General features: G+C 43.2%; 1 protein-coding gene across 1 annotated transcript; it reads right to left on the bottom strand.

Moving 5' to 3' along the window:
- Positions 1-825: 825 nt before the first annotated feature.
- On the bottom strand, positions 826-36,034 carry RAP1B (RAP1B, member of RAS oncogene family). Its single transcript, XM_054399573.1, has 8 exons — positions 35,999-36,034; positions 14,894-14,978; positions 12,952-13,020; positions 10,174-10,230; positions 8,305-8,445; positions 5,359-5,502; positions 2,924-3,039; positions 826-2,080 (listed from the first exon to the last, which is right to left on the bottom strand). Exons 2-7 carry the CDS (start codon positions 14,948-14,950, stop codon positions 2,953-2,955), a joined length of 555 nt encoding a protein of 184 aa, XP_054255548.1. The 5' UTR covers positions 14,951-14,978; positions 35,999-36,034; the 3' UTR covers positions 826-2,080; positions 2,924-2,952.
- Between the last annotated feature and the right edge of the window lie 24,914 nt (positions 36,035-60,948).

Below are 60,948 nucleotides of genomic sequence, written 5' to 3'. Positions count from 1 at the left end.
CAATGGTGATGACTGATGAAACTGCGAGCAGGAAAGATCAGCTGGGCTCCTCAATTCACTTTGGGCAACATAAACTAATCTCAAATCTTACTGGTATTAGCTAACCTAATCTGATTGAATTTGCAGGATTAGAAGCAGCTCTGATAATTTTGTGCCAGAGAAACAGGAGGGACCAAGAATTTGGGTGTGACATCAATTTTCAGCAGCACAGCCAAGATCAGGAAATCATCTACAGTCCACACATTCCACTTTGCAGTCCAACACTGCTAGCAGATATTTCAAGTCTGCAAAACTCTACACTCAATACTGCAAGAATGCTCTTCTGCACATTTCCTTGAAATATGGTTTGATCATGCAGAAAAATCTTATTTTCTCCCAAGAGGAATTTTTTTTTTTAACCTACACTAAGTCAATTTTAGCAATGGATTCTTCCTGAAAAGAAGGAAATTAGCAGGCAACATATTTTCAAATCCCCAAACAGCCACTGATAGCCTAACCTTTGAGGACAGATCTTTTTTTCCTGTTAGTCTCTCCCTTAAGGTACAACTTGGAATATTCCAACTCCAAAACTCTCAAGTGGAAATTCAATCAGAAATTCATCCACCCCAGCACATGGGATATCAGTAGAAGAAGTATCTATGGCATGTATTTGTCAGAAGACAAAGTCATGATGGGTCCTTTTCATCCTAAAAATGTATGAATCTGCACTGTGCAAGATTTAAAAATCAGTATTTACTAGCACTACCAAAACACAAGACATTCAAGTAGTATATAACTGTAATGCAAGCCCTTGCATGGCAATCCAAATTTATTGAACTACTGATGCTAAGTCATACAAAATTGCACCACTTTAATTAAGGCTTTTAGTTTACATTTGGCCACCTCAAAAGCAGTTGTAACATTAGGTTGGTCAATTTAAATACTGTGGCTCCCTGTTGGATATACACACAATCTTTACACCCAAACGTTAATGCATACAAAGCAACAAGGCATTGTTAAATAAATCAGCAAAAAGTTAATTACTGCAACTTAGGCCCTGTGACCAATTACACATGATTAAAATTACTTCCCACATTCACATCCACAGTACTCTTCCACCATTTAACATCTCAACCAAAACGTTACACATGTAAAACAATCACTAACAGGCAAAAAGTACTAAACCTGTATATTTGGTATTGCAAATACACTTATGCATGAGCAAGCAAGGGAATTTAATTCACAGTGAGAATCTACAGCTGCAGAAGCCCGAAAAATGATTTACAAAAAATTGTCAAATCATTAAAAAATCGTTTTTAAAATATACACTTCTTGTTGTAGACCCCCACTGTACACACAACTATAAACATTGTTCCCTATGTAAACAAGGAAAAGGAAACATACAATAAAAGGTTTGAAAAGTCTGGACATTTCCTTCCCAACAGATATTAAAGGCCATGTCTTTAGTCAGACGTTATACTGAAAGGACTCTTAAAGACTAGATCACTGTCTCCACAGGTTTCTCCTAAAATTAAAAAACTATATAGCTGTTGTGTTAATCAAAGCGCTTTTGTACAATACCATGATGATGAGGAGGAGGAGGATGAGGAGGATGATGATCCTGTATTCCTTTAAAAAAGTTACAATAAGCTACAAATACCGATGAAGCAAAGTTATCTGGAGTAGTCTATATAGGAGCTCTTTGGACTTTCTTTTTATTATGCTAAAATAGTGGTGCTTTTTTTTTTTCTTTTTTTTTTTGTTAGGATTTTTACATTATTGTACTCTCCAATAGAAAGTGGGGATTGTTGAAGTATACAGTACACAGTTTTCATACATGTACAACATTGGTGGATGAACAATGTCTCTTATCAGTAATACTGGATGTAGGCTCTGGTTTTACCAGTTGCATACACTTAGAATATTTATAAGTAAAAATCTCTCATGACACTGGAAAGTGATTAGAATATGTGCAAACTGATGTAGTAGCTTTCATCCATTTCTTAAAGGGTACCACCACAGGAAAGTCCATTTAAGATGTTGGTAGGTTTAATAAAGTTGGAATGCTGGCACTGTTGAATTGGGCAACAGTTCTTCAGACCTGCAACAACAGAACAAGGTTAGTATTAACAACAAGTGTTTGCCATTGCTCTTTAGATAAAACAGCTAAACCAGAAACTACCAAAGTTCACAGGATCCCATGATCTTAAGGGCTGGAAGGGACCTCTGGAGATCTTTGAGTCCTACCCCACTGCCAGAGCAGGACCAGAGAATCCAGCACAGGGCACACAGGAACACATCCAGACAGGGCTGGAAAGGCTCCACAGAAGGAGACTCCACAACCTCTCTGGGCAGCCTGTTCCAGTGCTCTGGGACCCTTACAGTGAAGAAGTTCTTCCTCATGTTGAGCTGAAACTTCCTGTGCTGCAGTTTCCATCCATTGCCCCTTGTCCTCTTATCCTAGGGCACAAGTAAGCAGAGACTGTCCCTTCCTTCCTGACCCCCAGTCCTCAGCTATTGATAGACATTGATCAGATCCCTTCTCAGTCTTCTCCTCTCCAGACTAAACAGCCCCAGGGCTCTCAGCCTTTCTTCACAAGGCTCATAAGGCAGACAACAGAGCTCTTGCAAGTATATTCCTCCAGCCTTTTAAAAAGGAAACTGTTTCCAGAAGCTTGAAGTTTGAAGTATCAGAAAGGCCATTTTTAGTTTGAGCTCTACCAACACCTTAAAGCCTGAAAAATTATCTGATAGCAGCATGAGCAGTGAATCTTACACAGATTTGTTGTTCTGACTGGGATGGCAGAAGAGACCATGAACGTTTCTATGATAACCTCAAAGATTTTTCAGTGCTGTTCTGCATCACAGTGGTTCAGGGCTTTTTGTCATCGTTGGTTTGTTTGGTTTTTAACAGCTACAACACAGAGAACGTTAAAAGCATTACCTGGCTCAGAGCTACAGTACAGCTATGTATTAAAGTAGCTGACATGATGACTTTTTGCGTGCTTTTCCAGGCACTGGAGTTTTTCTGTTAATTTGTCGCACAAGGTCATAAAAGATCTGAGAAGAGAAAAATGCATTGGTTACTGGAAACACGAAGTTATTTCATAACCTCAAGCCTTCCATCTTCCCACATAATGTACTCACATGCTCAAGACCTCCTGTAAACGCTTAGTCATCACAAAGCCACAAAGTTAAATTGCATGCTTAATACCTGGGGTTTCCCTGGTTCACATAATTGTCTGCCAAGGGTTTTCCACCTCGAATGAAGCAAACTGGAAAGACATCCATACATCTGCAGCTATTTACTGAATCACAGAATCAACCAGGTTGGAAAAGACCTCAGAGATCAGCAAGTCCAACCTATTACCTAATACCTAACACCTCCTGACAACTAAACCATGGCTCCAAGTGCCACATCCAAGCTTTTTCTGAACACCTCCTGGGATGGTGACTCCACCACCTCCCTGGGCAGCACATTCCCATGGCCAATTACTCCTTCTCTGAAGAACTTTCTCCTCACCTCGAACCTAAACTTCCCCTGGTACAGCTTGAGACTGTGTCCTCTCCTTCTTATCACTGGTTGCCTGGGAGAAGAGACCAACCCCCACCTGCCTACAACCTCCATTCAGGTAGTTGTAGAGAGCAGTAAGGTCTCCCCTGAGCCTCCTCTTCTCCAGGCTGAACACCCCCAGCTCCCTCAGCCTCTCCCAATAGGGCTTGTGCTCAATTTAGTCTCTGGGTCACAGAATCACAGAACAGAAGTTGAAAGAGACCTCCAGAGATCATCAGGTCCAACCCCCCTGCCAGTGCAGCATCACCCAGGGGAGTCCACACAGGAATGCATCCAGGTAGGGTTAGAAAGTCTCCAGAGAAGGAGACTCCACAACCTCTCTGGGCAGCCTGTCCCAGGGCTCTGTCACCCTCACAGTAGAGAAGTTCCTCCTCATGTTGAGGTGAAACCTTTTCTGTTCTAATTTGTCTCCACTGTTCCTTATTACTGTGCACCACCAAAAAGAGCTTGGCTCCCTCCACTTGACACCCACCCCTCAGATATTTATAAACATCAAAGGTCAGATTTATCTGAAGATTGCTATGCCACAGTGATCAACTGTTATATGCTGTTACTTTGCAATTTAGCACTGAGGTCAAGAAACAGGCCACAGCTTTCTTCTAAACTGTAATCACTAAGGTTATTATTTTCAAGAAAGTTCTAGTAAGTTTTAAGTACACATGTGCATGCTAACTGAAGCACACTGCACAGTCACCAGAGGTCTCTTGTACTTGAAGGAGATCATGCTTTTTCAGATACATTAAAAACATTAAAGTCTAGAGAATTAAGTCAGAAACCTCTCTAGGACTACAGCATAAGGTAAGTGTAACTTTTCCTAGAAAAGTAACTCATGTCTGAGACTGCCTCTCACTTTGAGCCTCCCAGAATCCCAATTAGAACATGAATCTGTTGAGAGGCTAATTTAAGACAAGTCTACATACAATTAAACAGCATCTGTTTAGTTCCAAACTGACATTGTTCCAATTATCTCTGTCTCCTAAGCATTGTCTGCAAAGCACCAAACACTCCAACAAGGACTTTTAGCATTGGATAGAAGCAAGTTATAGTTTCTTAAACATATGCCTTCCAGATAGTTAAGCTGATTCATTTGTATCTAAGAAACACTGATTAGTTTCCAGAAATTCCCAACTAACTAAACACATATTCCTTATTTTTAATGCCAGCTGTGTTTAAAACCACCACACTTTTGGTTACATGCAAGTCTTGCACAGAGGCCCTTCCAGCTTGACTGGATGCTGTCAACAGTGTTTTCCAGAAGACACAATGAACAGTAGAGTTCATCACAAAATTCAAGCTGTTCCAGATATGTCAATACCAACACAGCTGCTTTTAAGCTTTTGCACCCCCTCACTTTTTTTTCTTCTTTTTTTAAAGCTGCTCATTCTGACAAACCCCTTCCACATTTTTGTTCTATCTCAAATAATTTAATTCCAAACAATCCGGATCAAAAAATTTTAAAGACTTAACTCTCAATTTTTTTTTAAAGCAGTCTAGCAATACATTCTCAAGTTGGCAGAGATCACTATCCACTAGGAAATGTAACATATTTATCCCAAATTCATGTAACTTGAGAACTAATTATACTCAAATAAATATAGTGTGAGGAAAGTCCCAAGCTAAATGCATCCCTTAATATAAACATCTCAAGTTTTCTCAATGCAGGGTATAGTTTAGTCCATTAGAGTGAATTTTATTTGTAACTGTAAGTTCCTCCTTGACAAACTGTAAATGTTTGGGTATCAGAACAGTGTCCCATCCTTCTCTTCTCCCTGCCACCCCTCCTCCCATAGGAGACTGTGCCTTACCTCATTAACATTTATCTTTGATTTTGCAGAAGACTCTAAGAATGCACAGTTATTCCATTGCCTTGCTAGGTTCTGACCTTGTTCCTTTCCCACAACTCTTTCATCTTCCAAGTCACACTTATTGCCAACCAGAATCATAGGCACCTAAAAAACAAATACCAGCAAAGACATCATTAACATTTTGGGAAGGCATAATGTAATGCACACCTAAAGCCCTATCTGAATCCTTACAGGGTCCTCACTTCTAGAAGAATCAAGTTCTGATACAACTGAAACTTGACAGTTGTGTGATACTTTCACCTTCAAATCTAAGCGACTGCATTTTTAGCCTGGTGTTTGGCAGGGCAGTGTGGGGAATGGTTGAGGATTCAGTATGCTGCCAATTGAGCACAATTCACATCTACATGACCCAAGGAGATTTCATTTTTAGATATTTAAGGCATTCAGAAGTCTTCTGAAGAACACACTACAAGATTCTTACATGTTCAGAAATCCTGTAAAAAGCGGCCTGTACTGGGTAGCACATCTTGATTTCAGTAAAGCATCTGACACTGTCTCCCACAGCATCCTTGCAGCTAAACTGAGGCAGTGTGGTCTGGATGATCCTGTAGTAAGGTGGACTGAACTGGTTGAAGAAGTCAGAGAGTTGTGGCTAATGGGACAGAGTTTAGTTGGAGCCCCTCAGGGGTCAATACTGGGACCAGTGCTGTTCAATATATTCCTCAATGACCTGGATATGACCACACCAAACTGGGTGCAGTGGCTGACACAGGAGGGTTGTGCTGCCATTCAGCCAGACCTGGGCAGGCTGAGAGCTGGGCAGGGAGGAACTGAATGAAATTCAACAAGGGCAAGGGGAGAGTCTTGCACCTGGGAAAGAACAACCCCATGGAGCAGGAGAGGTTGGGGATTGACCTGTTGGAGAGCAGTGAAGGGGAAAAGGACCTGGGGGTCCTGGTGGATGGGAGGTTGACCATGAGCCAGCAATGAGCTCTTGTGGCCAAGAAGGCCAAAGCCATCCTGGGGTGGATTAGAAGGGCTGTGGTTAGGAGGTCCAGAGAGGTTCTCCTCCCCCTCTACTCTGCCCTACTGAGGCTGCATCTGAAATATTGTGTCCAGTTCTGGGCCCCTCAGTTCAAGAAGGACCACAGGGAAGTGCTTGAGAGACTCCAGCACAGAGCCACACAGATGCTGAAGGGAGTGGAACATCTTCCTTAGGAGGAGAGTCTGAGGGAGCTGAGGGCTCTGTAGCTTGGAGAAGAGTGTTGAAAGTGTTGAAAAAGGTGTTACAATATTTTGACCATTTCATTTCACCCCAGTGAGAAAGCAAGTCAGACCTAAGCTATGGCATAGGAAAACTTTATTTAATTTTTGGTGAGAACGGAAGTTGCAACTTGAAGCTCATCTTTCTCCTGATACTACAAAATGGCTTTCAAGACTGAGGGGAGAGTTGGATGTTAGGAACAGGTTCTTTACCATGAGAGTGGTGGAACACTGGAATAAGTTGCCCTATTGAGGTGTGGTTGAGTCCCCATCCTTGGAGATATTCAAAGTGAGGCTCAACAGGGCTCTGGGGCAACCTGATCTAGTGGAGGACGTTCCTGCTGACTGCAGAGTGGGTTGGACTGGATAACCTTCGGAGTTTCCTTCCAACCCAAACCATTCTATGATTCCAAACCCACAAAAATACAATCCCAAGGAAACGCTAGTCAGCATAAGTATACTATGTAAACTCATGTTTTAAATATCACATGCTTGGATTTTTGTGTACAAAATTAATTTGATCCCAGAATGGCAGGGCTTTGAAGAGGGGACCTCTGAAGATCATCTAGTCCAACCCTCCCCCACTACAGCAAGATCACCTAGGCTAAATCACCCAGCAACACATCCAGGAGGGTTTTGAATGTCTCCAAAGGCAGCCTGCACAGTCTCCCTGGGCAGCCTGTTGCAATGCTCTGCCAACCTCAAAGTGAAGAATTTTGATGCTAAACAAGGCTCTAACTTGGTAGGTTCTGGAGGGGACTTAACTATTACTCTTCTGAGATATTTTTGTGATGATGGGCAAGAGATCACTTCTAGAAGAAATCTGCTGAACTCACAAAAGATGGCAGTTAAAAAAAGTGCAAGGTGGTTTGTATTATGAAAGTCACAATGAACTTCCCCCAAAGTGAAATATTTAACATATTCTGTGTCTGCTGATGGCAGAAGCTTGTGTGGATACATGCAGTAAGGAAGGCTTCAAAGCTCTTTGGAGGAAGAAAGTTCTTCCTACCTGGTGCCTACAACCTAGAATGTGTTTCTGTTAAAAACATGCTGCTGCTGTTTCACATTTGAAATACCTTTCTTGCTTTTATTGGTGACTGAGCATTCACTTCTTACAAATGTACTAAGTTTTTTTTTTTTAATCAATTATAAACTGGGATGTTTTAGCATTACGAAAGCTATAAAGCACGGCTAAGAGGCACACATGGAAATTGTGTGGGAACCGAATGACCAAGCTCACTTGCAGGAATACACACAAAATATAAAAGCTACAAACAACATGCAAGTTTAAAGCTTACAGTACTGTCTTCCATCAGAACTTGGAATTCAGTGCTTTTAAAAGTACTATAAACAGAGGCATGTTGAAGAGAAAAAATTAAACCACAAGGGTTTTGAAACTGTCGCTGGTAGTAATTGAGGTCAGAATAGAGTTACTTTGGAGATGTTTTCTGCAGCACTACTGAATCAGTTTTGAATAGAGTGTATTAAAAGAAGAGATTAAAGAGACAATTATCTACATACTACATAACAAGTTACCATTTCTCTAGCTTGCCTTAGGAGTTACATTTCTGCACTATGCATCTACTGGTTAATTTGTCACTTAAAAGTCTGGAAGCTACCTGATCACAGTGTACACAGGACAATACCTGTAAGGAAAACTAAAATATTTATAGAGATTCTTACATCATCAGTGTCTTTGACTCGAAGAATCTGTTCTCTTAGATCCTGTAAATCATTAAATGTGGACTGTGCTGTGATGGAGTATACTAATGCAAAACCTTGTCCATTTTTCATGTATAGGTCTCTCATTGCTGTAAACTGTTCCTGTAAATAGAAAACCAAACAGATAGAGATGTCACAATCTGCTTTCCTTGCACAAACAACCTTATTCCAGGTCACAAAGACTTATTTGTGCCTCCTCCAGTTATTTTGCTGTTTCACTACATGCATTATAGTCAACTGAAATGCTTTTGAAGAAATCTGAAGTTTGGAACATTATCTGGTCTTGTTAAGCAACACCTAGGTATTGCCAAGGGCTCCACCCTGTGAAAAAGGCCACAGAAACTAGTGTGAAGAATCACAGCATTAACCAGGTTGGAAAGTACCTTGGAGATCACCAAGTCCAACCTATCACCCAACACCATCCAATCAGCTAAACCATGGCACTAAGTGCCTCATCCAGTCTATTTCTAAACACTTCCAGGGCTGGTGACTCCACCACCTCCCTGGGCAGCACATTCCCATGGCCAATCTCTCTTTCTGGGAAGAATTTCTTTCTCACATCCAGCCCAAACATTCCCTGGTGCAGCTTGAGACTGTGTCCTCTCCTCCTTGTCACTGGTTGCCTGGGAAAAGAGACCAAACCCCACCTGGCTACAGCCCCCTTCAGGTAGTTGTAGACAGCAATGAGGTCTCCCCTGAGCCTCCTCTTCTCCAGGCTAAACACCCCCAGCTCCCTCAGCCTCTCCTCACAGGGCTTGTAAAGAGTTACAGTACAAGGTAATCTGCAGATTACAGAACTCACATTCCTCCCAAATCTCTCCTTACCAACTTTTTTCCATCTCCTGGTTGTTCTTTAAAACTGTGAAGTAAATGCATCCCTTTCCAGCCTCTATTTTGTAGCCTGGGCACCTTCCTATGTTAAGTTCTACTTTAATTTTCAAGGAGATTGACTAGAGAATGGAGATGCTCAGTAGACTTGTCACATCTCCTAGACTTAGGTGACAACTATGATGTATATGAAGACTTGCTGGTGTACTGCATTATGCTCTCTGTTTGAAAACTCAACAGTATGACTGTAGAACAACATCTGCCTTTCTCACATTGGTGACTTGCCTGTCTGGTGCCTGATCAATCACTCACCAAGTCTCTTGCTGCATGTCAGATGAGAAAAATGCAATTTATTTTGAGAGAATGGCCACTCCATTTTTCCTAGAGTTTTACACTGCTTTAATATGAAGTTTAAATAAGTTATTATTGGACCAGATTACTGTTACAGTTCAGGGAACACGTTACAGTCAAAGGGTCTGGAGCTTACATTCATTGAAATCATTGAAGGAAATGACTGATTTCAGTCAGAGGAAAAACGTGATCAGTACGAAAAGGGTCAGCATAAGCCTGGGCTTCAAGTTCCCATAAGCTGACTAAAGCGATGCTATTTTTATCCCAATGTCAGAGTACATCTCACACAAAAGAAAAGCAGAGGAGAAGAAAGCACATATTCTCTACAGTAACAGAAATCAAACCTGAGTAACTATTAGGCTTCAGTTTTCCTTGGGGCAATATAAACCAGTGGCACAGTCTTAACAGTGTGCTCCATTTGTGTTTCCCCCGTTACAGAACAAGAGCTCACAGGGAACTTGCGATTCATTTTCTGCTGCAACACTCCAGGTTTTGTTTAAATACTAGCAGGTTAAAGAACATCTTATAAATCCAAGGAACTGACCACAATCATGCTTCAGAGGATGAGGAAGGAAACATGACAAGTGTTCTGCCTCCCTACAGCTTTTGATGGTTTTAACAAGGTACAGCAGTCTGTAGGGGTTTACATACCGTTCCTGCAGTATCTAAGATTTCAAGCATACACTGTTGTGCATCTACTTCAACTTGCTGTCAAGAAAAAAAAGATGTGGTTAGAATTCTTCCTCTCTTGCAACGCCAAGACACCAGGAATTATGTGATTTTAATAAGCGAATTCATAATGCATAAAGCAACATAATGGCTTAAGAAGTTTATGTGGATATACACTTTGAAAACAGCAGGAAGAAGCCTTTCAGAGGGCCCTAGTGCCATTTTCAAATGCAGCAGCAGCAGCCAAGTACCACTTTGCAAAGTGATTATTAAAAAAAAAAAACAAAGAGGCTGCTAAATTTGTAATAATGGTTATCAGCAACTAACACAACTAATTCCTTCTTGTTTCAGGGATCAGGCATAGAGTGGGAGTACAGGTGAAAGCTAGAAAGCTGGGTTGGTATACTAATGCTCATTTAAGAGTAAACAAGGGAATAAATAGTACACAGCAAACAATAAACCAAGCAACCCCCTATGAGTGATGTCTCCAAAGCAAGCCTTTAGTGACACCAATTAGGAAACTGACCTTAGAAAAATATGCAGAAGAAAAGTAGGTTTAGATGCAGAAACTAATCAGGCTTCCTATTTCAGAGCTCTTCTGTTGTGGGGGAATTTTTATTTGTTTTGGTTTTTTTGGGTGTTGCTGTTATTATTATTATTGATTTGGTGGTGGTTTTTTTTTTTTTAAGTTTTTGCTACACTTCCCTTGATTCCATCTGCATCTAAAATTCCTAGTTGGCAGATGGGCACTCAGAACTATTCCTGATATCCACACTACCACTAATTTAATTTTTGAGCTTTTCATTTGTAACTAGATTTGAGCTTGCAGGGTGGGGAGGAGGAGTATTTCCACTCCTCTCGTAACTACCCCATGTCCCCTGGGGATGGAGATTCCTTCAATAACCACTATTTTAATATGTACTGCTGACAAAAGTTTTTCATCTAATTAAGCAACTTCTATTCTCTTTGTGAAAAAATATTTGGGGAGGAAACTAAGGCATCAAGTTTCAAGACTTCATGCTCTATTACTTAGTTCCACACAAAATACTTCAAGCCACATCCTCTCAACTTCAATTATTATAAAACTAGATTTAACAGTAATAGTATAAAATTGCAACTGCCAAACCAATACATTTTCAAGTCACACAAACCAAGAGACAAGTTAGAATTGCAATTAACAGCGAGTGGAAGAAAACAACTGCATAAAGTGTTGTCCAGACTTCAGCAAGACTTCAACAAGCTGCCTAATTTGAAAAAAAAATAATACAGAGACATATTCATATAAATATAATACAGAGATATATTCATATATAGTCATTTCAGGACCAAACCCAAAAGGAACACTGTAAGACCTATGCTAGATGAAAATAAAAAGCAAATTAGCATAGGGCAGAATTTCTTAAGATGGCTTTACTTTTTCAGACTCCATGGAAACAGTTCTTGGAAAAACTCACCCAGCAAACATCCTGAATCTAGTATGACCTGAAGAATGTAAATATGTAACAAAGGAAACATTTCATTTTAATACAGCTTGTGAATATTATTTTCATCATTCATTGAGCCTGACCCAGCAAAGGCCTGCACCAAATATTGGGATAGGGTCCAAAATTCCTGCTTCTCTAACACAGAAGAGAGTAAGCAGCCATATAGAATTTGTTGTTGTTGTTGTCTGTTTAATAAGAGTTCTAGCTTTGGCTGGAAGCCCATGTTTAAAACAGACTGGGCTTTTTCCAGCATACAGATTTCCATGAGGTCGAAGAAAACAAGTATGAAATTATCATTTTGCTCTCACTAATTCTTCCTCTGAAATTCTGGTGGCTGGAAGCTGCACCAGCTGTTAATACAGCCTCTTTATTCCATTGTAAATGTAGTCCAGTGCTGAGAGAGGAGGCCCTGCAGTTTTTGCCCATTCACAGCTAGAGTTTTTGCATCTTGCCTCCCCTGTACAGACACTGGCACTTGTGGCTGTAAGGTGAGGCACATAGAGGATCAACGCATCTGAAAAGTAATACAGATAAGAAACAGACACAGCTGAAAACTAATCTGCTTCACCAAATGGTTAACTCTTTTCATAGCAGTCCAGATGTACATGATCTTAGCCTGGAATATTAATCAGCCTCAGCTGAAACTGAAGAGTGAGCAATATGGAGATTCAAGATGATACAGAGTCAGACCTTTCAGCTTGTCATGCTGATGATGGGAAGAGAGAACCTAGCAGGCCACTGTGTTTGTTCATTGATGATGGGTTTGTGTTAACTTATTAATGAGACAATAACCCATCTAATGGAAGTGTATCAAGCTATCAGTTAAACTGCTAGGAATACAGTATGATGTCTCCAGTGTTCTAAAGTTGAGCAGGAAGTTGTTCTTAGCAGATTTTCCTAGTAGCAAAGCTTAGAACCTCCAACATACATGTCCAAAGCTACCTGCTGATGCAACCACACACAAACCAGTAATATTATTAGAAAGTGGTAGTGCATGTAACTTTTTAATTAAAAATAAAAATTCCCAATTCTGACAATGAAATTCCCATTTTTTACTATCTTACTAGCTAGTAAGGTATTATGCTTAAACATTAAAAAGCTAGGCTTGAATTATTTTTAGATTGAAATTTAATGATGCTCTTACAGACTAAACTTAAGTTACTGGCATTGTGTAGCACTACCAGGCATCCCCTTTTTCAAGCAAGGACTCAAACTACTGACAATCTGTACTGCGGTTGTAAGTCTCGGTGACGCTAGAGAGGTCTTTTGCATTTACCTTTCTGTAGGAGTCTTCTATCGTAGGGTCGTATTTTTCAACAAATATTCCTTGAACAAATTGTACAGTCTGCAACACAAAAAACTTCTTGTAAGATTCTTCTTGCATAACAACACCTGGTAACCACTGTAAGAAATGACTGTTCTAGGGTGTAGACTCAATGATCCATTACATTTTTGAAGGCAAACTAAGAGACTGACATAATAAATTAGGAGAAATCACAAGAAGTTAGGTGTATATGACTAAGTGCTGTTAGATGAAGCAATGCTACATATCTTCCTTTACCCACTCTTGCTCAGACCACAAGAATTAAAACATGCATTGACTTAAGGTTTGTCTAACTCTTGGAAGCATCATTAGCTTTTTAGCTGAAGAGGGCACTGTACAGCAGTGTGGCTTTTATGCTTGTATTTAGAACTCTTGTGTCTCCTGCTACTTAGGACAAGGGGCAATGGATATAAACTCCAGCACAGGAGGTTCCACCTCAAGATGAGGAAGAACTTCTTGACTGTAAGAGTCACAGCACACTGGAACAGGCTGCCCAGAGAGGTTGTGGAGTCTCCTTCTCTGGAGCCTTTCCAGCCCCGTCTGGATGTGTTCCTGTGTGCCCTGTGCTGGATTCTGTGATCCTGCTCTGGGAGGGGCGTTGGACTGCAACTGCAAGATCTCCAGAGGGCCCTTCCACCCCTAACATCCAGTGATCTGCCAGCACAGGAATTAAAGTAAAAAGACCCCTAACCAACAGCATTTACTAGTTTTAACTAAACTCAGTAAGGTATTCCTGTCTACCTAGCAGGTAGGGGATGTTTTTAGCACAAGTCAGATGGAACTTTAAAACTTAAATGGCCAAGTCAGAGCAGACAGATTCAAATCCAGAAATGCTGCAGTAAGATAAAGAATTCAGTAGTGAAGGGAAAAAGTTCTTTCACAATCTAACACTGTCTGTTATTTAACTTTAGGAACCACTTTGTAGGAGAATAGTTCTTAGCTAACAGAGCGGCCCTCTAAGCCCTACTTTATTATAAACTGTACAATATAAACCAAAAGATGTAAAGTTCTTAAGTGAGCTGAGAACATCATATTCTGTGAACTTTTCCAGTGCTAGTCTATGTCAGGCTAAACTTTTCTGTAACCATTTAACAGACATACAAGAACATTTGCAAACAATGGTTGATAATCCACTAACTGCACAGCTGTACACCTGCTTGGAAAAGAGATGGAGAAAACATGCTGTATTTTCTAGAAAACATGCAAATATGTATTTGCATTAAAAGAAGTAGTGCTTTAGAGACTGCTATCAAACATTTAGCAAACTGCACTTTGAAGACATTTCTAGAGACAGAAGTTACCAAGGCCAGACACAGGCAGACCAGGTCGTTGTATGTTTTGTGAAGCAGCCTTCAGTACTCACAGACCTATAGGTGAAGGAAGTTCCATGTAAACATCAGGAAAAAAAATTTCACTGAGAAGGTGAAAACACTGGAACTGGCTGCCCAGGGGGGTTGTGGAGGCTCCTTCTCTGGAGATATCCAAGACCCACCTGGATGTGTTCCTGTGTGATCTGCTCTAGGTGATCCTGCTCTGGCAGGGGACTAAATGACTTTTCAAGGTTCTTTCTGGCCCCTAACATTCTGTGATTCTGTGAAGACAGAAACCTTGCACAATGCTGTGGCTATACACTTCACTCTGTAAGACAGGCAAAGACCTGGCCAACCACCATCAGCCAATCCTCTACAAAGATAGCAGCAAGTCAGAGTGCACCGATGAATGAGGTGGATTCACCCAGCAAAGCACAGACCTGCTCTAGCCAGGAACCCTCAGCAGTCAGTACTTTTGTTTATTTGTGCACATGAAAGAAATATAGGCTAGTAAGGAGCATATTAGAGAAACAATACATGAGAAGCCTAAGGAAATGCACTCAACTGCCTCACCAATTACTTACCAAAGCAGACTTTCCGACACCTCCAGAACCAAGAACCACTAGCTTGTATTCACGCATGATGCAAGAGATAAATCACCCTCAATACCTAAAAAACAATAAATTTTTGACCATTTTCATCAACAGGACAACTATTTTAACATTTCTACAGCTACTCTAAGATTGTACATATATAACAAGCCATGAACAGTGAAATATTGATTTTAAACTGATCAATACAGGAGGTATACCACTATAACCAGGCATAACAGAAGCAGGATGTCACTTCAATTACTTCAGGCTATGGGAACTGTGGATGTTTATTCAAGACACAGTAACTGCTGAATGATGCAACAGTTTCATCTAGCACAACTCAAGTACACCCATGGCTTTCTTGTTACCAGGATTTTAACACATAATGAAGATTCATGTGTTCTCTAGTCTAGTTTCATAGTCGAGAGAGTACAGACTTGGGAAGTTTTTTAAATGGGTTTTTACATCTTATGAAGCAGGAAGCTAGAGAAAAGGCAAGAACAGGGAAAGATTCTCTGCCCAAATACCAGAGGTGTGTCAAACAAAGCACACAAGTATCTGGAAAAACACACCCATGTGTGCATATCACTTCCTCAGGGGCCGCTGGATGGACTAATCTCTGTTATTTACTGCGAGGAAGAATCAGACATAGAAATTAATTTACTTCAGTTGATAGGCCAATTACTTGGATTACAGCATACCATCCAGTAAGATGCATTTCATCTCACCAATGTTTTCCAGAAACATACAAAAACTCTTCTAATTGTGCAATCAAGTTCATAACATCTCTCAGCTCTAGTCACAGCAAGCATTAAGGTAGATCACAGGTTTCTTACCATCTTTCTTTCACTCAGAAGTTGCTTGCACTGTTTTTTGCAAAAACAGACCAAAACAAATATTCCCAAAAGCCACAGAGATGCCTGAAGAGCTTGCAGTTTTACATTCACTGCTTTCACAGTATTGAACAGATGATTGCCCGAACAGCTGCTAATGTTTGTTACTTATGGTACTGATACGGTAATTATAAACCTTGTCTCTTGAATTTCACAGCTACTACATCCTCTCCTCATCCATACCCACCCTTCTTTCATATCACACAGGTTTTTGCAAATTCATACACACAAACATGTAAATTACTTTGTTCATATAGGCTGACATGCATCAAATGTCTCCAGTCTCCTCTGAAGAACTGAAAGCATCAGCATGCCAAAAAAAAACCCCAAACACACAAAAAAAGCCCCCAACCAACAACAACAACAAAAAAACCCTAAACAAAACCAGAATGTGAAACTTCTTCAGGCAACAGCATCTCTTTATTGTCATTTACTTGAAATAGCACCCAAAGTTTGCATCTACTGACCCAGAGTTTGCTCTGTACATAGTACAACCATGGCACTGTAATTCAGTTCACCAAGCAGTGTTTGATGAAAGGCCTTAGTTAATTTTTAATACAGTGGCACTTTTAAACTATCAGCTCTTAATGCAGCTACAATAAAGCGCTGCAAACCACCAGATACAGTATTTCCTCTAGCTCATTACTGTTCTCACAGAAAGAAATACTGAATAAAACCTACTACAGTAAAGCTAACAGTTACTACTGATAGAAAACAATTATCCAAGAGGAGATAGTATGCATTTGCTCATTCTGAAACACTTAAATGCTAAACAAAAGAGACAAACTTGTGTAAGAAAACTAAACCAACCTTTTCCCAGCAAGCAATTTTTTCAAAGAGCAGGATCCTAGAAGCCTGTTTTCAGTAACATCCCTTCTTAAGTCTGAAAGTTGATTATGTTTAGATATCTAACCACAGCTGTAATGGCTGTAGTTTCATAAATAACTGGAGGCAACCAAAATACTCTTTTGAGACCTCTTCTTCAACACTACCTAGTGGGGCTGCCTACAGCAGTCTGACAGACCTGCTTGCTCACCTGTGTAGAAAACTGACCCGCAAAACAAAACAAGGCCACAGATTTTTGGGACATGTCTTTGGGTCATGCTGCTCAAACTCCCATGTCTTACAGTCCTTCTAACAACTGAGCTAACAGGACTATTACTTCTGCCCTGAGAGGAAGGTCTCAGTAAATTTTCTGCAGGAGTTGTAGCTGTTATCAAGTCACCCATTCACTCCCTTTCTCTGCTATTGCAGAAAGGCAAAACCCTCCCGGGTTGACAAATAATTTGGGACCTGCAGGAGAGGTGATGTGCAGAGAATCCAACACAGGTGCTTGTAAAAGGTAGACAGTGGAAGTTAGAAAGACCTTTCTCATCAGCAGCAATCTCACAGCACATCTGGAGTCACACCATCTGTTTGGTGTTTAGCACAAAATGCAAAGGTGATTTACACAAATATTAGTTTTATCTTTGCCATCAGAGATTAATTCAACATGGTCAAAAGACTGAGAAAAAAAGAGGCTATTTCCTGTTTAATTTTCTTCTTGCAAACACCTAACAATCTTCCAACTTTATCTAAACTGTTCCTTGCACCTTCAGTGAGTATAAAGACTGCAAGAGGCAAGCCATAATGAAACAACCTTATATCCAGCAAAGGAGCTCACTGCAGACTTCTGCTACCAATACATTTGGAGAAGCTTCAGCGATTTTCATACTTAATAGAACATCATTTCACTCCTGACTTAAGGAGTGAGGTTTCCTTCCCTACACAGATGTTTTTTTTTTTGGCAGCATGGACCACCACCACCATTCACACCTCAAGCCGCATCTATTTGGCACCACTGTAAATATTGGTTAGATCCAAAAACCTCTGAGTTGTCCACCCTTTCTACAAAGAACAGGAACAGAGGATTGTCTCCTAACTGCACTGAAATATACCTTTCAAACCCATGACAAGTTAAGCTTCTAACTACATTACCTGTCACTTCTTTAAAACAAACATTCAGTTATATCATTATTTTTGGAAAGGTGTCACTAAAATGACATAAATCTAGTGGGTGTAGGGGAAATTCTAGTACAGTAATCTAGGTGAACTGCAGCAATTTCACTGTCTTTAAAAGAACAGCTTAAGCTGAATTCTCCAGTCTGAAGTTAGCAACTAAGGAAATATCAATAATGAAGGCTGACAGAAATTTAGAAGCAACAGAACTTAACCAGCAGGTACCAAATATCTGTTTTCACCCAGTGCTTTGAGTAATTTGTGACTTTCTCTTACTGAATGTTCTGTATGTCCTTGAAGAAAATTCCAAATCCTGGAGGATTTGGAACCAAGCTAACAACTTGTTTTACTAAGAGACCGTGAATTCCATTTTGGCTCTCAAACAGGGATTCAGGTATTTAATCCAAGCCAAAGCTTCTTTTAGCATCCAGCTTTGGAAGTTCAGTTCTATATAAACCCACTACTGTACAACCCTCTGCAGCTGATTTCACTACTGGTGGTACATAAATAAAGCATATATGTAAATACACTATTACAGCTAGGTTACCCATGATATTTAATCTCTCAAGCACCTAAGCAAAAAGCTTTTTGAAGATGTTTGAAAGTCACTGCAATACACTCAAATGTTTCTCTGTCCTTCCCTCCAAGCTTGGGAAATGAGCAATGTGAATACTAATGACACAGGGAGACTTCATAGAATCAGTCAGGGTTGGAAGGGACCACAAGGATCATCCAGTTCCAACCCCCCTGCCATGGGCAGGGACACCTCACACTAGATCAGGCTGGCCAGAGCCTCATCCAGCCTGGCCTTAAACACCTCCAGGGATGGGACCTCAACCACTTCCTCTTTCTCCACAACAACATTTCCACAGTTACTTCTTAACTCACCAAGGATATCCAGTAGAAAAACCATCTATCCTCTGCTCCCACTTAAGACCTACCACCTCATGGGCTTTGACCAGCAGTCCTGGTGATGTCACTTCACCTTCCTCTGTTTTCTAACAGAACAGAAAAAATTCCTAACTAAGATCTTTCCCAAGAAAACCTTCCTGGTTACACATCTTTACCTCCTCAGCAAAGCAGCCACCAGTCCATAGGCCTGGGTTAACAGTGCCTGCACTTAGAAACGTCACCTCCCCACACACAGATAGGAGAAAGAGAAACAAAAAGCCCAAAACAAAACCCAAAACAAAACACAAATATTCTGGGCTGAGATAAAGACACTTCAAAGAGATGGTTAGATGCACAATTATCTTATCCTGTTTGAAGAAAAGCACAGTAAAATGCAGAAGCAGCAGCAGAGGCCAGCAACCTCCCCCTAACCCACAGCCCACCCAGAAGAAAAGACACAAACACCCCAACCCCAAAAACCAAAAGCAGCAACTGAAACAGAAAGCCTCTCATGTTACAATCTGAACTTCAATCCCCATAATACTTTGCTCCGGCCAGCACTTCCATTTTGAAGCTGGCATGACAGCAGCATTGTATTAAGTATCAGTAGCAGATTGAAGTCAGCCCATGACCTCTATGAAGCTGGGAGCTGCTTCAGGACACTGCAGCCTACCATGCTATTTGGTGTAATAAAGGCCTAACAGACCTCTTCACTGACCAGAGTGCATGATGGCTGCAAGCGTAGCACAGACTGAGGTAGGGCTCTGATCTGACTGAACTTGACTTGCCAGTCATTTCCAACTAGCCTGACCTGACTCTCATCTAGCTCAGGCTCATTTGATCATATTGCATGTGGGAATCTTAAACCTCAATCATGCTCTTACATTACTTTTCAGATTGACACAACATTCCTCTCTGGAACTAATATTGCATTCAGCTCCATCCAGTGCTGAAACAACAGAAGACATTAAGCCTCAAGCAATACATTAAAGCAAAAAGTTCAACTGCTGAAAGAGATGCAAGCCATAAAACCCGAGATGGAAGCTCAAACTTCTAATGGATTTCCTTTTCTGCCTGAAAAAGACTGAAAGTACTTATCTAGCCATTCAAAAACAGGTACTAGACTTAGTGCATGCAGTATCTCTGCTAGTGACATGGTCTAGTCAATGTGGTGGTGGTAAGTCATAGGCTGGACTTGATGACCTCCAAGGTCTATCCCAGCCTCAATGATTCTCTGATTCTGTGAAAGTCTGGTCCGGCATTTCACGTATTTTCATCCCCTTCCACTCCTGAGAAGCTGTTACTGAAAGAATGTTGGAAGAACATATAATTATGAAACCATTTGTACAGTCAAGACAGACCCCAATATAGCACCTAAAAAAAAAAGAAAATCCTAACCATTTTTGCAGGCTGCACTAACTAGCACTATGAGAAAGCGATTGCATGAACTGGAACAGAGTAAAAAGAATCATTAGATCACAAAACCTCAATCATTCAAATGAGGAGACAGTTAGGTTTGCGTGTTTCCTTGTCTACAGCTCAGCATTCCACAGGCACAGCTACACTGCAACAGGGTCAGCATTTCTAGAATGAAGTCCAACAACACCACCTGTCTGCACTCCCCAAATCATCCAACTTCAGGGCTGTAAACCAGATACACTCAAAAGGGACACAACAGAAATGAAGAGGCTATGGTAACTGAGCAACCCCGCCATGTTTACTGGGCAGTCAATAAGAAGTATCCACTGAAGGACTCAACAATTGAATACAACTATGTTTAAACTTATTCTTACAAAATAAACTAAGTAAGCAGCTTGTTTTCTTTATATAGTGGAGTCTATTTTAAGGCAAATTTTGCTTTGAAGTCTGGCTACATTTAAAGTGACAGACCTACAAGGAGCGAGAGCAATGACAACTTCCTTTGCTTTTTCATTTTTCTGCTCCTCCCTCTTCAGGCAGGAAAATACTGCCAACTGTGGTCTTTACACAGGTACTAAACAATAAAGTAGGAATCCTGCAGAATTCCTCTTAATTGGAGCAGGCACTGGCTTTGAACAGCCGAGTCAAGCATTTATATGCAGAGATATTTGACATAACTGTGAACTCTGAAGATGCAAGATTTAGCTGGAAATAGAAAATCAAGGGAAGCTATGCTTCTTCAAGGAAGACTTTCATACAAGTTAGATTCCAGTGCTCTCCCCAAGTACACAATCCTTCAGAAACAGAATTCACTTTCAGACTGCGTCCATTAACTGCCAGTGGCACTTCAGTAACTGGAAGTTTCAGTAACATACTTCTTGAAATACAACAGTCCTAAAACCACCACATCTGCACAGCCTCTCTTGCTACTCTGTTGCTATTACTGTTTCTAATTAACACACACATTAATGCATTAGTGCGGTGCATTAATGTAACTGTTTAATTCCACTTCTTCACCATGGCAGGGGCGTTGAAACTAGATGATCCCTGAGGTCCCTTCCAACCTTAACAATTCTATGATTCATGACATACTTCTTAAAGTACTTGATAACTAGAGAAGCAAGAGCTTCATATGCACCTGAACATTTTTCCCAATAAAGATTCTCTTTGAAGGATGAGCAGATCTTTGAATAAACCTGCTTGAGCAGAAGGGAAAATGTTTAACCAGGACAAGTCGCTGGAAATGAAGTGTCTTAAATACTTCACATCTGTCAAGGGCTGTGAATGCAGAACTTGCCTTCCACTTCTGCCCTTACCAGATAAACTAAGTCTCCTTAGACATTTTCTTGAACAATTTCACAGGATGTTAGGGGTTGGAAGGGACCTCTGGAGATCTTCCAGTCCAACTCCCCTGACAGATCAGGGCCATAGAATCCAGCACAGGTCACACAGGAACACATCCAGACAGGGCTGGAAAGGCTCCAGAGAAGGAGACTCCACAGCCTCTCTAGGCAGCCTGTTCCAGTGCTTTGTCACCATTACAGTAAAGGAGTTTTTCCTCATGTTGAGGTAGAACCTCCTGGCTGCTGGAGTTTCCATCCATTGCCCCTTGTCCTATCACAGGGCACAAGTGACCAGAGACTGTCCCTTCCTTCCTGATATCCAGCCATCAGATACTTCTTGAAGCACATCTCCAGAAAAAGACAACCAAAGTGATAATGCCAAGAAAGCTGAGGAATAAGAAACCCAACTTTAGTGGTGAACGAAGAAACCACACTCTCGCTGCTCATAAAGCTTTTCTTAAAAAGAAACCACACAATTAAAAATTCAGGAAAGTTCAAATACCATTGGTAACTGAGCTCAATATGAAAGTGAGTAGTGGAGGTGTTTTTAGGTGGAATTTAGTTCTGTTTCAGCTCTTTCAGCTTCAAATTTTGGTTTATGATTAAACTTTGTTACATGTCTGAGGAACAGGAAACCAAATAATCCAAATTTTCCAAGTGATATTAAACCAAATGAAGCTGTAACTAGAGCTCAGCCCCAGGCCAAAGACATGAGCTAAATACAGTCATTACTTGAAGATACCCCTGAGACCTGCTATGTGAACTAGTTGTTCAGGTATGGAATTAAACAAATAGTCCCTCCCAGAAGCATTATCATTTTCAGAAGGGATTGTGATTATTCAGCACTTTACAGACACCATGATCTTGTTCAGGCCCTGACATTCTGGTTGTATTGTGATGTTGCAGTGTATTCACTAAAATTTTCATAATCCCTCTGCCCTAGCACATTTATCTGTCAGAAAGAGATGCTTTGTTTAAACCGCCTTGGGAATAGTCCTCCCATTTAATCTCAACTTGTTTGCATGAGGAAAATAAAAAATAAAGTTTCAAACATTAGAATAACAGATAAAGCAAATTACCTGACTGGTTATCCTGCTTACAATTAGCAGTAGAGGGGAAAAACAGGGAAGAAAAAAAAAAATGCTTCTCAGAGAGGGGACTCAGATGGAACAGGATGACAATGGTCAGACATTTGGAAAAATAGCTCTACTGCAGTCACAGGACCAACCAAGGTCAAAGGATTAAGTCTTTCCAGATAAGATGCTTCCCACTTTGGGTAGAAGAGCAGTCTCAGATTGCCAAACATAAATCTTTCTAATGGTCTGTTCCATCTACACTCCACTACACTGAGTCTCTTGGTTTAGAACCCCTTCTTCAGGGAAGCAACTAGAGAAGGGGGGATGTGTCCTGTTCTTCGTATTTCCCAAATACTTGCATGTAAGGGGGCGAAGTCCTTAATTCTTATCCTTCAAATCCAAGCTTTAGGTTTTTGTGGGGTGGGGTTTTTATTTGGTTGGATTTTTTGTTTGTGTTTTTTTTTTTTTTTTAATGTGGGTTTCTTTTCTGTTTTGTTTTCAGAATAATTTCAATGCATAAGCAGCACCTTGACAATCTAAGCCAAAGAGGAAAGCTGCTCATTTTCACCAACTTTTAGATGCCTTAGGAATTAATCAACTCAAGAGTTGCTCAAAAGGGTAAGTGGCATATATTAAAAAAAAACAAAACAAAACACAAAACAACCCCACCTAAAATACTCTAGAGCAGACTTCCACACTTATATATAGAAAACACAATTCGAAATTGATTCTGAAGACATGACAAACCAAAAAATTGATTGGGTCTAATTAAAAGCTTTCATACTTAAGACTCCCAGAAGCAGAGCTATTTAATTACTAATGTAGACTTTTGGAAGCAAGTCAACTGTTTGGTAAACAAGGCTAAAAGCAGCAAACCTGACAAGAAGTTACTGCAGCACAAACATGGCACCAAGGTTTAAGTTGCTCCTTCAACTGCCCACAGGGACACTTACCCACAGAAGCAGCTTAAGCAAGTTTTCCTCCTTTCACTGCAGGGCACTACCTCAATTAATATTGCATGCAGGCACGATTTCCACAACGCAGTTAACATGAGCTTACTTGTGAGATTAGGGAACTTGAGCATCTCCCCTATGATGAGAGACTGAGAGCCCTGGGGCTGTTTAGTCTGGAGAAGAGAAGGCTGAGAGGGGATCTGATCAATGTCTATCAATAGCTGAGGGGTGGGGGTCAAGTGGAGGGGGCCAGGCTCTTTTGAGTGGTGCACAGCAATAAGCCAAGGACCAATGGAGACAAACTTGAACACAGATTTCACCTCAACATGAGGAGAAACTTCTTTACAGTGAGGGTGATGGAACCCTGGAGCAGGCTGCCCAGAGAGGTTGTGGAGTCTCCTTCTCTGGAGAGCTTCAAAACCTGCCTGGATGCATTCCTGTGGGGCCTACCCTGGGTGATCCTGCTCTGGCAGGGGGCTTGGACTCAATGATCTCTGGAGGTCCCTTCCAAACTCTGACATTCTGTGAGTCTGTGACTACTTTCACTGTATATAATGAATACAGCTGAATAAAATCTGGTTTGGTTTTGTTCTTCTGAACAAACTTAATGCATGTTCTAAGGATGCAAACTGGCCTGATTAAAGCCACTGGTGAGATATCTCAAGACGAAACTTCCCAATGTGAGAAACTAACAAGCATGTGCAACTTGCAGTTGTTTCATAGGAAGTGTAAAAAAGTCATTTCAAAGCAAGTGATGTAATGAACTTTCATAAGCTTCTAAAAACTGCTGTGCTTTTAACACTTACTGAGTTCAAGTTTCGACTATGTGCAAAAATTCCAATGTGTCAACTCAGACTTGGAGCCTTTTATAAAACCTAAGCTTATATTCCATTTAAGCCTAAATTGGGTTTGTAGCATTTATCAGTTCTGTTCTTATTTTTGATGACTGTTTGCCATAGGTTTGTATTTTCTGCCTATTTCTGTAAATTAGCCACTGCCTCCCATGAGACTTGCTTGTGTAGCAGGTTCCCAGCTAAAACTATCACCTCAGAAGTCCTCAAGAAACTGCATTACAAATGGTTTTTTATGCTGGTAAAGAAAATCCAGGCAAATAATTAGCACAAAAGAAAACCACTCTGATTTTTAGAAATACTACTCAAAGAATCACAGAATTGTCAGGAATTGTCAGGCTTGGAAGGGACTCAAGCATCATCTAATTCCAACCGCCCTGCCATGGACAGGGACACCTCACACTACAGCAGGTTGCTCAGATCCATCTGGCCTGGCCTTAAAAACTTCCAGGGATGAGGTTTCTACCACCTCCCTGGGCAACCTGTGCCAGTGTCTCACCATCCTCATGGTGAAGAACTTCTTCCTAATGCCTAATCTAAATCTCCCCTCCTCTAGCTTGGATCCACTACTCCCTAGCCCTGTCACTACCTGACACCCTAAAAAATCCCTCACCAGCTTTCCTGTAGGCCCCCTTCAAGTACTGGAAGGCCACAAGGAGGTCTCCTCAGAGCCTTCCCTTCTCCAGACTGAATAGCCCCAACTCTGTCTCCATGGGAGAAGAGCTCCAGCCCTCTGATCACCCTCATGGCCATTCTCTGGACACATTCCAGCACCTCCAGATGCTTCTTGTAATAGGGGTTCCAAAACTGGACACAGTACTCTTGGTGAGATCTCACCAGAGTGGAGCAGAGCAGAAGAATGCATAATTACCACATTAAGGTATCTTGCTACACATGAGCTAAATACTCAGCCATACAGCAAGTTTTGAGAACCGAGGCAGCAATTTACTGCTGTGAATTTGGCTGTATAGTCATCACAGAGAATTATTTACTTCTAAACTTTTACCAGTCAACAGACAGCCACATCCCGGTATGCCCAACATAATTTACCTGATATGCATCCTTCTGATAAAGAGCAGATATAAGTATTTGTTTGCCCTCATAATTATTACAGTAAATATCTTGCAAGCTACAAAAAACATTAGAATCAGCAGGACTGCAATTACAGCACAGGAATTTTCAGAGGCAAGATACATCTCTTGTAAAAACGCACTCATGTACAGCTTGGAAGTTCCTTCAAGAATAAAGTTGCCAGCTGGCTTAAGGTACTCTCCTTTGGAGAAAGGCAGTTTAATTTCTGTTGCAGAAACAAGACCTGGCCTCAAATTCCACGTGATATCTGCCTAACTGGCAATCTTAGCTCTGCTCTGATTGTGACGCTGGCTGCTGAACCAGTGAAGCTTTGTATCAGGTTTCCTTCTACAGACATAAGGCAGTGCTCAGTTCAACTGCAATCCCAATCCTATCTGAATTTTCGCCCCTCCTGTCTATTTTTCTCCAAAACCCACACACCATGTACACCCCTGGCAATGCCAGAGCCTGCATACAAGAATATCATTATTTGAACTGTCTTTGTTATTAAATGTTTGGTTTCAGTTCAGCTTTTTTAGATTAGTAACACATCTTCAAGGCACAGATAGAGAGATTTCCTTCATTTTTATGTGATCTTTTTCTTACTGGCCATTTAAGACAGCCCTTTATATACAAAGCATCCTTCCACAGTATGATTTACAGCAATTCTATTACAAAGCAGGCTGGTAGCAGGAAAGCGTTGTTACAAATTCCCATACGTCATTTTAATTAAGATCAGAAGTTCTGTCTGTTGAAAGGACACCAATTCTATGCAAAATGAGAATACCAGCTACCACCATTCATTAAGAGGAATAAAATTAGTTCTTCCATGATAGATGAACCATACCAGCAAAGTCCCAAGTAATTGTAACTCATGCCTGTTTTGACCTTTCAATCAATACTTCCCTAATAGAAACATGGTACTCGAACGTGAGCAGCAAACATCACTGGAAGTCACCCAAATTATACCTAATTTCACAAACAGTTCTTTTGTTAAAGCTTGAGACATCTGTTCTAAGGTTAATTTGAAATAAAGTGTAGACAAACTCCCAGCAATAACCTCCATCTTCTGCCACATGGTTTTGCTACCTCTGCAATAACAGAGGTGCAACCTTAACTGCTCCTTGTCACAGTTTCTTATCTGAATCCACTGAAAAAGGTGGGGCTGTAAAAAGTCTGAAATGCTTAATTGAAGTAGCCGAAACTTAAGCAGAACATCCTGTTCTGTTGCTGGATGAAAGGCTGCAGCATCTTAAACACATGGATGGTAGCAACTTGGGAACATCCAACTCACAAACATACCTTGACTAGAAGATGATAGCTGTAGAAGCTGACCTCCACATTTCTGCCTTTATTCAGGTGCACACACAACTCGGTTATTTATGAGGCAACTGTGAAGTTGTCACTTCAGACAAGGATAATACCCCCCTCTCCCAATCAACAAACAACCCCCTCCACCACCCCCCCCTAAAAAAAACCACTAACAAAACAAACCTAAAACTAAACCATTAGCATAAAAAAGGCAAAAAACTTAAAACAAAAACACAACCACCAAAACCAACCCAAACAAGCAACAAAAAAAACCCACACCAAACCCCTCCCCCCCCAAAAAAAAAACCCACCCAACACCCCCCACTAAAATGAATGCTGGTTTATCTTAACATGCCAAGTAGAGAGCTACAGTAATTCTGCACCCGCATTGTGAGCAACTAATGCATCTCAGAGAATCCCAGGCCTTGTTTAATAGGTCAGGAATTTTGAAGCAAGGGAGAAATCTGACAGTCTGGAGCAGGAACCCAAAGGTTAGCAATTCACACCTGCAAGCCTGAGCTCACAATGACACCTACACAAAAACCCAAGTAAGTTTAACCAAATGGATGTGAATTACACTCAGCCTCACATCACTTTTTCTTACATGGACTAGATCATAGAATCAGTCAGGGTTGGAAGGGACCTCAAGGATCATCTACTTCCAACCCCCCTGCCATGGGCAGGGACACCTCACACTACATCAGGCTGGCCAGAGCCTCATCCAGCCTGGCCTTAAACACCTCCAGGGATGGGGCCTCAACCACCTCCCTGGACAACCCATTCCAGGTTCTCACCACTCTCATGGTGAAGAGCTGCTTCCTCACGTCCAGTCTGAATCTCCCCACTTCCAGCATTCCCCATAGTCCTATCTTTATTAGTTATCAAATTAATGACAGTTAAACTAGTCTTCTCCACAAGAGTCTATTTGAATCTTCTTGTCATCACCCTAATTCTTGTTTAGACCATACTTTGCAGTTGCTCTGCATCTCCAAAGCTTCCATTTCCTGGAGAAACTTGTTGTACATTAAGACTTACTTTGCTTTTTGTCAAACCAAACAAGTACTTTGAGAAGGTATCAGACAGCATCCAAAACACACTGAAATTTAAAATTGGCTCTGGAGGTCTGGATGGGAAGACCTTTCCAAATAGGAAATGTGCATTACTTAGACTATGACAATCAAAGTCTTTGAAGAAGTGTTACTACTATATCCTAAACCTTTTATGGAAGAAGAGTTTCACTTCTAACATGTTAAATATACGCAACTCAAAACAATCTATATTTTTAAGATTTTTTTAAAGATATTTTTAAGTGAGAGAATGACTTTTTAGTCCCCCTTGACTGTTCCAGAAGTTTATCCCTTATGAAACCACAGTCCTGTATTTCCACATGACTTAGAGTGCTCCCACTTCACCCTGCACGTGGCTCTTTTAAAGCTGTTGGGATCTATTGCTTCAACTTTCTGTAGATAAGGCTGTGAATGGTTCCTTACTTTCACTTCTACTATCGCAGCAGATTCCGCATTCAGCTTCCAGAAGAGGCTTCAGCTTTTCTCCATGAAATTTACATCACCAAATTTCATTTAAAAAGTAGTCCACAATAAAATTACGTAATGGAAGAACTGCATTACTTGAAAATATAAGTATTTTCAAGTGGATATAGAAGAACAGTACTTGCAAACTGTGTCTTAACATCTTGCCTCTGGCTAGATGCAGGATGTAACTTCAGTGAGCAAGACTGCACCTTGTTCAAGATACTGGTCACTGTAGTTAAATTAAGTCCAAACTGACATGCCCTTAATGTTGTTTCTTCATCTAGACAGGACACAGATTTCTAGAAGAAAAGGAAGAGGCAGCATCAAGACTTCTTTGTTCCTTTGTTCTTCAAGAATAAAACCATACAACCTATTGATCTTTTTCACTTCAGGCTTCACAAGAAATATTATTTTCTCAGTTTAATTCCTACTCACATAGATACAGCACTTTTCTCCTTAGATTACTCTTAAGAGTTTAATGAAAAGCAACACACAGCTCAAAAAGATGCCAAAGAGCAGCACATACAGTGGCCTCAAGTACTTCATTGTAAAGTAATTTTTTTTTCCAGCTAGTCAGATTTTGTAGAACTTCAGTTACCACACTTCAATTTTCTATGGGAGATCTCTGGCTGAACTTCAGTTCAGCTTAGGGTGTTTCCTGAAATGAAAGGTTTAGGGAGATCAGAAAAACACCCACAGAGGATCATTTAAACACACAAAAAAGGCAACGAATTTTCTCAAATAAAGGAGAGGTGAAATGGTAACAATAAAGTAAAAACATACAATGAGCAGAAATAACTACTCAGCCCTGGTGAGACCACAGCTGCAATCCTGTGTCCCGTTTTGGGCTCCCCAATTCAAGAGAGACAGAGACCTGCTGGAGAGAGTCCACCAGAGAGCCAGGAGGATGCTTAGGGGACTTGAGCATCTCCCCTGTGAAGAGAGACTGAGAGCCCTGGGGCTGTTTAGTGTGGAGAAGAGAAGGCTGAGAGGGATCTGATCAATGTCTATCAAGAGCTGAGGGGTGGGTGTCAAGTGGAAGGGGCCAGGCTCTTTTGGGTGGTGCACAGTGATAGGACAAGGAACAATGGAGACAAATTGAACATAGAAGATTTCAGCTCAACATGAGGAGAAACTTCTTTACAGTGAGGGTGATGGAACCCTGGAGCAGGCTGCCCAAGAAGGTTGTGGAGTCTCTGTCTCTGGAGACTTTCAGAACCTGCCTGGATGCATTCCTGTATGGACTACCGTGGGTGATGCTGCTCTGGCAGGGGGTGTGGACTTGATCTCTGGAGGACCCTTCCAACCTCTAATATTCTGTGATTCCGTATCAGTCATAAATGTTTGTTTCTCTCTAGTATTCATATATTAAATAAAGGCAAGAAATTGCACATCATAATAAGAGTATTTGAAGACCAAGCACCCAGTTAAGCGGAAATTATGAATGCCTGTTTATTTCATAGTCTCATGGACCTATTGCCCTCCACGCCCAGGATGATCTGTATTAAGTAACAGTGCCTCTCTTTGATGACATCCCACCTTATCTACGTCAGCAAAAAAAGATACATCAGAGAAATGGGTGATTCTCCAGCAAGACAGTTAGCAGTTCTTGCCTCATCCAGTGCTCCTTGATCTACATGATTACTACACAGTCTCTTTGGTTCCACCAAGTGCTAAGATGACAATTTGCCATCAGTTTCTAGAAGCATGTCATATTCTCAAATGACTGATGTTAACAAAAAGTTGGATTTTTAACACAGCATTTCCCAGCCCACGAAGAACACAAGACCAAGGCATCTCAAATTGTATACTTGTATTTAGTGAATACTGTTGAGACAAAACCACCCTGAAAATTCATCTGTGTAATAGCATAGTATGTGCAAGAGTTCTGAAGATAAATTCGTATTTGCCAGGAACTCATTTCTGATGCCACTCATCAGAAACCCTATGAAAACAAACAGCATTTTCTGTACACTTGCACCAATCAACATTAAGTAACAAAAGGATCATCTCCCGAATGGAAACAATACCACCACACTCACAGAATGCCTACTGCCCATCAATTTTCCATTTAAACAATCAGAAGGGCCACAGAAAGACAATACATTCTTACACATGCTAACTATGTAAATACAACTCCAGAAGTGTGAAAGGTAAGATTTTGCACACTTGTATTTCAGCAATATTGCATGCAAAAGCAATCACATGAAGCAAAGTAGGCTGTGCTTATGGGTCAATTTGTCAATCAAGCTTTCAGACATACAAAATGAAAGATCTTTGCAATGAAACATCTGAGGAGGGTTGCTGACTGCATCTTACAACGCTTCACAATTCACCTTAACCACTTCACATCTGCAAGATTAATAAAAGAGGTTCCTGCACAGTTATGTTGTTGGCTTGCTCCCACACTTAACTAATCACAGAAGTCTGGACACACAGCCATGCATGGCTCAGTCTCAACCATAAATGTCACATTATAAACAAACAAATTAGTCCTAAATACTGTATTGCACAGAGTAAAGTTCTTGGGTAACTTCCACTTAAGAGATTACTTCCATTCCACATTCCAGTTTACCTCTCTCCATATTCAGGAAAAACAAGACACGGTGCAGCTTTCCCCTAACATTCTAATGAATCACTTTTGGGGGAAGTATCAAATGAGATGTTCTAGAATTGTGATTAACTCCAAGCAAGGACCATAGAACTGCACAGCTTAAGTACCATATTGTCTGGGTTCTGATGCAGGCCAAGCACTGTTCAGCATACCAGCTTCATCTCAAACAAAAAATACTGACCATACACAAAAACTTTAGAGGCAGGTCTGGCCCTACAACCACTGAAAACTGATTTTGGCAGTGCTCAAGTGCCACACCTCAGAACACCTTCCAATTCCTGTACCTTCCCTCTTGAGCTCCACACAGGTAACTTGTGTGTATCTGTAGGTCATCTTTAACACAGATGTGGTGGTACTCTTTTGGTTTCTTTCTGATATATGAAGAATGCTTTTAAGAAATCACTCTTCATGTTTGCAGTGAAAAGGCACAACTGGTTAGGCTGCAGAACCAGACATTATGAGTGGGGAAAAAATTAGGACAAAACGTCAAAAGCTAAGATAACTAATACTGAGAAAAATAAAAAGAAGAAACAATTGCAGGGACTATCTGTATTCACAAGTTATTTTGGATTCACTGAAGAGCTGGATAGCCAATGTACATTATTTGGCCAATGGATACAAAAATTCATTTAAGTAAAAAACTTTCACCATCCAATTTCACAAAGTAATGAAGTAAGCCACAATAAAGGAAGTATTGTCAAACCAATTATTTTCCTTTAATCCAGATTACCTACTGAAATCAATACTTAACAATAACTGTCATAATTAAAGCAAGTAAGGGTAGTATTCACCTGAATATCAACAAATTTTGTTGCAAGGAGCACGTTCACCTCAGTTTCTTTTCTCAAAGACAAGAATTACAACTACAGATGCTTGCTTTGTCTTCAGTTATGTAAATTAACTGTTCTCCTGTTACAGTGCTTCAATATTGTCCAGAAATTTAACAATACAAAATTTCTCACATCCCTATGATTAGAGTTATATTGAAGATTACTTCATGAGTGAGTAACAGTGGCACACAATATCCCTTTTGCAGAAGACCTGGTCAAGTCATTCAAATTTAAGACACCTTCCTGTGTTACCATAGCTGCAGGAATGATATGAAGTGATCTAAGAAACTAGGGGTTGCATGAAGAGAATCTCAGGCTGGAAAGAAACCCAAGATGCTGCTTTTCTGACACAGGAAGCCCATCAGAAGGGCTAGGCTGTCCCACTCCTGCACTATGGTCTCGCCTTCCTCCCTTGGTCAGAAACGAATTAACCGTATGTACTGTAATTGGCAGTCTCTTTTCATGGTTGCACAGCAGGAACTTACTTCAAGTAACATCAAGTCCTTAGATGACTAACTAGGAGGCGGAGTGCAACAGTGTACAAGATATTGTCAAACGCCTCCTCTTCTTCCTGGTTCACATCTTAGAAGTTCCCTCAGCTTCTACAGACCTTCCTAGAGAGTAGTATAGTCACTTTCACTCTGCTTCTCCAGTAGTAGAATATTGCTTTTGATTCTGAATAGCTAGAGGGCCCCTAAATCATTCTGTACTTCAAAAGTTGCCTAATAGGCAGATTTTAACCTTTACAATATTGATAGCCTCCCTTCCTTTCTTTGCTGCTAGAAGAGAGGAACATGCAGCATGTCAGCAGCTCTCTACAGCACACATAAAGAGGTACACACAATAGCTAAAAAAAAGAGTATCTTTTCACTTTCAGTTGTCCAGTGTTTCTTTAGGCATTCTAAAGCTTGAGATGAGAGCTTCTGGTCAGAATCTACCATGGCTTTTGAAAGTAGTCTCATTCAATATGAAGAAACAGTTTGTACCAGCAAAGGAGGTCTTTGACTTTCTCCAAATAATGCTTTCCTACTACAGGCAAACTGCCATAGCTTCATCAGACTTGCCTCTACTATGCCTGTTTCACTCAGTTTTCTCATGGTTGACAGGACCTAAGGAGAAAGCGATACATGTTATGCTTTAAGTGAGATACTAAAGATACCTGCAGTCAACTGCTGAACTTAGAAAACAGGTTCCCTACTAACAGCACTCAAGTAAGAAAAGAAACCCTTCCTTTTTCTCTGCTTTACACAAGAAGAATGGAAAATGACCATCTTAACCACGTCTAAGTAGGAAGACAAAGTCTGCCTTTGAATATGAAGGTGCGATTACTGTAGATACCCCTTTCATCTCTCCAAACACAGAGACTGTCTAAAATATCCCTCTACCTGATCTAGATGCAACAGAACACAGCAGAAGCCTGCCCCAACTCAGAAGGGATTCAGTACACTGACAGTACCTGGTGCACTTCAGTCTGTTTTTCTATTTTTTCTGAGAGAGACAAGTGGCAAGAGTCCCAGCCACAAGCTAAACACAAACTTCTGCTGCACAGGATATGCTTAGTGATCTGGTTATTAAGACAGCAATTTTTTAAAACTCACAGCAACTTACAGATGTCAGTTAGTTATCTGAGAGTCAGCTAAGTGTTACTTAGATGGGCCAATTCACTAAGGACCTGCCTACTCTATTAGCACACACCCAAGGACAAAGTGCCTGGTTTCATCTATAAGATACTCTTAAGAGCACCTCTCCATACCCAAATCCAAGCAGCTACTGGAGCCCTGCAGATGACAGGATTGGCACTATAGCAGCAAGTACTCAAGCACTTCTGTGACTCTTTCACTTCCCACATCCCAGATGATAGGTGGACAACTGTTTATTTTAGTTCCCAGTCCCATTTACTGTTAGCTCACAAGCTACACTGTAGTCTTCAGCACACTTCCTTCCGCAGCTATACAAGTAATTTCTCCTTTTGCAGGCCCTCACCTAGATTCCCATCTGTTTGCCTCTGTTCCAGAAAGACTCTCAATTAAAAAGAAAGTCGGTTTTACTCTGCAAAACTGGCACAGCACAAAGAGAACTGTCATGGCTCACTTCAGATTTATTTTCGACAAACTGTCCTACAGCAGAGCTTTGGAACAAAAATGCACAGTTTTAATTCCACTCAGAAAACTCATCTGGTGCATGTATGCAGTAATAGATGACAGAAACATAGGTAAAGACAGTAAAAGATTATTGAATTGGGGTTGTTTTTTGCCCATATACAAGTTCTGGTTTTGCACTTATAGTCTTTCAACTGTTTCGCAGATTATTTCACCCCCAGGCAGACAAGACAGGTGCTCCAAGTAAGATCAGCTTTGCTGAAAAAAATGATACACAGCATTTATATTGTCTAGTGCGACTCAAAACTCATTTATTTAGCTATCATAAAGCTTCACGCTACAGTTTCAAATTGAACTTGAAGTAGTTCAAACCACTACAAGAAGCATCCCTGAGAATATGCAGGTACCAAGGTATAAAACATTGCATCTAATTAGTTCCAGAGTTTATTTGTAAAGCCTTTGATGTGAAGAGCCAAGGTAACCTCCACTGAACTCGAGTATTTTTAGCTAGAGTGAAGTCTACAGGACTGACTTTGAGCAAGACAAAAAACAAAAAAAGATGTGATGAATAAAGGAAAACCACTTGACTATAGCAGTTTTGGTGGTTGGTTGTTTTTTTTTTTCTCCTTCAAAAGCGTGCGATTTTAACACAGAGGCAAGTCATCCAAGAGATGATTATCTGATTAGTTTTTCAAGTTTTCCATAAATGAGGAAAGAGATACTTTTCCAAAGGGAAATAAATTTGGGGTTGAATGGTTACATTGTTACATAAGACAATATGATTGCTTCTTAGCCTTTTAATTATAATTTATGAAGAGCATGTTGTGTCTGTCTTTTTTTGTAACAGTAATTTCAACATATATTTTACTGTGAAAGAGTAGAAGTCTTTGTCGTACACCATCCACACATTTCACACTGGGTTAAGATATAGCTGTTACATGACAAAAATGACAAATTACATTAATCAAAACACTTAAATGCAAGAACACACACACGCGACCTGGGTAATTTTCAAGTTAAACATCTCTGAAATACTCTCTCTTGGCACTATACCACCTTGTTATCATACCCTGCAACACTACTGAAAAACACTTCAATTTTGTTGGTTTTTTTTTTTTTTTTGTTACCCTGAATAGCACAACCCATCCCTTTAAGGCAGAAATGGGAGTAAAAGCACACTGATCTTTTTTGCAGGAAACCTTGGCTTATTGTCATTTTTTTAAAAATCCAAGGCCAGAGTGAAAAGACTTCTATTTGGTTTTATTTTCCCCTCTGTAAACTTCTCTTTCTTTCCCCTGCTTCTTCACAAACAGGCGCAGAAGGGTACGATGCATCTCAGGCTTATCGGCCGGGTTTGGCGCAGGAAGTGTCAGTCAAATTTTTCCATTTGCTTTGACACGGGTGGTGGGGTGTTCAGACGAGATGAACATCCCTGTCATCCTCTTTTCCTTTTCATTTTGCGATAAGCAAGAGAGGACCTCGCCGGCCACGACGCTGCCTGTTTGTCCCACTCGGTGGCTACCCCAGGCACAAGGACCGGCGGTCGGCGGGCTGGGCGGTCTGCCCGGCCGGCCGCACCCGGCCTGTTCCCCCCCACCTCTCCCCCACACACCGGCCGGAAAGAGCGCGCAGCTTCTTCCCGACGACCGGACTAGGTGGGGCTCCAGCTCGGACTTCCCGCTGACAACGACGACGGCAGCCGGGGACCGTCCCCTTCCCCGCCCGCGGCGGGGCCGAGGCGGGCGTCACCCGCCCCTCCCTACACCCAGCCGGGCCCCACGTCGCGGCCCCGAGCTGCGGGGTTACAACTTTCCGCTTCCGCTCCAACTTCTGCTCCGGAGACCGGCGGGAGGGGGCTGGCGGCACAGGGCAGGGCCGAACACTCGGCCCGGCTGGCAGCGGGTGGCCCTCACCGCCCTGCTCTTCCTTTCCCCACCCCGCCCGCCCCCAACCCCTGCGGCGTCCCCCCCCGCCGCGGTGTCCCCCTGTGCCTGAGGCCGGACGAGGCGGCGGCTCCCAGTTCCTCCTCCGCCATGTTTCAGGCTCGCGCCCCTTCCCTCACGGCGCGCCGCTCCCCACCGCCACTTACCCCCCCCCGCTCCGCCGCCCCCACCAGCCCCGTCCCCGCCCCGCCGCGCCACCTGTACCAGACACGCCGCTCCCCCACCCCACCACCAGCCCAGCGGCCCGGCCCACGCTCCTCGCCGCGACCTACCGGACAGCGCCTCCGCTCCCCGCCGCCGCCTCGCCGGCCGAGCCCGCTGCGCTCCGCCCGTCGCCCGCTCCGTTCCCTCTCGCTGCCTGTACCGGGGCGCGGCTTGGGGCCGTCGCCGTGACGCCGCACGCCCAGCCTCGCTCTGGCGCGGCGGGGGCGGTGCGGAGGGGAGGGGTGACCTCGCCGCCCCCCTCCCTGTGCGCAGGCGCGAGGCACCGCGCGCCCGCCCCTCCCCCCACGCCTCCCCACCCCCAGCCCCCGCCCCGCGAACGGGGGCCGCTGGTGGTAGGGAAGCTGCTGGGGCGCGATCGCTCTGGCGGGGTAGGGGTAGCCTCTCGCCAGCCGCGGGCACGCATACTCAGACGGAGCGCAGGGCAGGGCAGCTAGGAAGGGATGGTCGCTGCATGGGCGGCCTTGCCCTGGCTGGGAACACCTCTGGGCCGGGCCAGCTTGCCCGAAGTGCGGTACTGCGGCCTCTCCTGGGCAGCCCCCGGCCTGCCCGCAGTAGCCGCGAGGGTGGGTGGGCGTGTAGGACCCTTTGGATTTGGGAGGTTTTTAGCTGAGGGTTGGAGCACGAGTGAATGTAGTATTTGAGGGGTTGGCAAAGTGTGTCAAAGCTGGAGTCCGGAGCGCAAGATTGCCTGGCGCTACCAGGCCGGCGATCTGTCCCCCTGTCTCCAGCCCTGTCAGATGTTTTTGAAGATGCCTCATGCTCCATAGCAACGTCTGCGTCGGGATAACACAACTCCCTCTCCCCTCAAGTTCTCTTTGTAAGCCCCAAGCAGGAGCCATGGGTTTGTTACGGCTTATAGGTGGGTCAAAACCCATACTGTAGTTCTTCTTAAGTTAATTTAGACCATCAAGAACTGGAAATGTAAATATCTTGGCAGTATTTCTTTCGCTTCTAGAGGAGTTTTGAGACCCGTTGATGAAGGGTGTTTTAGAAGTGCAATGTGCCACTGTTTTTCAATGTGAACAGCCTATCATTAGCCCTGCTGACACAAAGCAGGATGCCTATTGCCTGCAAATAATTACAGTTTTTCTTAACCTTCTGTAGTTTCAGGTCTAAGTAATGCAAGTGATATTTTTTCTCTCTCTATCTTGAGTGTTGCTAATATTTTCCAGTTACAAAAGGATTAACTGATAAAGGTCAAAAATAAATGTGTGCTTATGTCCCTAGGAAACACTTAGTAAACAAATAGTTAACGTGGTGCGCTCAGATAAAACTTTTGTTCAGAGGAAGCTCACAGCAGAGTGTGTAAAACTGACAGGAAGTTGCAGTGAGGCTTCTGGCAAGGAGAGTGGGTGTGGAGGAAGCACAGGCTTTCTGTTTGTAGCACAGATAGAAAAGGGAATTAAAAAACAACAACAACAACAACAACAAAAGAGCAACTACATTTCCCTAAGTTACATGATGGAGAATTCGTTGCTATAAAAGTTTGGAGACTCCAGCTTCAGATGGATGTGTAGAAGATGCTAGAGCTCAGAGCAAATGGGAGTTAAAGAATGAGCGGTGAGATGAACTACTCTGGGTATGAGAAGCTTCATCTGGATTCAAGGCATCCAGAAAGTGACACATTTGAAATAAAAACATTTTTCTTTCAGAGTGCTGCTCGTAATCCCAAGTGTCATAAAATCTCTTCCAAAGTCCAACAAATCTCTTGGTGTTTTGCAGCTTACACCCTTGTGCAGTACTTTGATAATGAATGCTGTAAGTGACGGATAATGCAAGAGAGTTCAGTCTGGGAGAGATCCAAGTACATGGAAACCAGTCCTACCTCAGTGGGCTCAGGTTGGGAGAAATCCAACTACATAGAAACCAGTCTCTTCTCAGTGAGCTGTCCTACATGGGGCAAAAATAATGGATAAGAGATGTCAGATAAAATACAGTCTCTCAAGTAAAAATCACAGAATCACAGAATTGTCAGGGTTGGAAGGGACCTCAAGGATCATCCAGTTCCAACCCCCCTGCCATGGGCAGGGACACCTCACACTACAGCAGGCTGCTCACAGCCACATCCAGCCTAGCCTTAAAAACCTCCAGGGATGAGGATTCCACCACCTCCCTGGGCAACCTGTGCCAGTGTCTCACCACCCTCACAGGGAAGAATTTCTTCCTAATATCTAATCTGAATCTACCCATTTCTGGTTTTGCTCCATTCACCCCCAGTCCTATCACTACCTGACACCTTAAAAAGTCCCTCCCCAGCTTTCTTGTAGCCTCCTTCAGATACTGGAAGGCCACAAGAAGGTCTCCTCAGAGCCTTCTCTTCTCCAGACTGAACAGCCCCAACTTTCTCAGTTTGTCTCCATAGCAGAGGAGTTCCAGCCCTCTGCTCATCCTGGTGGCCCTTCTCTGGACACCTTCCAGCACCTCCAGATCCTTCTTGTAACATGGACTCCAGAACTGGATGCACTGCTCCAGGTGGGGTCTCATCAGAGCAGAGCAGAGGGGGAAAATCACCTCCCTGGCCCTGCTGGCCACACTTCTCTTGCTGCAGCCCAGGCTCTGCTTGGCTCTCTGGCCTGCAAGTGCACACTGGTGGCTCATATTGAGCTTCTCATCCACCAGGACCCCCAAGTCCTTTTCTTTGGGGCTGCTCTCAAGCCCATCACTGCCTAGCCTGTATCAGTGCATGGGATTGCCCTGACCCAGATGCAGGACCTTGCACTTGGTATGAGAGCATCTCATCCAATCATTAGCTGTATAGCAGTTTTCTATCCAGTTTATTCACTGAATAGAAAAAAACCCAAACATTTTGTTTCTTTAGTCTTTTCTATCAGCAGATATTTCCAGCTCTGAGAAATCCTCATTGTGTAGAGGAAAATTAAAAACAGAGAGATACATCTCTGACCTCACAACTTGCTTCTGTGAACAAAATGAGCAACAGTTAACAAGCAGTGTTCTGGGGACAGATGTGTGTCCTTACTGTAAGAATATCTTACAGTGTGCCTTTAATTGCCCTGTGTTTCATAGGCAGTGGGGCAAATACTGCTCTTTGCTATACAAGAAAAACAGGAAGGGGCGTTTGGGAGCCTGAGTAGAACTCCCACGAGCAGATCTTGGTGTTTTGAGTTTTGTACAAGGGAATCTGAAACTCAGAAGTGTTTTAAAAGGAGTGTATATACACATATAGACACATATGGTTTACTTAATATAGACTTACTTGGAGCCTGATCACTGTGACTGGAAGAAATAGGCAATTAGGAACCACTCTGAGCAGAAAACGGAGTGTTCTCTTTTTTTCCAACTCTCTCAGCCACGCACTTTGAATGTAAATCGGGCCCTTAAGTTTGGATTTTCCTGTGAATCATCTAGCTAATCCTCAGCACAATTCCTAAACCAGCTTTACTCATGTTAGTGTGACTGGCAAATAGAAACTGGTGTGCTTGTTAAGCATACTTGCCCAGTAGTCCACAGGGCTTGTTCTGCTCAGCTTGCTAAGCGTTTCACATGTGCCTGTTTGGGCTGTTTAGTCTTGAGATTAGAAGACTGAGAGGGGATTTGATCAATGTCTATCAATATCTGAGGGGTAGGGGCCACGTGGAGGGGGCCAAGCTCTTTTCAGTGGTACACAGTAATAAGACAAGGAACAAACTTGAACAGAGAAGAAGGAGGAGAAACTTCTTTAGAGTGAGGGTGACAGAGCCCTGGAGCAGGCTGCCCAGAGAGGTTGTGGAGTCTCCTTCTCGGGAGACTTTCAAAGTCTTCCTGGATGCATTCCTGTGTGGACTACCCTGGGTGATCCTGCTCTGGCAGGGGGGTTTGGACTGGATGATCTCTGGAGGTCTCTTCCAACCTCTAATGTTCTGTGATTCCGTGGAGGTGCCCCTGTGACCCAGCAACTCCCCAGAGAACCAGGAGTACCGAAGGAATGGGGGAGATAGGACCAAAGTGCTATTGTGTTGAGTAGGAACAACACAGCTTTCCTTAGGGGGCCTGCCTGTGTCCAGCATCCATCTGGAGTTTTTAAAAGAAGGAGGTGAAATACCCAACTGCCTGATCATTGAAGAAAAAAAAAAAATCAAAACAGAAGAGACCTGCTTCTGCCCATAAACCTTAATGACAAATAAACCTTAATGAAAAATAAATCTTTCTGAAGCACTGTGCCACTTGTCCTTTGGGCTGTAACTTCTGTCTCTCAGCTTACCAGTTGCCTGCCTGTACTTCAAAAATGTCTTTTTTTTTCCATGACCACTGCCTAGCTGGAGCTAATTCAGTCTGCTCATTGCTGACACAGTGACCTGTATGATGTCATGCTGTTGTGAGGAACAGCTACAAGGGAAGATAGAAGATCCCTCTCTGATGGAAGAAGAGGAGGGAAATGCTGGTATGTCATTAAAAAGTTCTGTGGAATGAGTAGGGGGCAGGGGGGAGTTGACAGATTACTTGGTGAAAACAAGAGATTTTTTTTTCAAAGAATACTTTAATAAAAGCTTGACAGGGTAGCTTTTGGTCACCTCCTTAGGATTTTTTCCAATTTTGCCTGCATTGTTTTCACTGCATGGGTGTTGGAGCGAAGAATGTGGCTCTGTGTGCACTGCAGTTTCATTACTGCTGAAATGCAGCCATCTCTGGGACAGAATGCAGAGCTGGCTTGTGCCAGCACACTCTGAAGTTTAATGGGCATGTGGTGCCAGGGAATGTTGTACTGGCTACATGCCAGCTAGCTGTGAACTTGGCTAGAAATTTGTCCTGAAGGGAGGAGGAATGTCATTTGGTTAATCTAGCAGGAGACTCTGCTGTCAGAGAGGAAGCAAAGTTCTTGTCTCTTCTGGTGAATGGACTGAAAAGAGTCAGTTCTTAGCTCAGAGACTCAGTTGTTCTAGCAGATCAGAATGTGCTTTGGATCGTGAGAGCAATAAGAAGGCAACATCTCTACTACTACAACATGTCTGTTATTTTTGAGACATGAATAAATGAGATACCTTTATCAATCTGTGCTCCTCAATATGATTTTTGTTTGGTATTCACAGAGTACTAGAACAGGCTGCCCAGAGAGGTTAAGGAGTCTCCTTCTCTGGAGCCTTTCCAGCCCTGTCTGGATGTGTTCCTGTGTGCCCTGTGCTGGATTCTCTGGTCCTGCTCTGGCAGGGGGAGTGGACTTGATGATCGCCAAAGGTCCCTTCCAACCCCTAACATCCTGTGAGCCTGTGATTTCTCCATACTTGGACTTAGTCACATAGAGCAGGAATCCTTTCCTGCCTGAGTTGCAGTTGTTGCATCCTTAAGATGTTTCAGAGATGTGTCTTCCCCTGAAAACTCAATGCAATTTCTCTTTGTTTCTGCTGATACAGCTTCAGCCTGTGATTTTTTCCGTTGATAATTATCTGTTCTACTAGTTCATCATTTTCACTTCTGATATTATGCAGGTCTGCATCTTAACCTCTGCTCATTGCATCTTCTTGTTATATTGCCATTTACTAATCAAAGTTGTTTACACAGGAGTTTAATGACAAGCTTCAATAGAACTTAACTCACCAAGATTTCTTTTCCCCAAGTCTTTTCCATTTTCCATATATCTACCTCATTGTTGAGGAAAATCCTCAGTCATTTCTGCTGGGAAGGGCCACCAGGATGATCAGAGGGCTGGAGCTGCTCTGCTATGAGGATAGACTGAGAGAGTTGGGGTTGTGCAGTCTGGAGAAGAGAAGGCTCTGAGGAGACCTTCTTGTGGCCTTCCAGTATCTGAAGGGGGCTACAAGAAAGCTGGGGAGGGACTTTTTAGGGTGTCAGGTAGGGATAGGACTGGGGGTGAATGGAGCAAAACTAGAAGTGGGGAGATTCAGATTGGATGTTAGGAAGAAGTTCTTCCCCATGAGGGTGGTGAGACACTGGCACAGGTTGCCCAGGGAGGTGGTGGAAGCCTCATCCCTGGAGGTTTTTAAGGCCAGGCTGGATGTGGCTGTGAGCAACCTGCTGTAGTGTGAGGTGTCCCTGCCCATGGCAGGGGGGTTGGAACTGGCTGATCCTTGAGGTCCCTTCCAACCCTGACAATTCTGTGATTCTGTAACTGCTTTGCTGGGCAAAATTTGCATTTGTTTTTTTCTAAGCTCAGGAAGAAAAGGCAATGGACACTGTTGCAATTTAAATTGTAAATTTCAGCATTTATTTACAGGGGTCTTGTTCTTAATCTATTTTCTCCTGCCTTTGTGAGACTACTTTTATATCACTGCAATTACTACAGATAAAGCAAGCAATAGCTCCTTTGCAACGTAGCTCTTGTGAAAGCACAGCACTCTGAATTGCAGAGAGATTCAAGAAAATGCCCTGAGCTCTGGAATTTAAACTCTTAAAAACAGGGATTAATTTGGTAAAAAGGAAGAAGCCTGCTTTTTTTTTATCCTGTGCTGAAAAGATCTTTGAAATTGCATTGGACAACCAGCTGATCAGATAAGGAACAAGATTGTCACAGCAACAGAAGTGTTTTAAAAGAGCAAATGAAGAATAATGTATCCAATTGGAACTGGAGAGTGAATGTAGTTACCTGGAGCAGAACCTGCCCAGGAGATGGGCAAAGAGTTTTCTCTCTCTCTCAAAAAACCCCAACCAAAGTGACATGTATTTTAACAGTTCCACACCTTCTGAAGTTTTACTTCCATGCCTTTTCAGGAGAACACTTCTGCAGCACATGATGCAGAAGGAAGGTTACTACCTTCTGAATCACCAGCTCCTGTAACACCTGGATGGCTCTTCAAAGCCTTGCATGAAAGAACTGGGTGCAATGGCAGTTAGCTGCTGCTGCTGCCTGATACATTGGCAATTTAGATAACGTGCCACGGTAAGGTTCTAAACTGATGCTTACCCCACCCCTCTCCATTTCCAATTCTGCACTCTTCCTGAGAATGGCCTTTTCAGCCTCTTAGCAATCATGCACTGAGCAGAACGGAATAGCCTGTGAAAGACAGCACAGGAACCATAATACTAATCCCAATCAGGTATATGGGAAGTGGCTACTTTTGGTTCTGTTTTACCAGACCATAAAAGTAGAGAATTTTGACCTTGAAAAAGAGTGAAAGAGTGCTTATAACTGTACATAGGATCATAGAATTGTCGGGGTTGGAGCAGGAAAAGATACTGCTGGTTAACTTAAATTCAGCCCTTGACAGATGTGCAGTGTTTAGCAATGCTTGTGTTTAAAATATCTATTCACTTCTGGCTTATGTCATTATTAAGACAGGAGCAACTATATTTTATAATGACAACAGTAGATCTATTTAATGATAAAAGGTCTCCAAATGCTCAGTGGTTTTTGTCCTGCAGAATTATATCACAATTAACATAACAATTTACACTGAAATATAGATATGATTTTTTTTCTTCCGTTCTTCTGTTCACAGGATCACACAGGATCACAGGGTATTAAGGAGATCTTCCAGTCCAACCCCCCTGCTAGAGCAGGACCATACAATCCAGCACAGGTCGCACAGGAACACATCCAGATGGGGCTGGAGAGTTTCCAGAGAAGGAGACTCCACAACCTCTCTGGGCAGCCTCTTCCAGTGCTCTGTAACCCTCACAGTCAAGAAGTTCCTCCTCACGTTGAGGTAGAACCTCCTGTGCTGTAATTTACATCCATTGCTCCTTGTCCTATCCCAGGGCACAAGTGAGCAGAGGCTGTCCCTGTCCCTTCCTTCCTGACCCCCAGCCCTCAGCTATTGATAGACATTGATCAGATCCCTCTCAGTCTTCTCCTCTCCAGACTAAAAAGCCTCAGGTCTCTCAGCCTTTCCTTTTTGTCCACTTCAGAATGGAGTCAATTAACACAAGAGCATTCACAGGGAAATCATTAGTTATATTAGCAGTTCATTAGTGTTAGTGGTCAGTTTGGTTAGAACAAAATGCACAACACAGAAAGTTATTTCATAACTTTGTTAGATCATTTTCTCCTTAACTTTCTTTCTAGATATGGCCTTGTTCTGCTGCGTCTTTCCTCTGGCCATGAAAGCTGCTGCTGCAGCTACAATCAAGAGAGAGGTCTTTGTGAGGATTGTTAAAGTCTACAGCAAGGAGTATGCATATTCAGCAAATCCAGAGAGGTGATTCTGCCACTTTGGTCTGGTAAGACCTCACCTGGAGTACTGTGCATAGCTCTGGAGCCCTCAGCACAGGAAGGACATGGAGCTGATGGAGCAGGTCCAGAGGAGGGCCATGAAAATGCTCAGGGGGTTGGAGCAGCTCTGCTATGAGGACAGGCTGAGGGAGCTGGGGGTGTTCAGCCTGGAGAAGAGGAGGCTCTGGGGAGACCTAATAGCAGCCTGCCAGTACCTGAAGGGAGCTACAGGAAGGCTGCAGAGAGACTGTTTGCAAAGGCCTGCAGGGACAGGATGAGGGACAATGGCTTCAAACTAGAGCAGAGCAGATTGAGATTGGATGTTAGGAACAAGTTCTTTACTGTGAGGGTGGTGGAACACTGGAACAGGTTGCCCAGGGAGGTGGTTGGGTCTCCATCCCTGGAGATCTTCAAGGTGAGGCTGGACAGGGCTCTGGGCAACCTGATCTAGTTGGGGATGTCCCTGCTGACTGCAGAGGGGGCTGGACTGGATGACTTTCAGAGGTCCCTTTTGGCCTGGACCATTCTATGATATTGTTTGCTTTTTAAAGCTAGCCTAAAAGCAAAGTAATTTTTGTTTTCTGCTAAAAAAAATACATTGTGGGTTTTATGAGCTGATAAAAATATCTTCCCCCCCCTTCTTTCTTAACAATCCCATAAATGGCAAACCCCTCAAAGAGTCATTTCCTTGAAGTGTTCACCACTATCTCAACTGTGTATTTCAGTTGGAAAGTAGCATTTTAGTGAAACTTTGTGTCCCCCAAATAACCAACGTAAAAGCAGGAAATGTTGACTGATTTTGGGTGAGTGCATATATTAAAACCATCTCCAAATAAGTTGCTACACAGGGCATGGCTCACAGTCTGATCTGGAAAAGTTTTGACGTTCTTTTTTGGTGTCTTTTTTGGTGCTATGATAATCTGTGGCATCAGAGCTGTGCAGAGAGGTGCTGATGCCTTGCTCTGCCTCAGAATCACAGAACATTAGAGTTTGGAAGGGACCATCCAGTCCAAGCCCCCTGCCAAAGCAGCATCATCCAGGGTAGCCCACACAGGAATGCATCCAGGTGGGTTTGGAAAGTCTCCAGAGAAGGAGACTCCACAACCTCTCTGGGCAGCCTGCTCCAGCCTCACTGCAAAGAAGTTTTTCCTCATGTTGAGCTGAAACCTTCTCTGTTCAAGTTTGTCTCCATTGTTCCTTGGCTTATCACTGTGCACCACCCAAAAGAGCCTGGCCCCCTCCACTTGACCCCCAGCCCTCAGCTATTGATCAGATCCCCTCTCAGCCTTCTCTTCTCCAGACTAAACAGCCCCAGGGCTCTCAGCCTCTCCTCATCAGGCAGTGCTGCAGTCCTTGCTCAACAGCCCCAGGTTTCTCCTCTCTCTCCTTTTTGGTGTTCCCTTTGCACCTTGCTTGGTTCCTTTTAGCCCACATTTCAGCTTGGTTGGTCAGAGGAGGCCTACAACTATTTGCCCCTTCCTGCTATCACTTTCAGAAGGACTCAGGGGTCAAATCCCTTCTTGTTCCTTAACTGGCCTGAGGTCCTGAATAAATTATTTGTGTAATGGATTTGTTTTATGAATCCTTTAATTTTGTTACTGCTATACTCTGCAGTTCTGCTGAACTTCAACTTGAAGGCTTCATAATAGCCCATTCCCATGAGATGTCTGTGTTGTTCCATTCAATTTTATCAATAAAAATAAGGATTTGAAATGAAAATGTTGTTCCCTGCAAATTTTTTTCACAAATTGAGAACTGCTTCAAGGCACCAAGCCTTTTAACTACCTCTGTACTGCATAGAACCTTCTGTTACAACCTCCAGCAGCATAGAATCACAGAATTGTCAGGGTTGGAAGTGACCTCAAGGATCAGCCAGTTCCAACCCTCCTGCCATGGGCAGGGACACCTCACACTACAGCAGGTTGCTCACAGCCACATCCAGCCTGGCTGCAAAAACCTCCAGGGCTTCCACCACCTCCCTGGGCAACCTGTGCCAGTGTCTCACCACCCTCACAGGGAAGAATTTCTTCCTAACATCCAATCTGAATCTCCCCATTTCTAGTTTTGCTCCATTCCCCCCAGTCCTATCACTCCCTGACACCCTAAAAAGTCCCTCCCCAGCTTTCTTGTAGCCCCTTTCAGATACTGGAAGGCCACAAGAAGGTCTGCTCAGAGCCTTCTCTTCTCCTGGCTGAATAGCCCCAACTCTCTCAGTCTGTCCTCATACCAGAGGAGCTATTGGAGTTTATTCTAATTTGAGCTCTAGATGGTATTTTAACATTCAGAGGAGGGTGGGTGAAGAAGAGGAGCACTGTGAATCACTACCAAAGATAGGGACAGAAGGGAGGCTGTTGCCCTGGTGTTGCATTTCCTTGTGAGAAAGTGATACTCCTGTTGCCCTGGTGCTGTGTTTCACAAGCTAAGGTGATACTCCACTGGCTGTGCTGGTTGTGCAGCCTCTTTGTGTGTGCCACCTGGCATTTCCAAACAGAAAGCATCCTTCTGACTCTGACTCTCTCCGGGAAACACAACTCCAGGAAAAAGGTATTTGGGTCTAGGCTGTTTCCTTTAACTGTTACCCTCCAATCACAGAATCACAGAAACATTCAGGTTGGAAAAGCCCCTCAGGATCACCAAGGCCAACCCAGAACCCTACTCTACAAGGCTCACCCCTAAACCACAGCCTCAAGCACCACAGCCAAACCACCTTCAAACACAGCCAGGCTTGGGCACTCCACCACCTCCCTGGGCAGCACATTTCAATCCCTCACCACTCTTGCCACGAAAAAATGTTGCCTAATGTCCAGTCTAAATCTACCCATTTGTAGTTTGGGGCCAAACTTGGCTCAAGTGAAAGAAGACACAGGGCCATGATTTAAACTATTTAACATAAAATAAAAATCTATTTGTTTAATTTTTATTTTTTTTTTTACTTGAATTGTTAGTTTTGCTTCCTGCTTTTCCTAAGTTCTGTTTTTTTCTACATTTTCCATTTTCCTTACATTCTTCCTTAGGCTCGAGGTGAGGAGAAAGTTCTTCACAGAAAGAGTGATTTGCCATTGGAATGTCCCTGGAGGTGTTCAAAAAAGGATTAGACATGGCACTTGAAGCTATGGTTCAGTTAGTCATGAGGTGCTGGGTGATAGGTTGGACTTGATGATCTCTGAGGTCTTTTCCAACCTGGTTGATTCTATGATTCTCTGAAAAGCTAGAAATGGGCAGATTCAGATTGGATGTTAGGAAGAAGTTCTTCCCCATGAGGATGGTGAGACACTGGCACAGGTTGTCCAGGGAGGTGGTGGAAGCCTCATCCCTGGAGGTTTTTGCAGCCAGGCTGGATGTGGCTGTGAGCAACCTGCTGTAGTGTGAGGTGTCCCTGCCCATGGCAGGGGCGTTGGAACTGGCTGATCCTTGAGGTCCCTTCCAACCCTGACAATTCTGTGATTCTGTGATTCCTTTTGCTTAAAAAATGAACAAATTATGGCAGTGTGAGAGTCCAGTGAGGACACAGTGAATTGCAGCAACTGATTTCATGCCATCTTTCTCTAACTTGTATAATGTAGTGTAACCTTTGTCATACATCATTCATTATTTTACAAACCAGCAACATTCCCCCTCCCCCCTTCTTTTCTTTATCTTTTCCTTGGTCTCCCTTTTTTTTGCTTTCACACAACCAGTTTAAAGATTGTAAGTTAGTTCAGGGGTGGGGTTCTGAGATGTAATCAACTTCAAGATAGTCTTTACATTTTCTTTCATCCACTACAATACTGAAATGTATGTTCAGAGACTGGCATTTACTCTTAATTTATTTTTGTGTGTTTCTTCAATGACATAAAATGAGAGGACTGTAGTATTTTTTTCCTGAAAATATCTAGCTTGGTACCATGTCATTTTAAAATTTTGCTGCATAAAAATGAATTCAGAGAAAAAGGAGTGCCTTGAGATAGCAGTCATTTTACAGCCACTTCTTGCAAATGGCTTTTTATCATGTAACTGATTTTTTTTCTTTTTTTTTTTTCTTTTTGGTCTGTCTTTGGGCATTCAGTAATGGATGGAAACCCCTAAGGAGGGAATCCTTCCTTTTATAGAAGTGCTGAGGCATTCAGGCTTTCCCAGGTTGGCCCATGTCCTACTTTCCCTGTAATCTGCTGTGTTCTAGGCATCATATTTTAGTTCCCAGCAAAGTTGTGTGCATGGTTTGGGCTGTTCATGAAGGGTGCATGTGTGAGGGTTGTAGTATATGGACATAGGGAGTCATGGAAGTGAATGGAGCTGCCCACATTACCTAATGTACAGAGAAGAGGAGACTTAGAGGGGACCTTGTCACTCTCTACAACTGCCTTACAGGAAGTTGTAGTCAGGTGGGGGTCAGGCTCTGCTCCCAGGCAGCTTGGGACAGGACAAGAGGGCATGGCCTGAAGCTGTGCCAGGGGAGGGTTAGGTTGGATGTTAGGAAGCACTTCCTGATGGAAAGGGGAATTAGAGACTGGGATGGACTGCCCAGGGAGGTGGTGGAGTCACCATCCCTGGAGGTGTTTAAGAAAAGCTTGGCTGTGGCACTTAGCTGATGTGGTGGTTTTAGGACATAGGCTGGACTTGATCTCAGAGGTCCTTTCCAGCCTCAGTAATTCTGTGATTCTGAGAACACCAGGTGTCATCAATTCACTGGGCCACTAATTCTGATCATTTTCTATACTCAGAATTTCACCTCACCTAGCCAGAACGTGGTTAGATGCAGACTGCAGTGTGGGAAAATCAGTCATGACTCTTTGCCACACACATGCATTCATGACACCCATGTTGGAAAGCTGTGCATGTTCTTGTCTGAGTTGCACCCTGGAGATGTATTTTGTTTAAATGCTTTGTAATAAGCTACCTACTCATGAGAGAGTCATAAGCTATCATATAGATGTCTGTCAGCTTGTTACAGCTCATTTCAGGTTTGTTAGGTGACTTGGCCTGTAGTTAGGAATCCTAAGCACTGCTAATAAATCTCAACCCCATTTTCTTTCAGAGCACAGTGGCAAAAAGCTTGCCAGATGAACCTGAGAGACCTGGGGCTGTTTAGATTGGAGAGGAGAAGACTGAGAAGGGATCTAATAAATGTTTATAAATACCTGAGGGCTGGGGGTCAGGAAGGAAGGGACAGGGACAGCCTCTGCTCACTTGTGCCCTAGGATAGGACAAGAGGCAATGGATGGAAACTCCAGCACAGGAGGTTCCACCTCAACATGAGGAAGAACTTCTTTACGGTAAGGGTCCCAGAGCACTGGAACAGGCTGCCCAGAGAGGTTGTGGAGTCTCCTTCTTTGGAGACTTTCCAAAGCTCTCTGGATGTGTTCCTGTGTGACCTGTGCTGGATTCTCTGGTCCTGCTCTGGCAGGGGGGTTGGACTGGAAGAACTCCAGAGGTCCCTTCCAACCCTTAACATCCTGTGAGCTTATGAAACCCTGTGAACATACATTGAAACTAATTTCCCTGAAGGACAATTATAACTTATCATATACCCAGTGTCCCATGATTTGGTACCAGTATCACATAAAACAGATTCCATATAGTTACATTGAGAGATCAACCTTAACTCTGCCCTCCTATATATGCAATCACATCATATAGAAACAAATTACAAAATTTAATCAAAGAATATTTCTAAATACATGGGCAAAGAGAACTTTAACTGGCAAAGAGAACTTAAACTAACTGACTGACTAAACTAACTAACTATGAGGTGCTCTTCTGTGAGGACAGACTGAGAGTTAGGGTTGTTCAATCTGGAAAAGAGAAGGCTCCAAGCAGACCTTCTTGTGGCCTTCCAGTATCTGAAAGGGGCTACAAGAAAGCTGGGGAGGGACTTTTGAGGGTGTCAGGTAGGATAGGACTGGGAGGAATGGAGCGAAACTAGAACTGGGTAGATTTGGATAGGATGTCAGGAAGAAATTCTTCCCTGTGAGGGTGGTGAGACACTGGCACAGTTTGCCCAGGGAGGTGGTGGATGCCTCATCCCTGGAGGTTTTTAAGACCAGGCTGGATGTGGCTCTGGGCAGCCTGCTGTAGTGTGAGGTGTCCCTGGCCATGGCAGGGGGGTTGAAACTGGATGATCCTTGAGGTCCCTTCCAACCCTAACAATTCTGTGGTTATTTGCTTACCCACACACATGCATGGAGACAAACAAACAAATTATCAGTTATTAAGCCATCAGTTCCCTAAGAAATTGACCACATTTCTAATAGGTTTTGAGTGACAACAGAAATAATATTTGAGAAGATGCACTGTACCTATATCAGTTTAAACATACAGTCAGGGTTGCTCTGGGAATCCTATTTTGAATTTCCACACTTCTTTGCAAGGAAATGTTTGACCTTCATGATGTATTAACATACAGATTTCTTTCTTTTCTTTTCTTTTTTTTTTTTAATTTAATATACCGATGAAATTGGGGCAGAGAACACAGATGACTGCCTCTGAGCCCTCAGGCTCCTGATTATCTCAGGATAACTGTGCCTTCCTGCAGTTGCTCAACTGCTGCATTAACAGTCTTTACTGTGAAGAAAGCAGCATTAGATAAACATCATTCAGAAGGCTATCTCTAACTGTTTGAGCCCTGAGCATCAGGAGTAGATGGTTGTGGTTTTCAGAAATATCTTTGGCTAGTATCAACTCAGTGCTGAGTCATCCTCCTCTTTTAATTGATGCTGAGTGTATCACTGACTCATTCCAACCTATTTACAAATCTTGATTAAGTTACAATAGTTAAATATATTTATAGTGGTTTTATAGGCTAGGGGGTTACTACCCTCTTTTGTGTGTGTGTTGAGGAGTCTCCCTCTCTGGAGATATTCAAGACCCACCTGGATGCTTTCCTGTGTGATCTGCTCTAGGTGATCCTGCTCTGGCAGGGGGGTTGGACTGGATGAGCTTTCAAGGTTCCTAATATTCTGTGACTCTGTGATTCTGTCTTTGAAGAGACAGTAAAGGACATTTACTTATGCTGGAGTGTTGGCTAGTGCCAGCAATAGCTTCACAGAATCAACCAGGTTGGAAGAGACCTCCAAGATCATCAAGTCCAACTGATCACACAACCCTAACTAATCAACTAGACCACGGCACTCAGTGTCTCATCCAGGATTTTCTTAAACACCTTCCAGTAGCTGAGCATGGCATTGGGAAGATGCAGTGCTCAACAAAGGCATCCCAGCCAGGCTCTTCACTCACCCATTAAGTAGCTTTTCCAAACAAGATGCCATCCTTGTGCTTGCAGTCATGACAGAGAGCAGATCTAAGGACCAAGGAGCTTCTAAGCCTCACAGAGCCATCACATGGATTCAGAACTGGCCAGGCTGGATGTGAGGAAGAAATTCTTCACAGAAAGAGTGATTGGCCATTAGAATGGGCTGTCTGGGGAGGTGGTAGAGCCACTGTCCCTGGAAGCGTTTTAAAAAGACTGGGTGAGGCACTTGGTACCATGGTTTAGTTGATTAGAAGGTGTTGCGTGATAGGTTGGACTTGATGATCCAGGAGGTCTTTTCCAACCTGGTTAATTCTGTGATTCTGTGAATAACTCCCCTGAAGCAGAAGGCCTTGTGCTTGTCCTCTCTGTGTGTGTTTTGACAATGGGTGTTTTGGCTATGATGCTCTTTACCTCTCAGCTTCACATCTTCTGAGCCTGTTTGCTCATTTTTACTCATCCACCATTTTGTCCTCCTGCATGTGTCACCCAAGCCTTTGTATAAACATCCTGTCGTTTGTCCTCCTGTTCAAGTGCAGAGGCTATGCACCCTGGTGTCACTACACCTGGAGTTCATGGCTCATGTAACTGGCAACACAGGAAATCACAGAATCATAGAATGGGCCAGGCCAGAAGAGACCTCCAGAGCTCATCCAGTCCAACCCCCTCTGCAGTCAGCAGGGACATCCCCAACTAGATCAGGTTGCCCACAGCCCTGTCCAGCCTCACCTTGAATATCTCCAGGGATGGGGCCCCAACCACCTCCCTGGACAACCTGTTCCAGTGTTCCACCACCCTCGTAGTAAAGAACTTGTTCCTAACATCCAATCTCAATCTGCTCTGCTCTAGTTTGAAGCCATTTCCCCTCATCCTGTCCCTGCAGGCCTTTGCAAACAGTCTCCCTCCAGCCTTCTTGTAGCCTCCTTCAGGCTGTTATAGATATATACCTTACAAGGTGCTTGTAAAGCAGAGGTATTGGAGCACTTGGAAACTCCATCTGGAAGGTCTGTCCCATGTAAGCCCAGCCACTATTCCAGTAAATTACATCTCTCCCTGCTGTGTAAAACTAGGGATAGACTGATTTCCTGGGACCTTATCATACTTTCAGATTAATTGCATCCAAATGAAATAGAAGGGGCAGATACACTGGCAACATGAGATGTGTCGTTTACTGAAAGACAACTTCAGTTACGTTTCCCCATGAATAACAAGTGGCCAGATAGCAGATGTTTGCATCTATTGGAATACAGGTTAAAAAAAAAAAATATATATATATATTTTGGGGCAGTTTTATGTTTTGAACTCACATCATTTTATATGATTTCTCAAATTTTTATTCATCTGTAACTCAAAATACCCCACTCTGTGTCAAAGTATCCATCACTCTTCTGTGCATGTGTGTGTGAAAGCACATATATATATATACACACTAATATTTGCCATTTACTTATAGAACATACCACAGGCCCACAGGATGTTAGGTGTTGGAAGGGACTTGTGGAGATCTTCCAGTCCAACCCCACTACCAGAACAGGACCATAGAATCCAGCACAGGTCACACAGGAACACATCCAGACAGGGCTGGAAAAGCTCCAGAGAAGGAGACTCCACAACCTCTCTGGGCAGCCTGCTCCAGGGCTCTGGGACCCTTACAGTAAAGAAGTTTTCCTCATGTAGAGGTGGAACCTCCTGTGCTGGAGTTTCCATCTCCATTGCCCCTTGTCCTATCCCAGGGCACAAGTGAGCAGAGGCTGTCCCTGTCCCTTCCTTCCTGACCCCCAGCCCTCAGCTACTGATAGACATTGATCAGATCCCTCTCAGCCTTCTCCTCTCCACACTAAACAGCCCCAGGGCTCTCAGCCTTTCCTCATCACTTTTGGGCTCCCCAGTTCAAGAGAGAGAGAGAACTGCTGGAGAGAATCCAAGGGAGAGCCACAAGGATGATTAGGGGACAAGCAACAATGGGTGCAAACCTGAACATAGAAGATTTCACCTCAACATGAGGAGAAACTTCTTTAGAGTGAGGGTGACAAAGCGCTAGAACAGGCTGCCCAGGGGGGTTGTGGAGTCTCCTTCTCTGGAGAATTTCCAAACCCACCTGGATGCATTCCTGTGTCGACTACCCTAAGTGATGCTGCTCTGGCAGGGGGTTTGGACTTGATGATCTCTTGAGGTCCCTTCCAACCTCTGATATACTGTGAGACTGCTACTATGATACTCCCCAGGCAGTGCTCCAGTCCCTTCATCATCTTTGTAGCCCTCCCTTGGACTCTCTCCAGCAGATCCCTGTCCCTCTTGAACTGGGGAGCCCAGAACTGGATGTAATATTCCAGGTGGGGCCTCACTGTGGCAGAGTAGAGGGGGATGAAAACGTCCCTGGATCTATTGGACACACTCCTCTTAATGTACCCCAGGATCCCACTGGCCTTTTGGCCACAAGGGCACATTGCTGTCCCAGCAATGTTCTTGTTACTGTCCCAAGGAACTGTTGTTACTAACAGATTCCCCACAAGTTGAGAGATGCATATTGTGAGCACTTCCCTCTCAACAGAAGTTCTTGCCCTTTGTACAAAGAACACACATTGCCACAGAAAAGGTGTGAACACTCCTGTGCTAACCTTGTGGTCTGTCAACACTGATGGCTTCTGAAGCCTCTCCTCTTTCCAGAGCAAACACTCCCAAATCTGCTGTAGGAAGAGATAAACATCTAGGCTTCAATCCCAGCCTGCTTCCACTCCTCTGAATGGCTTGCTCAGAAGCACTCAGCTTTACAGAGGTGTTTATCCTGAGGCTTTTATCACTGAAGGGAAGTGGGGACCTGACTTCCCTGTTCCTACTGCTGGCTCCCCACTTTGCTCACAGATCTGCTGCCACAACAGACCATAGTGGTGTTTCAGCAGCAAACATGAAACAGGCCTCAGCTACAACAAACAGAGAAAGAGGAATAATAACAACCTCAGCTGTTCTCAAGCTGAGAGATGTGGAGGTGCTGGAGCCAGGGCAGAGGAGGGCAAGGAAGCTGGGAAGGGCCTGGAGAATAAATCTGATGAAGAGAGACTGAAGGAGCTGGGGATGGTTAGTGTGAAAGAGAGGAGGCTGAGGGGAGACCTCCTGGCTCTCTACAACTCCCTGAAAGGAGGTTGTGGAGAGGTTGGTGCTGGTCTCTTCTCAAAGGTCATTAGTGATAGAACAAGAGGGAATGGCCTCAAGCTGCCACTGGGTAGGTTTAGACTGGACAGTAGGAAACATTTTTTCACAGCAAGAGTGGTGAGGGATTGGAATGTGGTGGGCAGGGAGGTGGTGGAGTGCCCAAGCCTGGCTGTGTTTGAAGGTGGTTTGGCTGTGGTGCTTGGGGCTGTGGTTTAGAGGTGAGTAGGGTTCTGGGTTGGCCTTGATGATCCTGAGGAGCTTTTCCAACCTGAATGTTTCTGTGATTCTGTGATTATCTATGAAGTGCCACTGGTGGTTTGGTTGCAAGGTGGTGATGAATAAACTTCTTTAAATGATACAAAGTAATCCATTATAATTATACTGACTGAAATTAGAAGGAGGGCAGACCAAGCACTTTTGCATCATAGTCTTGAGAAATCTGAGAGGGGATCTGAGACCACGCCTGGAATATTGTGTTCAGTTTTCACAGAATCACAGGATTACCCAGGTTGGAAAGGACTTCTGAGATCAAGTCCAACCTATCACCCAACACCATCTAATCAACTAAACCATGGCACTAAGTGCCTCATCCAGTCTGTTTCTAAACACTTCCAGGGAGGGTGACTCCACCACCTCCCTGGGCAGCACATTTCAATGGCCAATCTCTCTTTCTGGGAAGAATTTGTTCCTACTATCCAGCCTAAACCTCCCCTAGTGCACAAGGATGCTTAGGGGACTTGAGCATCTCCCCTGTGAAGAGAGACTGAGAGCCCTGGGGCTGTTTAGTGTGGAGAAGACTGAGAGGGGATCTGATCAATGTCTCTCAATAGCTGAGGGGTGGGGGTCAAGAGGAGGGGGCTAAGCTCTTTTCAGTGTTGCACAGGAATAAGCCAAGGAACAATGGAGACAAATTTGAACAGAGAAGGTTTCAGCTCAACATGAGGAGAAACTTCTTTCCAGTGAGGGTGACAGAGCCTTGGAGCAGGCTGCCCAGAGAGGTTGTGGAATCTCCTTCTCTGGAGACTTTCCAAACCCACCTGAATACTTTCTTGTGTGGACTACCCTGGGTGATGCTGCTCTGGCAGGGGGTTGGACTGGATGATCTCTGGAGGTCTCTTCCAACCTCTAACATTTTGTGATTCTGTGATATTTGCTGTGGGTTTTCAAGGTCTGGAGGTAATTTCTTCAGTCTTTAAAAAATTGGTTTTGGTAGTGCAAAGTTTAGCAGTTTAATGGTACCTGCATTCTGTGCAACACATATTCCTCCTTTCAAACAAGGCAAGGGTCTGACCTCATATTTACAACCAACCTAAAACTTTCAGACCTGTGAATGCACAAGGAATGCATAGAGTTTAAGAAACTTATATCTTCAGCTCACAACTGCCTTGAAAAATATCCCTTAACAACATCTATTCCTAAGGCTTTCTCCCAGCTTAGAGAGGAAAAGATATTAATTAAGAGTGCTACAGTAGTTCCTACCAGCCAGCAATCCAATCTGATAGCTATAGTCCACAATAGAATGAAGAGCCTTGATGGAGATCTCTGCGATATGTATGCTAATTATCCTGAAGATAATTACTGGATGCAATGGTAGGAGATGATGAATACTCTTTACTCAGAGTGGAACCTGTGGGTCTAATGTAAAATGGTGCTGGCTCTTTTCCTGCTGGCTGATAAACATGAGAGGCAAAGATACTTACCAATGCTAAGGACAAAGCTCTATCTGAAAACTGCATTTATATATTAATCAGCAGCTCTCCTGAGCAGAGCAAGAGGTTTATATTCAGATTTATATTGAAAATGGGTGCAAAAAAGGGATGCAAACTGGCTGTTGTGTTTCAAGTAATGAAAACTTTATCCCTTTCTCCTGTCACAGCAGTCTAATATTTCTCCTGGGTTTCTCCACTGCATGTGTTGTGCCCACAAAGTTTTCCCTACAATGAACCCAAGATCAGAGAATCATAGCATTAACCAGGTTGGAAAGGACCTCTGAGATCATCGAGTTCAACCTATTACCCAACACCATTCAATCAACTAAACCATGGCACTAAGTGCCTCATCCAGGCTGTTTCTAAACACTTCCAGGGCTGGTGACTCCACCACCTCCCTGGGCAGCACATTCCAATGGCCAATCTCTCTTGCTGGGAAGAATTTCTTCCTCACATCCAGCCGAAACCTCCCCTAGTGCAGCTTGAGACTGTGTCCTCTCCTTCTTTTCACTGCTTGCCTGGGAGAAGAGACCAACCCTCACCTGGCTACAGCCTCCCTTCAGGTAGTTGTAGACAGCAATGAGGTCTGCCCTGAGCCTCCTCTTCTCCAGGCTGAACACCCCCAGCTCCCTCAGCCTCTCCTCACAGGGCTGTGCTCCAGACCCCTCCCCAGCTTTGTTGCTAGATGTCAGTCTGCTGAAAGGATTCTTCTGGACCAGAAGACAACTCAGCAGCATGGTCTGTTGTGGCCACCCTGCAAATCTTTCTGCTCAGGCACAACAGAAACTTTCCTCAATGCCCTCAGTAGATTTATAGCATAGGACACTGCAAGAGAGTGGGGCTGGGAGCTGAAATTGAAGTTTACTCTGTCATCTGTACCCTGCCAGTATGACACTTCTGAACAGATTTAAGAGCACAAGCATGGAAGAAATGCCCTGTGAGGTCAGACCAACAATCCATCTGGTCCTGTACTCTGCCTTTGACAGAGGTGTGAGGCACTGTACAAGTAGGAGAGCAAGTGAGGCCTGACACTCTCTGTGGTCCATTCCTCACATATGCCCGCAACATCCAGAACTGGAGGGTTCTTGGAGCTTTTGACACTCCTTTGTGGACCTGATGTCTGTGCATATGTTGGAAGTTATTAAACTGTTGTTAATCTGAAATCTGACCAGATGTCTGAAAATACTCAGAATAAGGTTTGTCACTAATCCTATGCTCTAAAGAGTTTTAGAGTTTTTAGGAGAGGCCTTAGGAAAAGATGAAGGAGTCAGTTTCTCTTTTGCTTCTTTGACTTTATCTCTCCCATTTAAAGTCCTTATTCCTGTACCTTATTTGCAGCACTTCATCATATTGTTGTTGCTGTTTGAGTCCTGCAAGATTCTCAGTCTACCTCTTTGGACACATTACCTTCTTTCACAGAATCACAGAATTGTCAGGGTTGGAAGGGACCTCAAGGATCTACCAGTTCCAACCCCCCTGCCATGGGCAGGGACACCTCACGCTACAGCAGGTTGCTCAGAGCCACATCCAGCCTGGCCTTAAAATCCTCCAGGGATGGGACTTCCACCACCTCCCTTCTTTCCAATTCCTGAATGTTTGGGGTTTTTTTCAGATTAGATTTTCACTAATTCTTTTCTGCTCTTTTCTGGTTCTTGTACTCATGTTTCCTTTCATACTTCACATCTGTCTTGTAAAGCAAACATCTTAGTACCATCATTGAGTTGTGCTGCATTTTTTTCACAAAGAGTTTTCAAAGTAGTACTCAGGGAAAAAAAAATAACCTGTGAACCTTTGTTTTTAAAGCAGGGTATCACATGTGGCTTCTTACGTGGTTTTCTCTACTGAAGGGCATGGGTAAGTCTCTTTGCAAGACCTTTCTTTAGTTTTATGCTGGGGTATCATGGGAAGATCAAACGAAGTTTGGCCCTAGAGCATTTCATTTTGCCATTTTGCTCTGGTGAGAACTCATCTGGAGTACTGTGTACAGGTCTGGAGCCCTCAATACGGGAAGGACTTGGACCTGATGGAGCAGATCCAGAGGAGGGCCATGAAAATGATCAGGGGATTGGAGCAGCTCTGCTATGAGGACAGACTGAGGGAGCTGGGGGTGTTCAGCATGGAGAAGAGGAGGCTCTGGGGACACCTAATAGCAGCCTGCCAGTACCTGAAGGGGGCTACAAGAAGGCTGGAGAGAGACTGTTTGCAAAGGCCTGCAGAGACAGGAGAAGGGACAATGGCTTCAAACTAGAGAAGAGCAGATTGAGATTGGATGTTAGGAACAAGTTCTTTACCATGAGGATGGTGGAGCACTGGAACAGGTTGCCCAGGGGGGTGGTTGAGGCTCCATTCCTGGAGATATTCAAGGTGAGGCTGGACAGGGCCCTGGGCAGCCTGATCTGGTTGGCAATGTCCTTGCTGACTGCAGAGGGAATTGGACTGGGTGACCTTTGGAGGTCCCTTCTGGCCCAGACCATTCTATAATTCTAATGTGACTTTTTTTTTTTTTTTTACAGCTTCTTTCATGTAGACAGGAACTGAAAAGCACTTTTGCAGAACAAATGAGTATTTCAGCAGCTTGCTAAAGATGCTTGGGTTTATTAGATTCACATAAGGCCAAATTCTGTCCTTCAGGACACACCTTTCATTAGCAGTTAGATCATGCACCTAGGGAATGGAAATGCAGTCGTATCAAAGAGATTCCACTTGACAGTTTTCTCATTTCTTTCCACAATTAGAAATGGTAGCAAAAGCCCTAGAACAATAGTTAGTTTTCCCTTTGATTTATTCCATGTCTCAGGCTCATTCTTACTGTTTAAAAAAATGCTGTATGACCACAGGGGAGCCTTGTTTCTGTTGGCAAATTACAAATGGCTAAGTTGCCTCTTCTGCCTTTGCTTTCCTAGCTCTTCAATTTCAGAGATTTCTTGGCCTCTGCAGAATGAGAAGGGAGACTTTGTTCCAGGAAGGGACCCAACTGTTGGTGTTCGTGGCCCAGTCTGTCTGAGTCAGTTGGGACCAGCTCCAGGCTGGAGAAGGGCCTGCAACACTTGGCCTGTGAGGAGCATCTGAGGGAGCTGGGGGTGTTCAGGCTGGAGAAGAGGACACTGAGAGGAGACCTCATTGCTCTCTACAACTACCTGAAGGGAGGATGGAGTGAGGAAGGGGCAGCCTCTGCTCCTTGGTGGCAAGTGGCAGGACCAGAGGAAATGGTTTTAAGCTGTGCTAGAGGAGGCTCAGGCTGGATGCTAGGAAATATTTCTTCCCAGAGAGGGCTCTCAGACATTGGAATGATCTGCCCAGGGCACTGCTGGAGTTGCCATCCCTGGAGGTGTTTAAGCAGCCTGTGGAGCTTAGGGACATGGTTTAGGATTGACCCTAAACTGGGTTGAGGGTTGGACTGGATGAGCTTTGAGGTTTCTTCCAACTGGATGGTTTCTGTGATTCTTTGCAAAGACATGGATGGAAAGTGGAAAGGCTTTGTTGTGTTACATGAGTGATACATGAGATTGGGGAGGCAGGGGGTATCTGCAGGACAAAAAGAGACAAAGCAAATCTGCAGATAAGATGTCAGTAAATGTGCAGTCAGCACCATCCAATATCCCTCAAACAGCAATTCTGCTTGTGGGGAGGTGGAGAAAAATGAACTGCAGAAAAGGTCTAGACTCACATGCTCTCTATCAACATCTTCCACTGCACACATTGAAGACAGAGTACTGGATAAGATGGGTGATGAGTTTGATTTAGTGGGACCTTTCTGCTGGTTTAATGAGGACCAGATACTTGAAATTATTATTGTTTTCCAGTGAAATTTTCATAGCACTTGGACTGCAATAGGAATTATGACTCAAATTAAATAAGCAGAAATCATGTTTGCCCTACTTTTTATTGCCATGGAATGCATTTGTATCTTGTAGGTGCTCTCCTTTACTGTCCACTTGCAGCTCATCATGGAACTATTAGTGTCTCAGTCTGTATTTCTGAGGTGGTGCATCTAAAAGCTACTGCCTGAAGGGAAAGAGGAAGGGAGATTAAGAGAGATGGAAGCAGACAATGTACAAGATGCAGACTCTTTCTTTTAAAACCCCAAAATTCTATTCCAATTTCTTTTTTAAATCCAGCTTTTATTCCAGGTAGAAGGGTGATCAAGTCTGACACTGAGGGTTTTTTTTTTCAGGCTCTGTTATCAATCTGATTTACCTCACTTAATCCCCTTGGAAATTGTATCTGACCTATTTTTTTCTTTTTTTCTCCCCAGCAGTGACTCTTGTGGCAAGAACAAATAATAGGAGTGACCCTGTGCATTCCTGCCATATCTCTTTCTCTGTAATGTGGATTGTTCTAGTTTCGGTCCACATTCATCTGTGAAGAGACAAAGATCAGTTCAAACCAGCCAGGACATTCCTGCAAACTCACTTTTGCCAGGACTGTAAGTGGATAAATATTGCCAGCATGTATTGATTGCTTTTTCTGTCCCAGCCAAGGTTATCTGCCAAATATTCCAATTTTTTTGTGTGTGTAAATGACATCTCATATTGCCTGCTGTTGCATGAGCTGTATCAATTCACCTGCTCTCAGAGCCTTAGTTGCTCTGTAGGGGATTCTGCTCTTTTCAACAACAGACTTTGTGATTTCCCCATTCATCTAAATCTAGCAGAGACACAGACTGCTGGTAGGGAGACTTCCAGTTGTGGCCATTTGCCACATGTTAGGAATTTGTCTTGTCTCCTGATTTGCTGTGGCACTGCAAGGTGGAATCCTTATAAATTGCTTTTATCTCTCTTTGAGCCATTGTTATTTCATAGAATCATATGA

The sequence above is a fragment of the Indicator indicator genome, chromosome 3, assembly GCF_027791375.1.
Source record: "Indicator indicator isolate 239-I01 chromosome 3, UM_Iind_1.1, whole genome shotgun sequence".
NCBI classification, from domain to species: domain Eukaryota; kingdom Metazoa; phylum Chordata; class Aves; order Piciformes; family Indicatoridae; genus Indicator; species Indicator indicator.
The sequence above is the reverse complement of the archived record's forward strand: the minus strand, read 5'-3'. Positions and strand labels throughout refer to the sequence as shown.

Excerpts from the sequence above, each read along its gene's own strand:
- RAP1B (XM_054399573.1), bottom strand. The coding sequence starts at position 14,950 with ATGCGTGAATACAAGCTAGTGGTTCTTGGTTCTGGAGGTGTCGGAAAG. Across the intron at positions 13,021-14,893 it reads GTGTCGGAAAGTCTGCTTTG|ACTGTACAATTTGTTCAAGG; the intron begins GTAAGTAATTGG and ends TTTGTGTTGCAG. Across the intron at positions 10,231-12,951 it reads TAGAAGACTCCTACAGAAAG|CAAGTTGAAGTAGATGCACA; the intron begins GTAAATGCAAAA and ends TTTTCTTGACAG.